Here is a 58,789-nt window from a genome sequence, read left to right as displayed (position 1 = left end):
GCACCTGCGTGAAAATCCAGATTTGCTCAAAGACTTTAGAGCTAAGTCTACACTCTTACAAGGAGAGGTGAAGTGACTAGAGCAGGAGGGAAGGGCCTCACCCGTACTCAGCATGTTGTGTGTGCACTGTCTCAGGGAGTGGTCCTCTCAGCCCTAGGAAATGGGTGCCTTCACCACTACTGCCGCTGAGTTCACCCGGGGCTGTGGGATGAAAATCCCGGTGCTTTCCAGAGGGCCAGCCATGCTGTCTCTTGTCCCGGCTCTGCCCCTGGACTTGCTTGTAGAAACCGCTCCTGCTTGGGGCTCCAGCCTCCCCATCAGGACATGGACCGGGGGTGGAGGGTGGGGGTGGGCGTGGTGACTAAATAAATCTCCAAGGTTCCTTTCCCAGAGGTTTCCCAGAGTCCTTGAGACTCTTCAGAAGTCCACCAGGGGGCAGGCAAGCTGTTCTCGAAAGAACCAGAGCCCCTCCAGGAACCCCAAGATTCCTGGCCCCTCCCCAGGCTGTCAGGCTCCCTGGGCTCAGCCATCCAGCCAGGGAAGGAGGATGGGGCTGGGCAGCGCGATAGGCGGGGGCCCCACCCCACAGGGGAGCCTTACCTGGGGAACCTCCCTGACGACCGATGGGCAGTGAGCGGACGACAGATCTCAGCGTCTGTCACCATCAGAAAGGCCTGGCCCAAGTCAGCATCTGTCAGAGGTCTGTCCAGTCTCCAGCCATCTGCATTTCCTATTAAATAACACCTAGGTGATGCTAACCTTATCCAGGGCTCTCCTGGACGCTGGCTCAGGCAGCCTACCACACCCTCTCCGGGGAGGCAGGGGCAATGGTCCCCACACACAGATGAGAGTGAGGTTGGAGTTCTCTTGCACTGCTGACTTAGACCTTCCTTCTGGGCTCCAGCTCAGCACCTGGCTGCCTGCCAAGCATCTCCCCAATGAGCCACAGGTCACCCTGACTGTACTCTGCTCTGTCCCTGCCCGGAACCGGGGGTGACCACCCTCTTTTTCCTGTCCTTCCATGACCCTTTCCCTCACCCCCATAATTAATCCCTGAGTCTGTCCCACCCACCATGATAGTCTCTGCCTTGGTCTAGGCCCCATCATCTGCGTCCTCAACAACAGCCTGGCCTCTGTGCCACTCTCCGGCCTCTATTCCCTCTGGCCCGTGCCAGCCCGAGTCTGCCTGCAGCACAGCCCTTGCCGTGTTGCTTTCCTCCTTAGCACTCCCCCACTGCTGATGGCCAGGGCCCGTCATGGAGCTCCTGCCAACAGACCCTCCCACCATCTCCCCTGACACCCAGCCTTTCCCACCCCCATGCCCAGCCCTGTCTTGTCCTCTCAAATTGCTCAGACCTCCAGTTTCAACCTAGAGGATTTTTATTGTAAAAGACTTCCTATTAGTAGTTATAGCAACACCCCAAGACCTGGGACCAGTGGTCTGGAGACTAGGTAACCTTGGCCTGCCACCACTGTGTCCAGATGCAGAACACTTCCAGCCTGAGGAACACCAGAATATCCAGCGGGTTGTCATTAGGCGCCTGGCCTGGGGGAAGCTAGGCCGTGGGTGCAGGCTTTGTTCTCCCCGTGTCTGCCTTGAGCCTACACTCAGTACTTGATACAGCCCTAAAACCAGGTCCAACCTCCCAGCGCAGCAATAAGAAATTTGGAGTTTGCTGGAGATTTGCTGGGAGCTAGAGAAGAGAGTACGTCCTCACCCATCATGCAGCCAAGCTTTGTGAACCTCAGTTCTCCCTCCCAGGTCCCTCCCCGGCAGTTACCCTCTCTTCCCCCTCCTTTTCCCCATCACCCCCTGCTGCCCCCAGTCAACCAGCACCCAGCCTCAGCTTCCTGCTTCATTGGTAGATACCCAAAGAGCAACTACAGGATTGATCAAAGGCCCAGGAGCCTTTTACAGGGCTGATTCAGGCCTTCCAGGCGCGGGGCAGGAGGTCTTCAAGGCTCCCTCTGCAGGCAGCCCATGGGAAGGTCTTCATTTCACTGAAAAGGAGGACCTGAGGTGGGCGGAGTATCTGCCTTTTAGTCCTCACTACCATCAGGCAAGGTAGACACATTCTCCCTGTATTTTCAAGGAAGCTACTGTGACTCAGTCCAAGGTCACCCAGTAAACCAGTGGTGGAACTGGACCTCGACTCCAAAGACCCCACCACGCACGCCATCCTGGCTGCCTTGTCAGCCACAGCCGCATGGAAAAAAGTGACGCAGGCACAGTGACAGCGGTCACCAGCCGCAGGGTGAGATCAGCTAAAGAAAATGCGGTGAGTTCTGGGGTGAGGTCCGGAGGGGCAGGCAGGTGCGGCTGGGGCCCGGGGTGAAGCTAAGGCCAACAGCCAGGTGTCCGGTTGGTGGATGGAAGAGCCGAATGGGGCAGACGTCCAAGTGTGCTGTGGACAGAGGTCAAGGTCGGAACCTGCAGTGTGAGTGAGACACTGGGAGAGTGAATTCACTTTGACCATCCAGGAGCCTTTTAAAGGGCTGGTTAAGGCACTGGGCAGGATGTCTTCACGGCTCCCCTTGTGGGCAGCCCAAAGGAGGGTGGGTTTCTCACTTCTGCGGCCACCATCTCCCCTCTCTTGGCCTCTGGACTTCTGTAGCATGGACATGAAGAGCCTTTTCAGTCAGAGGGCTTAGCTTTTCTTTCTTTTCTTTTGGTATCGAGCCCCACAAGCTAGTTGCTACAGCCCTCCCCTCTGGCAACTCTAAACGGAGACAGAGACAGAGCTAGAGCAGAGAGATGGGAAGGGAGAGGCAGAGGGAAGAGGAGAGAGGTGAGGAGAGGGAGTCTGACAGATGACTGTGCACAGTCGGGACAGATCCGGAAAGGAGAGAGGAGACGATGGAGGATGCATGTGGCGATTGATAGGGACTCTGGCCCCTGTGAGAGTGAAAGAGACAGGAAAATGGGAAATGGGACATGTGCTTGGACCCCCAAGGCCATCAAAGAGTTTTAAGCAGGGGAGTGACCTGGTCAAATCTGTGTTTTAGAGAGACTCCATCTGGCCGCCACGTGGAAGATGAATGGCTGGATGGATGAACAGGAAAGGGAGATCCCGGGGCAGGAAGCTCTCCTGAGAGGAAGGTGAAGAGAGAAATGAGCAAGGCCAAGGGGGAGGGAGACCCATTTAAAGATCAGGAGGATGAAGAGGAAGATGAGGGGCCAGAAGAGGATGCAGGAGGAGGTGATGGAGAGGTGGGAAGAGGACCAGGAGAGGGTGCCACAAGGAGCCACGGGAGCAGGCAGCTGTGAAGAAAGCCGTCAAGTGACCAAGCGAGCTGGAGACGGAAGTGTCTGTCCATAGCAGTTCTGGACATGGAGGCCGGGGGTGAGCTGGGTGGAATGATGGGGCTGGGAAATGGAGGTCACAAGAGCAGGCAACAGCCTTGACAGGCCTGGCCAGGAGGAGACAAGAGGGTGGGTGGGCAGTGGCTGGCAGGGCACCTGGGAGGTCTGGAAGGGAGTTGTGAAATAGGGGCATGTCTATGCTGATGGGAGAACCTACAGGGAGAGGGGCTGCCCTGAAGCCTTCCCAAGAGGTGGCCACCACCAGCAGAAAGCACAGCCTGTCCCCTGGGAGGCCAGGTGGGCCCTGATGCAGGCAGAGGTGAGGTTGGCTTTTGGGTCTGGTTCAGGCCTCAAACCCAGGTCTCCTACTCCCTGGGTAGGGAAGGCAAGCAGGAAGAAATCACACAGCCCAGAAGAGGCCAGAGGGCAGGAGTCTGTAAGGCTGAATACCATCTCCAAGATTCCAGACCTAGAGAGAGGGGCTGGCTTTGGGGACAGGGCAGGGCGTACACTCCCTGGGGGACAGGATCCAGCCCTCTGCCTTCCGGACCCCCAGCCCAGCCTCCAAGTTCCTGGGGTTCTGAGCCCAGAGCACCCATAGGGATGAATCACTGAATCCCCGGGACGCCACGACAGTCTGACTGAGCCCTTTCCCCTTCTTCCCTTTCACACCCCAGGGAATCAGCTCTAGTGGGAGCCACTCGACTTGTGTGTGGTCTGCTTCTGAGAAAATCAGCTTCACGAGCAATTGAAGATAGCCTTGCTCCCATGAGTGTGTCCACACACACAGATGGTGTGTTTCTCTGTGCACTGTGTCCTGTGGGTGTGCACTGCTTTGGGGAGCCTGGGTATTTTAAGTCTTCGCTGTATATTCGGGTTATGAAGTGTGTCTGTAGGCAGTGCGTATGGAGTGTTTGTGACTGGCGTTTGCATGGGAGATATATACACTGTGTACACATCATGTGTGTTCAGTGTGCACGCTTGTGGTGTGTGCATGCACAGTGGATATACGAGAGTTGAATTTGGGGGTGTGTCTGTGTGTGGTGGCTAGGTGACTTTTGAGGGTGTCTCTGAAATGACTGAAATGTGTGTGGACCACGTGTGTGCCTGTTTGACATGTGAGGTGGATGCACGCTTCCTGTTTTCCTGAGTTGTGGCCCTGTGTGTCCTGTGTTGTCTTTCACGGTGTATATGAAGGCTGTGTGTATGTGTGTGTGCTGCGTGTGCTGGCGGGAGAGTGTGCTTTTGCAGGTGACTGTGTCTGTGGGGGGAGCGTGTGTGTGAGGAGGGATGTCATGGAGGGAGGTGTGAGAGCCCAACACAGCAGAAGGGGCAGAGTTCCAGCCCCAACTTCACCATCTCCCAGCTGTGTGACCTGAGCTAGTTAGTGCCCCCCTCAAGCCTCAGATTCCCCCCAAGGGTCAGTACTTTATGAATTCTAGGAAGGCCCTATGGTCATGAGGAGGAAGGTAATGTGAGTAGAACAAGAAGGGACCACTGTGAACTGTACTGAAGGGGACCGTCCCAGTGAGAGCTGGGTGTGGCCAGGCCTCCGCCCAACCTCTGGGGGCTCCACCTGTCCCCCTGCAGGATGGGAATGCTGCCCCCTCTCACTGCTCCTGAAGGGCAGCCACAGCTACATTTTAGGCAGGTCCTCTCCCCTCACCCCTTAAGCACCACCAAGGGAAGCTTCCTGAACCACTTCACTCCTGCCCTGAACTAAACGAGCATGAAGAAAATAGAGCTGCTGCCCCCCAAAAGAAAACAACGCCTGGCCAGGAACCACAAGCACTGACACAGCCTGGGTGAGCGCCACGGACTGGGTAAGCACCACAAGCGGGCACTTGACACCAACGAGCTCACTCTCCTAACAGCCCCAGTTGTCCGTCCATCTTTGCTCCACTCTAGAGATGGAATGAGCTCAGAGAGGTGAGGCCAGCAGCCCAAAGTCCCACAGCAGTGGGCAGCACAGTGAGGACGGGAACCCAGGTGAGTCCCTCTCTGAAACCTGGGCTGCTTCTCTTCCTCGGTTCTGTCCTCCTCAGGTCCCTCCTCACCCCACCCAAGAGGGGGGAGAATACAACTCTACACACAGGGGATGTCATGATAAATTTTAAAAATCCTAGATTACTTGCTCTTTCAGCTAATTAATGCTCCATCATGTGACAATACAGTAGAGTATTAAGTGGGGAGGCATTGGAGCCCCACTGCCTGGACTCATCCATACTGGCTGTGCAAACTTGAGTTAATTACCTAACCTCTCTGGGTTTCCTCATATGTCATCTGTAAAATGGAGGTAATAATAATAATATCTACCTCACTGAGTGTTGTAGGATTAAATGGATTACAACATGAAAGTTGCATTAGAAAGCTGCCTGGGCCAGCCCATCCCCTTCTCAACTTAAAAGTACAGAGGCCTCACACTGGTCTCAGAATTTCACTCATGGTAAGAAAGATTCATAATCCCATTAACCATAAACTTCATATTTCATCCCTTCATTTCAGCAACTCAGTGGGGAGGGGCAGGTGTTACCTCCATTTCACCACGTAAGGACCACGGAGCCTGGCCGCCCCACGCCCTCGCAGGTGCAGCGCTTTTCAAAGGGCGCCTGCGGACTGGCAGCATCAGTACCACTGCGAGGTCCTGGGCCCTGCCTCAGACCTACTGAACCAGACTCTTGGGGGTAGGGCCCAGCAGTATGTCTTCACAAGCCCTCAGGGATTCTGATACCCACTAAAGTTTGAGAGGAACTGGGCCTCCGAAAAGATTGCTCTGTGAACCGGGAGTCCCTCACGTGAGGCAAGTGAAGGAAAGCAGGGTGGCGGCTGGGGAAATCTCCCACGTGTGACCTCGTGCTCTCGGGGCCTAGAATCTGCTGTCCTTCTGGGAGTGGAAGTAGAGGAGGCAAGAAGGAGTGTCTGAAACTTCAGCAGGTGACCATTATCTGTGGGAATCGGCTGGGTACAGGCGAGCCAGTTTCTGGACATTCTGCCAGGCCTTGGGGCTTTGACCAGCTGGAGGGAGACAGGAGCCTATAGCCTGCGGGAGCCCAGCACAGTGGGGATCCCAAAGTCTGGAAGGGTTGGGAATTTGGCAAGGGACCTCCAGGGAACCCCTAGAGGCAGGGGCCCCCCACCATGGGTTGTCCTATCTGGGTCACAGCCCTTCCCCCGAAGGGCCTGGGACCCACCTCTGCCCTGGGTCCTGAGCCCACAGCGCTATGGTCCCTCTGACTCAGCCCCCGCCGAGTCATTGTCTCCCATCACTGGGCGCTCCCTCTGCCCACAGGTCCCTTCAGTCTACCACTGAGTCACAGGCTTTCGTGTGAGGAAGGCCATGTCAGTCATTTTGACCCAGTCCCCATTCCATTCAGCTTTCTACAATGTCATCCTCTCAACACCCCCCTGAAGTCGACAGAATGACTGTCCCCATTTGACAGATGAGAAATCAAGGCCGCCAAGGGAGAATGACTTGCCCAAGGGCGCCCAGCTCCCCTGCAGGGGGTGGGGGGAAGCCGCCCCACAGCAGCCTCGCCTCTAATTAACGCTGCCTTCAGGGGCACTCGTGTGTGTGCAGCTATCTCACCCCCGCTCGGTTCTGTTGCTGATGTGTTCATTTGGACGTGACATTTATGACATCACAGACCCTAACCAAGGCCCATCCTGATAACCCCGGATCATCGAGAAAAGGATTCATGGGGTTTAAGCTTCAAATGGTTAAAACAGATGAAAAAGTTGTGTGGCTCAAAGGGACAAACCCTCAGGTTCCCAGCAGCCTGAGGCCCGCAGAGGGCTGTGGTTTCACGGTCCGTGGAGCAGCACAGTCAAGCTGTGGAGATGCTTCTGATCCTGCCCTGCCTCTTCACCCAGTCTCGAAGTTTCTCACCTAACATCCCCCCTCTCCCTTGGGGCCTCCGGGAGCCTCCAGACTCCTCAGCCCCAGGTCTCACTAACCGGACTCAGAGCCAAGCGCCTCCCGTGTGGCGGCCAAGGGGTACACAGCACCCGCTCCCCCCGCATTGATGGCTTCGAGCGCCCAGGGAGGGGGTGTCTCGTGCCCCAGCTGAGAGCAGAAACCAGCCAAGCCAGTCGCTGGCCACATGCATGAGGGCCTTGGAGTCTAAGGACTCTGTGGGAAGGGCTGCCGTGCCCTGCTCTATCAGCTGTGTGACTGTGGGCAAGTCACAGGATCCCTGAGCCTCGGTCCCTCTTCTGTAAAAGGGGGGGGGGAACAATAGCCCCCTTTTGCCAGGTGGCTGTGAGAAGACAGTGCAAGTAAACTACCTGGCACCATGCCCGGTCCTGCAGCCCTCATTATACCCATTAAACACGTAAGCTAGTCCTCAGAAGAAAGGAAACACCACCTGTCTCTTTATCAGCATTTGTTTCCCAAGCACCCTAGGTGGCTTTTTGGCTCACAAGCTCCCTACAGCTGACACCAGGCATTTTCTGTCCTATCGTACTGTCCCTCTGGGAGGTGGCCCATAGCTGGTTTGGTCTAAACCTAGCTGCCCTAGGGAGCATGGGAGGGTGGGCAGGAGAAGAACTGGGGAACCCAGGGTTTTGCCACAGAAGGCAGGGCCCCCAAAGGGGCTGATGAGGAAACTCCCTGACTCCCTGGGGGCCCACAGTGGTGCTGGGCAGGGGCAGGGAGTGAGGAGAGCCACATCCCTGCACTGAGATCTGGTCTGGGAGTCTGCGAGTCTGGAGACCCAGGTTCAATTCCTGGCTCCCAAGCTGTGTGACTTGGGCCAGTTACTTAACCTCGCTGAGCCTCAGTTTCTTAGTCAGTAATTGAGACTAAAGACACCTGAGGCTGTCTGTGGCTATCTTTATCCTGATTTGCCACATGAGATAAAGGATTGGCCCACAGTGGGCGTTCAGTAAAAAGAGCAACAGAAACTAAGTTGGGGGTCCAGGGTGCCATGGTCCTTCCCACCCCATTTCTACAGTTAGATGAGGCCAGCAAGGCTCAGAGAGGTTTAGCGACTTGTCCGAGGTCAGATGGGATGTGCACATCATTGCCTTCCTGGGCACTCACTCCTACTTGGGAGCCTTGGTTATCAGCCTGGCCTAAGAAACCGCCCCCCCGCCCCAGGGAGCCTTGAGCCTGTCTTCATGCCTGGGAGGGTTTTCTCATCTCAGAATGGTAGTCCTGAAGACACAGGAAAAGATGTGTCTCCTATCTTCACTGACAGATGCATGAGGGTACAGAAGCGTTTCCGCAAAAATACCAACACAGTGAAGATGAACCCCCCATTGATGAGCTGTCCAGGAGAACGCCCCATTGCTGGAGGGGTGCGAGCAGGCGCTAAGCAACATTGGATGGAAAGTTGGCCTTGGTGGCCTTTAAAAGAAAGCCACCCTCCACATGGCTACCAGGCAAATCCAGCCCTGCTCAGTTCTCACCTCTCCTCCCCCTTCATATCCAGCTCCGGCTCCCAGACTTGGCCTTTGAGTTTTCTGGACTCCATCATCCTATGTTCTCATCTGCCTCCCATCTGGTCTGGGAGCTCCACAAGGGTAGGTCCTGTATGTTTTGATTCCGGGACCTGCCAGGGAAGGGGGGTCATGTTTCCTGGGCAAGGACCACAGGCCAGGCCCCCGCCCAGGTATTTACACACGTGGCTGCAATTTGGGCTTCACGACCAGCCAGAACATCAGGTGTTATTATTAGTCTCACTTTGCAGATCAGCAAACTGAGGTCAGAAAGATCAAGCAAACTGCCAAAAGTCCCACAGCAACACGAACGCTGAAGAAGTGAAAAGGTGAAGGAAGGGGCGTTGAGCACGTGGGGTTCCCGATTTCAGCCCCCAGTCCCAAGAGGCATCTGCAGCGGGTAGGCACGCTTGGTTGCCCATCTGTCTCCAACTCGTGGGGAGCCCCATCCAGGCACTGAGTGAAGTGGACCCCTGTGAACTGACTAACCACAACCGCAGCGTTTGGGGGTGTGTGGGAGGCAGGTCGCTCTCCCCCGAGCCCGCCATAGCCCCAGCCCCGCCCTACCCCAGCCCCAGCCAGAGCTCTGCGCCAGCCCAGCAGTTTCTGCCCGCAGCACCCCAGAGAAGGGTGAGGTGGCGCTGGATGTGGGGGGAGCAGGTCAGGTGGGAGAGCCCAGGAATTGTCTGAGTCCAACTCAGCCATGTTCTGCCCATGCTGCAGGGCTGCTGCGAAGCACTTCCTGGACATTTGGCCCCTTCGACAAGGATCTGGAAAAGGAAGCCCACAGGGTGTGGCAGAGGCATCATTAATCGCCAAATAAAGACAGCCAGAAGTTGCCTAACACCCACTGGGTACAGGCCCCAGGCTAAGTCCGTTATTCTTAGTTTTGGCACCAACCCGAGAAGAAGCTACTATCTTTCCCATTTTACAGATGGGGAAACTGAGGTTCCATTTGACCTGATGAGGACTAAAGCCGGCGAGGTGGGGAGAGGGCGTTGCGATGACCAGCTGGGCCCTCCCTCAGCATAGATCTGACGTTCCCGGTGGCTGGGAGGGAGAGGAAGGTGTGGACACCCTTCCCAGGTCCTGTGACCTTTCCTACCTATGCCCTCATAGCAGCTCAGGTCCCTCGTTAGGAAAGCTTTCCCTGATCTCCTCCTCTGAGTTTAGGTTAGGCCCTGCCCCACCCCCACCCTGCCCTCCTAGCTGTCACAGATTGTCTTCTCTGAGCTGTCCCCATCTCCCCAGGCCTGTCCCCACAGTAAGCCAGATGGGAGGAAGGAAATGCCGCTGCCATCTATATAGAATTCAGGGAACCCAGCTTCTAAGTCTGGCTTCACCTTGATTTACCACAAAGCTTTGGGCGGTCACCTTCCCACCGGTAAAATGGGACATGCTGTACTACTCTCAGGGCTGGTGACCATCACGGAAGAGAAACATTTTGGAGGAGGAATTCTCTTCTACCCTTGGAACCGGGGCCTGAAGGACAGCTGTGACCCTCCTCTCCTAGGCTCCCCTTCCTCAGGTCCACACCCAGCAGGGCAGGGCAGGGTAGCTGTGACCTGGCAGGGCCAAGGCATCTAGAAGAGGACGTGGTTTTGGGGAAGATGCGCCTCAACCTTCCACGTAAAAGACAACAATACCACCGTGCTACTTTTTGCACAGCACTCAAAGACAACCTGACTAACATAGTGCTGGAAAAGTGTACCCAGTTTGGGCAGGGCTTAGCTTTGTGGACAGACTTGGGGGAAATCCCTGTCTCTTATATTCTGTGTGACTTTGGATAGGCTATTTAACCTCTCTGAGACTCGGTTTCCCTAAATGTAAATGGGGACCTTACTAGTCCCAGACAAGTGATTTTTATTTATACTCGATGACCCCATCCACAGCTTGTTTCTCCACCTGAATTCTGGGGGGGTTTGATGGGACCTTTTCACAGGGCTGCTTAAGGGCCCAGGAGATGATGAAGGAGGAAGAGTCTGGACACTAGAGCACAGTCTAGAGAGGAGAAGTGACCTGCCTGGACTCACCAGATGGGACGGCTTCGGTGTGGGGAACCCCCTCTGTGGCCACCCCAGGGCCAGCGAAGGGTCATTTCCTTCCGCGTTCAGCCCCGCCGTGTCACCTCTCCTGTTTCCCCGGCTAAGTGCGGCGGCGCCGACAGCGGGGGAAATCGGGGCCAGGCCGGATTTCCTCTGCGGACCCGCGGCTGCTAGAGCCACCCGCCGCCCTGGACCCCGCGGGGCCACGAACTGCACGTGCGGCGGCCCGGGGCGGCCTGGCTGGCACAGCGCTTCCTTAGCGACCCCTCTCCATCCCCGCCCTTTCATCCCGCCCACTTCGACCCGCCCCTTCCCAGTCCGGGTTTCAGCGTCAAGAAAAAGCTTCACCCCCTCGCGGGTTCCGGATAAACCGAGTCACACGGGGGCGTGCCGGCCCGGCGCTAGGACCCCGCGGCTGGGCCGAGGGGGGGGGCGTGGTGGGGCGGGTCGGCGGGAGAGGTATTTAAATTGGAGCCCGAGCTGCCCTCTCGCGGGTCCGGTTCCCGTGGGGCGGTGGAGCGGCCGTGCGCCTCCTCGGGCCGTGACCCCGGGGTCTGGCGCGGGGTGGGACGGGGAGGGCAGGTTTGCGCAAAATGTGCCGGGGCTGCCCGGGAGAGGAGCGGCGGCCGCGCTGAGCCAGGTAGGAGCCGCCCAGCGGGCGAGGCTGGCCGGCCCCCTCGGGGAACCGGCGGTCCCGCGCCCCTCTCGAGCACCCGGCGCGGAGCTGGGCTGGGACTAGTCCATCGAGACGCGGAACTTCAACAGTCCCCTCCCGCCACCGCCCCCTGCTTTGCGCGTGGAGCCAGGGTTGACTCCAGAAGTCTCCAAGGCTCCTAGCTCAGCGAATCTTTCCCGCGAAGGGCGAGGCAGGCGTTCCCATTTGACAGATGGGAAAACAAGCGCTAAAAGGCCAGCACTTGAGCAGGGAACACACAGCTAGTCAAGGGCAATCCGGGATTTGAATCTGGTCTGCTACTGCCCTCTGACCCTGGCCGGGCGTGAGTCTTCCCATCCCACCGCGCCAGATAGCCTGCCCATCTCTAGGGGCGGGGATGGGGGGGGTGGCACCCACCTCCCTCCAAGGAGCTCCGCAGCCAGCCTTCTTCATGGGTGGTAAGACGTGAGGGACCCCCACCCCCACCCTCAGCTGCCTGAAATTCCGCCATCACAGCCACATTCCTTTGGGTTAAGGTCTAATTCCCCCGTGGGATGCACATGTCTCCAGAATGGGGCTTGCCCTTAGTGATTCACTGCTGGCTGGGAACGTCCACAGCAGCTCTCCCAGGACCCCACTCTGCCAGTGATCCAGGCTGAGAGGAGGGAGAGGAGCACCCTAGAGCCCAGCACTGTGAGCCTGTCTGCTGGGGTTGGGGGTTGGTTGGAGGGGGTTAGAGAGGGAGGTCTTGGCCTGGTGGTGTGGAAACATTTGCTTTGGAGGCAGACAGGCTGGATTCTGATCCTGATTCTGCCATTTACTGCCTGTGTGACTTTGAGTAAGTCACCTCTCTGAGCCTTATTTTCCTCATGGACAAACTCTATAGGGGGCCAGCAGCTCAGCACGTGCTGGAGAAAACACAGCATTTGGGTCATACAGACCTGGGGCTAAATCCCAAAACACTTTGAGCTGGGTAACTATGGGGTAAGTCACTTCACCTTTCTGAGCCTCAGTGTTCTCATCTGTACAATGGAAATTATAGTAACTGCTTCACTGGCTTGTTGTGAGAATTAAATGAAATGATATAGGTCAAGTGCTTAGAAGAGTATCTAACATCCTTAAACACTAGGGGTGGGCTTATTATGGTAGTAGGTGTTGCCCTCCGCCCCCTTTCTCTCTCTCTCTCTCTCTCTCTCCCTCCCCACATTGTGCGTGTGCACACACGCACACACACGCATATTCTTTGGCACTTCTCCCCCCAGTCAGTGTCCTAAGATGTGTCCTGCGTCCTCTTGCCTAGGCCACTTGTCTGCTGGCCTGGGGCCTCCCTCTTCAGCACTCCTTACCTCGCCTGGGCTGCTCAGCCCTGTGGGTTTGTCCCAGCTGGGAAAGACAATATGTGTCTAGGGTGACTTCACAGCCATTCTCAGCTTGGTCATCACAACCATTGGGGTCAAACAGTGGCAAAACAGGAACCAGGCTGCTTGCCCTACAGATGGGACACTGAGACCCTGAAAGCTTAAGGGACTTGCCCCAGGGAGCAGGGCTGGTGGGCAGTAGAGTCTGGATGGGAGACTGGGTCTCAATTATCCCAAGCCTCCCTCTTGAGAGCAAGTAACTCTCAAATTCTCCACACTGTGTCTAGGGCACTGCTCAAGGGTGTCCACTGCCGAGGGGCCCCTTTCTGTTAGATGGCAGGGTGGAGTTCCACGTGCTGCAGGGAGGGGCCCTCCTGGAGGCTCAGATGCTCACCTCAGGGATAGAGTGGAATTTGGCAGGCAGGGCAGGGGGAAACGAGTGCCCCTTTGGGCAGCAGTGCCCTCAGGTTCAGAACTAATCCAGGTCCTTCCTTATCCTCACCTCGCACTCACTGCTCAGCCCTTTGCCGTGGACTGCTACCCCTCACTTTGCTGTTTGTTCAGTAGACTTTTAGTGAGCACCGCTTAATAGATCCCTGTTCTCATAGAATAAGAAATAAATGATCGGGAAATGATCAATGAGAGGAAAACAATAAAACACGTGCAGATCTGGGCAAGAGCATTCCAGGTGGAGGGAGCAGCAAGGGCAAAGGCCCTGAGGCAAGAATGCACTTGCTGTGTTTGAGGGATGGTGAGAAAGCTAGAATTTGGTGAGGGAAGAGCACATGGTAGATGGAGTCAGAGAGGAGATTGTATAAGCTTCGATTTTATGGGAGGTTTTCAAGCAATGAGATTCATGAAAGACGTCACTCATGCTGCCATGCTTAGGACAGACTAAAAGAGGTCAGGTTGTTGCTGGGGTCGAGGCCCAGGGTCGTGGTGGTGCCTCAGTCTGTGGCAGTGATGGAGGAGGGAGGTAGGCAGATCCAGAGTCTGTGTTTTAGGGAAAGCAGACAGAACCTGCTGATGGGGGGAAGGAGTGTGGCAGGGAGGTGAAGGGAGAGTCCAGGAGAAAAACTGCTCTCACCAGCGTCACCATGTCACCGAGGCGCCTCATTTCAATTCTCAGCGCCTTCCCCAGCCTGCACAGTGTAAGATGGTTCCCAGAGGAGAGTGAGGCCCCTCTGCCCTGGGGGCACTTCCCATGGTGGTGGTGGTGCGGCGGGGGGGGGGGGGGGGTTGGTAAAGGGGAGGGAACCACGGAGTGATGAAGTGCTCAATGCCAATATATAGCCCAGACTTGGGAAACCAGAGAAGGCTTCTTGGAGGAGGTGACATCTAGGCTGAGACCCAAAGGATGAAGAGGTATTCAGCACAAGAGAGGGGAGGAAGTGAGGGTTTGGGGCAGTGAAAAGATGCTCAGAGAACTGAAGGAAGTATGAGGCTTCTAGAACACAGAGTGGGAGAAGGGACAGTGAGAAATGAAGCTGGAGAGAAGAGCTGGCTGGGCAGGGAGCACTCCCCAAGGGCCTCGAAGCCCCGCTGAGGGGTTTCCACTCAGTTCTGAGTACCCTAGCATTCAAAAGGGTGGTGATGTTCTGCTTTTTAAACAGCAGAACCAAATTTCCTGTGAAAACCCAACCTGTAATGCAGGTGAGAGGAGGACATCTGTGGGGCAGGGGGTCCATGGCCCCGGGAGAACCCAGGGAACAGGGCTTAAAAGACACGGCTCGGCTCGGGCCTTTGCCTGTTGGAACCAGAAAGGACCTCAGAGCACCCACCTTCATTTAAAATTCATAGCAAGGATGTTTATGGGTTCTAACAGTAAAGACTCAGCCATAAAGGTTCTATAAATGCCTCTTCCAAAACACCCCTCAGAGTCACAATTCAGCACTTATTTATTGATTACCTGCAGGAGACCTTATAGTGTAGAGGTTAAGGGCACAGACCCAGGAGCCCGACTTCCTGGGCCTGCCCCTTGTTAGCTGTGTGACCTTGGGCATGTTGCTTAATTTCTCTGAGCCTCAGTTTTCCTGCATGCACAGTAAGAATGGTGATCATGGAACCAAGTCGTTGAATTATTGGAAAGATTAAATGAGTTCATACATGTAAAGTGTCAAGAAGAGTGCCTGGTGCATAATGAGGGCTCTGTAAGTGGCATAGAATATGTCTCATTTGATCTTTAACAAAACTTCAAGGTTGGCATTAGCCTCAGAAGAGGAAACTGAGGCTCAGAGAGGTGAAGTGACTTGTACAAAGTCACAGAGCAGGTCAGTGGAGGAGACAGAGGGAGCAGTCTGGTGTGGGTGACTGGGTCCAGTGCTCTTGGAGGGCGTTATGTGTCTCTCCTTGTTAATGTTTTGTATGTATTATGGTCTCTTCTGTGCCTTTATTTGTGTCCCCAGTTCCCAGGACAGAACCAGACAAGAGGAGGCATTCAGTAAAGGTGTGAGTGAATGAATGAATGAATGAATGAAATTGATGGATTGAGCTGTGTATTCCTAGCACTTGGCCCAGGTTCTCAGTGAATGAGCCCCTAGCAGCACTGGGATGTGACCCTCCTGAGGGCTTTGTGGTCCCCCTCAACTTCAGCCCCGCTGCTCATGGAGAGAAGGGCTGGCCCAGCATGCCTGGGTGTCCCACTGCGTGGGCGGTGGCTTCAGTGAAAGTTAAGGGCCTGGCAGCCTGTTCCTGGGGAAGTCCACAGCCCGCAGTGCTGGGGGCAGGGCAGGCCTCCTGGCGGGGCTTCCTGTCAAGGCTCCAGGCCCAACCTTCAAACAATGGCAGGGACTCGACAACCAGAAAATCAAAAGAGAAAGGGCAAAATAAAGGTCTGCGGGTGGGGGGATTGAGGAATTCCGTTTGGGGCTTGAAGAGCTAGGATGGGGGGACCTGCTTGTGGCCTGGGTGGAACTGGAGTCAGAGGCCTAGCTCCCCACCTCACCCCACCCCAGCCCTGAGCTTGGCCAGGGCAGCCCTTAGGGTCCCTCTCCCTCCTGCTCACCTCCTCCAGGCTGTCTTCCAGGTAGGGTCTTTTGAAACCCAAATCTGACCATGTCACCCACTGCTTAAATACTCTTGTCCAGGGTAATGGCCTAGCTCCTTGGCCTGGCACTGAAGGCCCTTTGTGATGGGCTGCAGCCCTTTTTCCCATCTCCTTCACAAGGTGCCCCATTCAGAGCACCTTTGGTTCAGCTACAGCTGCGGTCTGGGGTTCCCTGAGGGCAGGTACAGACAGGAAGGAGCGGTGGGAAGGAGCCTGTGGTCTTACAGCCTTCCCCTTTCCTCCTGCCCTGTGCAGAGCCATGAGCCACCGGATCCTGCTGCTTCTGGCCGTGCTGACCCTGGGCCTGGCTACCTCCCAACACCGAGACAAGGTGCCCTGTAAGAAGGTAAGAAGCTCTGCCTTGGCAGGGAGAACTCCCTGTCTCCCCCTACCCCCTGCCCGGGGGTGTCCTACTGCCCCAGCCCCAGAAGCCAGAGGCTAGAGGGGTCAGAAAAGGAAGGGGAATGCATTTAATGCCTTTAAACCTTGCATTTAATGAGTACCTACTAGAATGCTTAAATGCCTTGTTTACTGTTAATCCTGCTGGGTAAGTACCATTACTCCAATTTTATAGAGTTGGAAACTGAGGCTTGGAGAAGTTGGGTAACTTGTCCAAGGTCATTCAACTAGGGCCAATATTGGACTCTATCCCTTCAAGCTGCCCCCAAAGGGCAGTGGGTCTAGCTGGCTGACAAGGCATAGGTATCTGTGTGGGGAATTTAGAGTGGGCATCTGGGAAAGGCTCTTCTGTACTAGGCCCCTTCGGGGGACGAATCCCCTTTCCTAACTGGGCTCCTTAACTCGAGCCCATCTGCCACATCTCTGCCGTGATGCCTCTCACTTATTAGTGCCGGAGTCAAATGCTGCCTTCTCCAGGAAGCTTCCCCTGACCCCTTCCAGGCCGACCTGGTTCTGTTTGATCCCTTTTGGGGCCCCCACAGCCCTAAGCTTCCTTCCATCTCAATATTGAGTGCATAGGGTAAGTTGCTGAATGGTCCACACCTGTCTCAGCTACCAGACCAAGAGCTTCTCAAGGGCAGCGACCAGGTTTGATTCACTTTGTTCCATTTTCCTGCCAGGAGTCAGGGAGACTAGCCCTGAGGTTACTGTGGCCCTGTGGGGTACAGAGAAAAGGAACCCTCTAGGTCCACTCGTAAGGCTGGGCAATCATTGAAGTCAAGACCAGAGCTTGTGCTGGGGAAGGGACTGGCCCTCCAGGGGCCCCACCTGGCCCTGAGACTGGAAGCTTACGGCACAAGATGGACAGCTGCTCTTGGAGGCTGGATGAGATGGCAGCCAGGGCCCTGCACCCCTTCCCTGGGGTTTGCAGTGTCCTGCTGTTGCCACCTCACTTCTTACTCCTTGGAGCCCTTCTGGGATTCCCAGCACCCAGAATAACAGGCAGAGAAGGCCTCAGACGTCACCAAATGCAGCCCCACATCCACCTGGGGCAGTAGACTCAGAGAGATAAAGGGTCTGGGCCACCCAACAGGCAGAGGGGAACTGGGTGGGCTTTGGATTTGGGGCAAATGAGGTAACAGGCAGGAAAGCAATTTCTGAACTCCCGTGGAAGCGGTTTTGATGCTTTTTAAAATAGTAAAAACGAATTGCCACGTGCCGAGGGCTAACAAGGGGCCTGCTCCACGCTAAGGGCTTTCTCTCATTTTATGAGAGAAAACTCTTCTTTTCAGCCGAGGAAGCCAAGGCTGGGAGAAGAGATGTGACCCACAAGGTCATACTGATAGGAGGTAACAGAGCCAAGATTCGAACCCATCTCTCCCGAGCTCATGCTGCCCACTGCCGGGTAACTCTCCCTACCCTGCTTCCCTTCTATGTGCAGGTGGTAAAATGGTGATGAGTGACACCCTCTTCCCTCTAAAAAAAAAAAAAGAGCTGGACAGCGGAGTCCTGGCATACCAGAGAGTAGACAGGGGGTCATCGGGGAAGCTCTGAACTTGATTAAGGGCTGATGCCCCCAAGACCCCTCTCCAAATAAGTCACTCAGCTTGGAGCTCAGGGAGCGGTGGGTACCCGACAAATGGGGTTCTGAGAGCTGCCCACGCCTTCAAGCTCCTTCCTAGACTGGACTGGAGAGCTGGGCAGCCCTGCCTTGTGCCTTGTAGCAGTCCCTCTGGGCCTCTGTGACAGGGGTCCTGGGCACTGGGCAGAAAGCAGGATTAGGTGCTGGACTTGGCTAGCTTTGAGTCCCGCCTCAGCTCTCAGGAGCTGGTACCCCAAGGAGCCTTTGAGTATTGCCTCTGGGGTGAAACGGGGTGTGGGCTTGCAGGTGGGTTAAGCCCCATCCCCCAACACACACTGTGTTTGTGTTCATTTTGCTGTTTCTTCTTTAATCAGGATGGTTTGCGGAGCTGAGGATACGGATAGGCAGGCTGTGCCCAGTGGCCCCAGCTGGCAGAGACGGTTGTGAGGGAGGATGGGGCACGGAGCCAAGCAGGTCTGGCAGGGTGGCCGGGGTGGGATTCCAGTTTGCATGGGTGCCCAACTGCAGGGGTGTCCTCGGGCCTCTGAGTAGGGCAGTACCGTGGAGTCGGAAGCCGCATGGAGCTGGAAGAGTCGCACTGCCTGATGGAGGGCAGTCCGTTCCTCTCCCCCCACCCGCCTCCCGCTTCACCTTGGAGCTCTTGGGAGGAAGCTGAGAGCTGGGCCAGCTGGGGAACACCCAGGCTGGTGTTCCTGCCCTGTCGGCTCAGCCACTGACTTGCTGTGACCTCGTGTAGGTCACTGCCATCTTTAGGCTCAGTCTCCCCATCTGGGCAGTGGGTGGGCTGGACCCTTTTTGCTCTGACGGTCTTTGACTCTAGTCTGAATATATTCATCATCTCTTTTCTTTTCCTTTCAAAAAGGTGATTCAGTCAATCCCTCAGACTTTTACTAAGCTGATGATGTCTGTGACTCTTTCATTCACTGAAAGATATACTGAGCACTTTCTATGGCCCAGGTCCACAGTAGTCACTCAGTCAAACCCTGTTTGCCCTGAACTTACTGTCTAGCAGGTCTGCACACAAACAGTCACAATTCAGGGGGCCAAAGCTATGAGAGAGGAAGCACAGGGGCTGTGAGAGCCCAGAGGAGGCCCCGACCTGCCCGGCAGTCAGGGAAGGCTTCCAGGTGGAGGAGACCTTGGAGCTCAGCACACAGAGTTCACCATGCTGATCTGGTTGGGAAGAACATAACCAGCACAGGGAACAGCAAGGAGGAGGCCCAGAGGTGGGTGTGGGAGGACACAGTGGGCAGTGGGCAGGTGTGGGCTGGGCTGGAGTGGGTTGGGAGGAGAGGGGACAGGTCAGCAGGGGCCACAGACAGCCTTGAACTCTGCTGAGGGTGCTGGACTTTGCCCGGAAGGGGTTTAAGCCGAGGGCAGCACAGTCAGAGTGGAGTTTTTGAACAGTTGCCATGCATTTGGCTGGCGGAAAGGGGTCAGTGGAGACAGAGAGGCCAGGGCGGAGTGGGCCTGAGCTTGGTGGTTATGGAAGCCGGAGCCTTCGCTGGGAAAGGCTAGGGTTCCTGGTGTGTGGGAAAAGACAGAGGGACATTGCATTTCCATGGAAAGATTTCTGACCCCTGAAGGCACATGTGATGGAGGGACAAAAGTGGGGTCTTTTGTTGTTAAGAGACTGGGGTTCAAAAGCCAGCTCTCTTCCTCACCAGCCGGATGATTCTGGGGCCTCCCTTCCCCTCTCTAACCTTGGGTTTCTTAAAGAGGGGTGATCAGATTTGACGGGCAAGCTATTGTGAAGATCCAGTGAGACCAGGGGTCTGAAAATGCGAAATAAAATATGAAATGCTGAATGGGTGCTGGGGAAGGATGAGTTTCATTCTGGATAAGAAACCAGAGTGGTAATGTGACACAGCAAAATCAGTCTTGTCATCAAAGAATGTGGGTTGAGACTCTGGTCATCTTTTCCTGCCCCCTACCCCATCTCCAGGGGCCCATCTGGACTGGACCATGCAAAGTGAAGCCACTGGTGGGGGTGGGGGTAGCAGCAGAACGAGGTCATCTGGTGAGTGTCAGCAAGGAAGGCAGGCTCTGGGACCAGAGCTCTGCCCCGTGGAGTGAGGGCTTGAATGAGATCTGAGGGTGAGAGACCAAAATTAACACCGATGACAGGAGTGCAGATAGCATTTTCCCCTTTTGGAAACATTTCTCCCAAAGTGGTTTCTAGTAGAACATCAGCTGGGTAAGTTTAACTCTCTGGGTCCATGGAAAGAAACTGGGATGTGGAACCAGGAGGCCTGGGTCCCAGCTGGCCCCGCTCCTCACTGGCTCTGGGGCACTCTCGGTGATACATGGCTTAGTGTCCTCTAAAATGGGATAATAATCAGTATAGAGTATTTTGTTAGTGCATTTGTCCTTCTATCTGTCTATCATCTCTCTGTCTGTCTACCAATCAAAGCTTCCTTGAGTCCCTCCCTGATGCCAGCACCACCGTACTGGGTACCGGAGACAGGGAGCAGAGTAGGGGTAATGCAGACATGGGGTGATTAGGCTGGGGGGGAGGACGGCGAGCACGCTGGGAGGACAGAGGAGAGGCCTGGCCAGGCCTGGTGGCGGCTCCAGTCATACTTCCTAGAGGCACGTGTCTGGTTGCCCCTCCTACAGCACCCACTAATGCCCACTGCTCTCCCTGCCCTCCGCCTCCCCAGGTGGACAAGGAAGTCTTGTGCCGGGGCCTTGGCCTACTCCAGGTCCCCTCGGTGCTCCCACGGGACATTGAGGTCCTCGACCTGTCTGGGAACCAGCTGCGGAGCATCCTGGCCTCGCCCCTGGGCTTCTACACAGCGCTTCTTCACCTGGACCTGAGCGCCAACGAGATTAGCTTCCTCCAGCCAGGGGTCTTCCAGGCCCTGCCCCACCTGGAGCACCTCAACCTGGCCCACAACCGCCTGGCGGTGGGCACGGCGCTGAGCACTGGGGGTCTGGGTCCCCTGCCACACCTGACGTCCCTGGACCTGTCTGGCAACAGCCTGTACAGTGGCCTGGCGGAGCGGCTGCTGGCGGAGGCACCCGCCCTGCGCAGCCTCTCGCTGGCGGAGAACAGCCTGACGCGCCTGGGCCGCCACACCTTCTGGGGCACGCCCGCGCTCGAGCGGCTGGACCTTCACAGCAACGTGCTGATGGACATCGAGGACGGAGCCTTCGAGGCCCTGCCCCACCTGGCACACCTCAACCTCTCCAGGAACTCCCTCACCTGCATCTCCGACTTCAGCCTCCAGCAGCTGCGGGTCCTAGACCTGAGCTGCAACAGTATTGAGGCCTTTCAGACGGCCCCGGAGCCCCGGGCCCAGTATCAGCTCGCCTGGCTTGACCTGCGGGAGAACAAACTGCTCCACTTCCCCGACCTGGCCGCACTTCCAAGACTCATCTACCTGAATGTGTCTAACAACCTCATCCGCCTCCCTGCGGGGCCGCCCCAGGGCGGCGAGGGCCTTCACGCGCCTTCCGAGGGCTGGTCCGCCTTGCCCTTCTCTAACCCCGGCCGCAACGCCAGCACCCAGCCCCTCTCTCAGCTCTTGAATCTGGATCTGAGCTACAATGAGATTGAGCTCGTCCCCGAGGGCTTTCTTGAGCACCTGACTTCCCTGCGCTTCCTGAACCTCAGCCGGAACTGCTTGCGGGCCTTTGAGGCCCCGCGCGTGGGCTCCTTGCCTTGCCTCGCACGCCTGGACATGAGCCACAATGCGCTGGAGACGCTGGAGCTGGGTGCCAGGGCCCTGGGGTCTCTGCAGACGCTGCTCCTACAGGACAACGCCCTGCGGGACCTGCCCCCGTACACCTTCGCTGGCCTGGCCAGCCTGCAGAGGCTCAACCTGCAGGGGAACCGGGTCAGCCCCTGCGGGGGCCCAGGTGAGCCTGGACCCGTGGGCTGTGTGGCCTTCTCTGGCGTCTCCTCCCTCCGCGTCCTGAACCTGGCGGACAATGAGATGGAGACGCTCCGGGCAGGTGCCTTCCTCCACACTCCGCTGACCGAGCTGGACCTCTCCGCCAACCCTGGGCTGGATGTGGCCACAGGGGCCTTGGCGGGCCTGGAGGGCTCCCTGGAGGTGCTGGCCTTGCAGGGCAACGGGCTGGCCGTCCTGCAGGTGGACCTGCCCTGCTTCAGCTGCCTCAAGCGGCTCAATCTGGCAGAGAACCGCCTGAGCCGCCTGCCTACCTGGACGCAGGCCGTGTCCTTGGAGGTGCTGGACCTAAGGAACAACAGCTTCAGCCTCCTGCCGGGCAGCGCCATGGGCGGCCTGGAGACCAGCCTGCGGCGCCTCTACCTGCAGGGGAACCCCCTCAGCTGCTGCGGCAACGGCTGGCTGGCGGCCCAGCTGCACCAGGGCCGTGTGGACGTGGACGCCACCCAGGACCTGATCTGCCGCTTCGGCTCCCAGGAAGAGGTGTCCCTGAGTCACGTGCGTCCTGAGGACTGTGAGAAGGGGGGGCTCAAGAACGTCAACCTCATCATCATCCTCACCTTCGCCCTGGTGTGTGCCATCCTTCTCACCACGCTGGCCGCCTGCTGCTGTGTCCGCCGGCAGAAGTTCAACCAGCAGTACAAAGCCTAGAGAGTCTGCGGGCTACAGACCAGCTCTGTCGGGGGACCCTGCCAGGTCAGTGGGGGAGCCAGAGGCACGGAGAAGGGTGGGGACTGACCCAAGATTACCCAGTGAGCCAGGATCCAAGAACCCTGGTCTCTCAGTCCCAGCCCAGGACTCCTGTCCCTGTATCCTGCTGCATCAGTAGGTGACTCACTTCACAGGGTGCACGTGTGGTCCAGCTGTGGAAGCTGGAAGATGGGCAGCTTGCAGGAGTGACAGAGTGTAAGGTTAACCCATCGGATCAACACATCTTCACCAGGCGTCTGTTTTGTGCCACACCCTGCCCTGGGCACGGGGGACGCCAGGGAATGAGACACATCCCTGCCCTCAGCATCGCCCAGTCTGGGTGGGGAGGTGGTTGCAGTGACCACACAGAGCGTGGAAGCCAGGGCCCCAAAGCTCTGCAGCCCCAGCTGGCTGAGTGTGGATGGCCCTGCTGGGCCAGGGTAAGAGAGAGGCAATGCCGACCAGGAGGATTTGTCTGAGAGGTGTCCAAGCAGACCGTTCGTCACATCTTCTGATAATGACTTCCAGCTTCTCTGGAACATAAAAAGCTTGTGACCGGAAGAGAGCTGGAGCCCCCTAAGGCTTGGATCCAGTGCTATTCGGCGGGCTGCGGCAGCTCCAGCAGGGCCTGGTTAAGAGGCGCTCTCCCTGGGCTCCAGCCCAGTGCTGGACCATTCCGTTTCCTGCTCCGGGCAGGCTCTTTCCCTACCTGGCACTCTCGTGTTGCACACACCGGCCAAGATACTGCCCTAGCCCCGCTACTCCCTGCCCAGGCCGCCCTGCTCCATCCCAGCCTCACCCTGGCTGTTGAGCCAGGAGTGAGAACCTTAGGTGTCTGGTTCCGTTCGGCACCGCACTTGGCAGTGGTGACAAACCCAAGCCTGCATCTGCCTCTTTATGACAACCCTCTGAGGTTCATATTTTATCCCATTTTACAAGAGGCCCCAAAAGTCTCCCTCCAGGGACCTCCAGCTAAGAAATGCCGGAACTGAGCTCCAGACTCACATCCTCCTGAGTCCAGAGCCTGAGCTTGGCCACTGCAGGGGCTGCAGGCTGTTAGGCGGACAGGAACAAGGCCCGGGAGCGTCCTGTGCCGTGCACACCCACCCGCTCCTCTCCCTCCTCTCTCCCAGGCGGGCAGAGGGAAGATGGGCAGCCGCCGGCCCTCTCCTCCTTCTGTGCCTCATTTTCCCTTCTTCCCTCATTTGCAGACTAGGCGGGCTCTCCTTTTTCTCTTCTTGCTCTTGCGTGCCCTCCTTCCCTCTCCCTCCTTTGAGCATAGCCTGGACTTTGAAACCATTGAGTCCAACCTCCCTGTTGCACAGGTACGGAGGCTAAGACTGAGGAAGAGAATGGGACTTGCTCAGAGCTGCACAGGTCAGTGGCAGCGCCTGTGAAACAAGGTGGATTCAGACCTCATTGAGGGGGTGGGGGGCGGGGCTTGGTGGTTAGACCTGAATGGTTTCCTTCTCTCTCAGCTGTCACATCACAAGGTGATGCTGGCTCCAAACTCGCTTACTAGTCCTCATCATGCAGGGACTTTTTTTTCCCCTAGAAAAATGGATAGAAAAATCCCATCCAGGGACTTCCCTGGTGGCGCAGGGGTTGAGAGTCCGCCTGTCGATGCAGGGGACGCGGGTTCGTGCCCCGGTCTGGGAAGATCCCACATGCTGCGGAGCGGCTGGGCCCGTGGGCCATGGCCGCTAAGCCTGCGCATCTGGAGCCTGTGCTCTGCAAAGGGAGAGGCCATAGCAGTGAGAGGTCCGCGTACCGCAAAAAAAAGAAAAAAAAAAAAATCCCATCCAGATATAACCCCCTGTTTCTCATACCCATGAAATCGTGGGCCGTCTGGGAAGAAAGGAAGCCCTGGGATTAATCCCGGGACCCTGTGTCATTGTCTTCACCCTCTTACCTGTGCTTGGCCCGCACTCAGGCTCACGATGGTGCTCGGTAAAGTGTGAGATGATGAAAATGCCCCATTTTACAGATGAGAAAACTGAGGCCCAGAGCAGGTCGAGGACTCAGGGAGTCAACGGCAGAGCCGGGGCTAGAGCCTGGTGGCTTGGCCCCAGCCCGGGGCCCTGGTGGCAAGTGGGGCAGCCGGCGGGTCCATTTCTGTTTGGGATCATGACCACAGGTGCTCACTGCACACAAACACTCTTCCTCAGGCCTGGAGGGCAAGGTGTGGGCCCCTGCATGCCTGATCTTTGAGAACACTACACAATGCTGCTCTCACTCCCCAGGACCCAGGCTACAACCCAGGCCTCGGGGCCAGCTCTTTGTGTAACCCACGTGAATGTATTAAAAACGGATTTTGGAGAAACAGTGCAGCCTGCCGGCCTCCTCCTTGCTGCGGGTAATCATTGCGTCCACTTGAACCCTGCCCTCCTCTACTTCCCTTCCAGCCGTTGAAGCCTCATGGGAAACCCCTGGGGAGACAGGCTGAGGCCCGCTGGGTGGGAGACGGAGGCTCTGGGTCACCACCATCCTGGACCTGGGTGCCTCAGCCCCCATCGTGTCCCTGCCACACCTCTGTCCCCTCACGCTCAGCAAACCCCACTCCCCACCCACCACTGAGAAAAGTGACTTCCAGCAGGAGCCGCTGAGCGCCTTTCCCTCCTCTGCAGCTCCATTTTCTCTCTTTCCTCTCCTTCAGCCTTTCCTCTCTGTTTGCTTCTTCCTCTCAGACTTCAGCTGTGCTCAAGTCTTGCCCATCTTACAAACAGTAAGGAGACCCTTAAGCCACTTTCCCCTTTCCTTCCCTCCTTCATGGGTAAACTTCTAGGGAAAGTAGCTTCCTCTCCCTCCCCTCCATCCCAACCCATCCCAGGCCGCCTCCAGCTGAGGTCACCAAGCTGCGGGGCCCCTCACCTCTATCCCCCATCACCCACACCTCCCCCTCGGCACACTCTTCCGACATCTAGGACCCCAGGTGCCTTCCTCTCAGGCTCTGCTCCATGCTCATCATCAGAATGGCGATCAGCAGGACGCTTCTCTCAGGAATGCCATCGCCCTCACTGACGTAGCCACCCCATCGCTCTGACAATGCCCACATCTCTGTCTCCAGCCCCAGCCTCTCCTGAGCGTCCAGCCCCGGTACCCTGACACCAGAGACCTCCCCAGCTAGAGAGTTAAAGGTCTCCCAGGGGCTGGAGGATTGAGAGTGAGCGGCCAGGCTGCAGTTCAAGGTTGAACTTGGAAGAACCAAGAGGGGCCAGAAGAAGAGCATGCGTGGTTCCCAGAAGGGGGTTGGAGGGTGAGGGTGTGGGCTGTGGGCTCTGGGGAAGGGGACAAGAGCCACCTCACCTGGGGTGGGGGTGGGAGTCAGGCAACGGGCTGAGGTAGAGTCTAGAGGGCAGGGAGTGGTCCCCCTGGTCTCCCACTTTGCAGCCCCTTGTGCTTGTCTTCATGTGGCCCCGCCTCCCGTTCTCAGCTGCCTGACACCCAGACATCACCCCCTTTGCAGGTGCCAACCTTCTCTTCTCCACCTCCTCTCCCACAGGCTCCAGCTCCGCCTCCCCCATCCGCAAGCGTCCTGGAGATTTCTCCAGCCCAGCTTCCTCCCTGGCTGTGACCTCTCGCTCCCAGTTGCTGCTCCCAGCTCCTACTCTCCAAAGGAAAAACTGAAATGCCTATTTCATGGATGGGGCTAGGCGGTGAGAGGGTATGTGACGCAATGCCCTGGCACACAGTAGGTGCTGCCCGAAGGCCTGCAGGAGGGCAGTAGCATGGGCTGAGCTCAACCCAGGACTCTGGGAACCTGGGAGCCCACCAGGCCCCTAACCCCTTTTCCTGGCAAACAGGGGACTTTGCTCACCTGACCAAGACCCCAGCAAGGCAGAAATTCCTGTTTTCAGCCGAACGTGGACACAGCTGCCAACTAGGTCATCGGAGCATCCGGCAAGTTCCAGGGCGAGAGGATGCCCTTGCACAGCCCCTGTCACAGACAGACTGTGGTGTCAGGTCACCTGGCTCACTCAATCCACGAGGACCCGGCCCAGCAAGAGCCGGGCTCGCAGGCCGGGTAGGAGGAGAGGAAGCCGGCATCCCTGGCCCACCAGATGCCTCCCCCGGTCAGTTCCCTGTGCTGGCACAATCCCCCAGGATCCAGGATCCAGAGTCTGCTTTCTGTGCCCCTGTTGTTTAGCAGCTCAGAGGCCCTGCAAGTCCGGGTCCCTGCGGCCCTCCATCCTCATCTCTCTCTGGCCACCTCCCACCTCCTATTCAGAGCTGACAGAGCACTTCCAGGTGGGCCCTGCGCTGAATACTTGATGTACACGGTCGTATATAATTCTAACACTCTTTGGAGAGATTTCTATTATTATCATCCTCACTTTAGAGAAACTGAGACTCAAGATGCCACAGCTGTCAAGTGCTAGGGCTGAGACTTGAGCCCAGGTTTGCCCTGCTCCTCTCTGGAGCCAGCAATCTTAACCGTTAGGCAGCACTGCTTCCTGACCCTCCCAATTCTGGCTCTCTCCCACCTCTTCTACTTGAAATGTCTCACCTACCCTGACCCCCCTGCCAAACTCCTCCTTTTTCAATGCTTACCTGCATCACCTCCTCTGGGGAGACTGCCCTGATTTCCCTCCTCCAGCTGCCATCAGCCCTGGGCTGCCCGGGGCCACAACACTGGGATGTCTGCCTGATCCACCACCAGACCGGGAGCTCCTGGAAGGAGGGCTTACCCAGAGACCCTTCTGTGTCCCCTGGGCCCGAGCCAACACAGAGGCAAGTTCAGGAAAGATTTCCTGAATGGATGGCCCTGCCCTCCAGGACCTAAACACTTGTGGGGATTAACATCAGCCCTCAGACCAAGAATGGGTGATAAACTTCTCAGACAGACCCCAGGAACGTAGAGGACACAGAGGGACTGCAGGGTGTGGGCTGCCCAGGGGAACAGGAATCTTCTCTCACCACTCTCATTCCCCTCAGTTCCTCTTGCCTCTAGGACCCTTTCTCTTCTTCTTCCTCCTCTCTCCCCCCAACCCCTCTTCTCTTCTCCTTCTCCTCCCTTGGTCATCTCTCCCCCACCCCACTCTCACTGGGATGAGTTGGAGCTGTGGTGCTGAGAACGTGGAGGGGTGGAGGGGAGGGAGGCCCGAGCTGTTTATAGGAACTGGAGCAGCTCCATCCATCAGCTCTGTTTGGAGCTGGAAACCAAGCATAATAAATACCTTGGCTCCTCCCCAGCTGTGCTTTCCCTGAACTTGGCCATTCGAACTCCAAATTTCTCTGGCCTGCTGGTTCTCAGGACCCAGCTCCCACCCCACCCCACCCTACTCCCACCTCCCACCAAGCTGCCCTGGAAAGAGCCCTGCCTCTGGGGCCAGAAATGCAGGGCTGAGTCTAGGCTGTGCTGCCGCTTTGCTTTGGGAGCAAGTCGTGCCCCTGGTCTGTGCCTCCATTTCCCCATCTGTGAAATGGGGTCATGATCACTGCACCCCCCCCAAACACGCAGTGCTGTTCACATGTTAGGCTTGAGCATCTGCTTGACGCTGGGCCTGGGCCCTGCGGGATCCCTGGGAACAGGCAGGCAGAGCCTCTGCCTATTGGGCGGAGGGAGGGGTCACACTACAGCCCAAGCAGGAAGTGGTCAGCGCCACGAGGGAGGTCCAGACTTTGTGTTCTGGGAGTTTGTTTGCAGCAGGGAGCGGCCCTTCCAGCTGGAGGATTCAGAGGAGACCTCGAGGACATCTGGGCTGGCCCTGCAGGGAAGGGTAGCATTTCAGCATGTGGAGATGGGGAGAGCCTCTTCCAGACGGAGCAGACTGCCAGAGCAAAAGCTGGGCAGTGGGAAGATGTGAGGGTGGGGGCAAAGAAGAGTCTCCCTTTGTGCATCCTTCACCCTGTCACTCCCAACTCTGTCCTCTCTGATCCTCCAGCACCTTTCGCTCTGACCCTCTAGCTTTTTGGAATCTTCCCTCCTTCCCTGGAGAGCTTCAGACTCACCCAGCTCTCCCAGGTTGTGGATGCATTCCCAGAATCATGCAGTCACGTTCCCACTCCCACCTCCCCCCAGAAAGCCACCCTAGAAAGTGGAAGACTCAGATCAGGGGAAAAGTCACTGGCCAAGAGCACGTTTCTGGAATGAATAAGGGAATAAATGAATAAAAGAGTGAGTCAATGAAAAAGAGGATAATAGGAAATTATTGAATTCAACTGACATACTGTGCTGTACATACAAGCTCCCTCCTCTGGTGGTGCTGGTGGTGCTGTTTATTTGGCGGGGAGGGGAATAGGCATTAAATACATGACTGTGCGCAGGTGCGTGCGCGCGCGCGCACACACACACACACACACAAGAATAAAGACAAAATGGCAAACTTTGATGAGTATTATGAGAGAAAATAATAGGGAGACAGAATGAAATGGGCAGACTCAGAGAAGTCCTCTCTGAGGATGGACTCTGTAAGCTGAGACTGAAGGAGGACTTAAGATGAGTGAGTGAATTAATATTCCTTCTAGCCTCTTCCCCTCACTCCCATGAATTTGCAAGAGCTGCACTTTAGACCCTGAGGTCCATTCTCATGCATTGAAAGGTCCCCCTACCCTGGGACCCTCCTGGCCTTCCCCTGCCCTCAGTGCCTTGGCTGTCCCATTCTAGAATCATGGAGAAAAATATGGAAGGCCACCCATAAGGGGTGGTGGGGAGGGATGGCCAAGGGATGGGTGCCAGGAGTCAAGCATTGTGGGGGTGAGGGACTGGCTAGGCTACAGGGTAAGAAAGTCAAGTTCCAAAGGCCCCTGCTTTATTTGGGGTGGGGCGGTGACGTGGGCTTTGTTCTCTCTGCCATTCCTGAGCCACCCATGTCAGCTTGCACTAACCATATTCTTTCACCCTAGGTAGCTTACTAGCGTTCTCCTGTCTAACCTTCTGTATATTTTCTCCATAATCAAGTCACCATTGACAGATACATTTAAATTATATGCAGATAAACTTATGCATGTATCACTGTTTTATAAAAATGGGATCATATAATATATGGTTTCCTGCATCTTGCTTTTTTTTTTTTTTTTCGGTACGCGGGCCTCTCACTGTCGTGGCCTCTCCCGTTGCGGAGCACAGGCTCCGGACACGCAGGCTCAGCGGCCATGGCTCACGGGCCCAGCCGCTCCACGGCATGTGGGATCTTCCCGGACCGGGGCACAAACCCGCGTCCCCTGCATCGGCAGACAGACTCTCAACCACTGCACCACAAGGGAAGCCCCTGTATATTTATCTTATAGCCAATAACCTTATCAATTGTCTTAATTCAAATAGGTTTTTTTTTTAAATTGTTGTTTGTTTTGTTTTTACATTTGTTTTTGGTTTTTGTTTCTCTGCTAGAGGCTCTTGCGTTTTCTGGGTATACAATCACCTAATTGACCGCATTGTTCCCATAGCTCCCTTGATGCCCTCACCACAGTATCATCTGCCTCCTGCCAGGCCTCTCCTCACCTGGACTGCAGCCAGGTTGCAGGGATCCCGCCCCACCTACATTGCCCACCACAGAGCTCCTTCTCACATGTTTTCTCTTCCCAAGACCAGGGCTCCAATTCCTTTTCTCTCTGGTTTGCAGGAGCAGAGTGGAGGTGTGTATGGGGGCTCAATCCTTGCTGCTTTGTTCCACAGAATGAATTTTTTCCACCTTAACTGGAATTCTGTTCTCCTCCTAGAGCAAAGGTTGAAAACTGGTGGCCTGTGGGCCAGATTTAGCCCTCAGTCATGCTTTATTTGGCCCACACAGTGGTTTATAAAAATCTGGATTGGTTGCCAACATTTAAAAAATTGAAAGAGTTGTTTTATATGGGACCATATATAAATATGGACATATGATTTTCTTAAAATCCTGGAAAAGCTGAGAACCTGAATCCCCAGCCCACAGGACAGTGAGTGGCAGGAGCTGTGAAATTGCATCTCCCACCTAGACTGTGAGCTCCTCAAGGGCAGGGGGCCATCCTGCCCCCTCTGTACCCCAGCACCTGACACAGGGCCTGGCTCCAGGCAGCAGTCATGAAAGTTTAATTCCTTTCCTTTTGTATCATGCACAAGTTTCAAGAACATGCGAGTCAAGAGTCCCACACGGCAAGTGTTCTGACCTTGATTGTGCGTGAACCCTCTGGCAGTCTGATGAGCCTGTGGACCCCTTTTCAGAATAACGTTTTTTAATTCATAAAACAAAACAAAAATGCATGATTACAAAGGAAATCAATCCTACTGAATGCAGTTTTCAAAATATTAAAAAATAATGGTAATTGGGTAATACATGTTTTTTAATTAACACATTAAATACCAAAACCTAGTTGCAGATCTAATAATTACTGTAATTTTGAAGCACTGTTGAGCATGAACGATATTTTGAGAGACCTTCAACAGCTGTAACAAGACATGAAAACATCTCTGATTTCTGTTGGTAGTGGAACTGCTAGCGTCACAGGTCCTAGTAATGCTTCAGGGATTTGTGGCCCACATTCATGGTGGAAAGAGCTATTACACTTCAACTAAATGCTAATGATGAAAAGAAAGATGTAAATTTTTCTCATCCAGGTTCACAGCCCCAGGAATTCTACCCTTGTGTCTCAGGGATCTCAGGTCAAGACCCCTGCTTTGGGGAGAAAATGCTAATGGCAGCTACAACCAAGCCACAGTAACAGGGAACTACAATCCCATAGAAATCAACACATGCTTGGGTATCTTGGCCAGGGCAGGGATGGGGTGTAAATTCGATCAGTGTTTCTGGAGGGCTACTTGGCAATATGTTCCAGGAATCTTAAAAATGCGCTTTTGCTTCAACCCAGCAATTCTGGCTACACTTCTAGACGTAGCCAAAGAAAAACGACTGTGAGCTTGTTTATCATAGCCAAGGGCACATCCAGCTTTTGTGGAGCCCGAAGCTCATACAATTTAGAGGTCCCTTCTTACAAAAAGAAGACAAAATCATGAATATAATATTGCCAGACTGCTCTCCTGGGCATGTGGAAAGGTTCTGAGCAAGTGAGGACCCTGCCGCTAAAGCACCATCAGCTGCATGTAAATAGACAAGCATAGCATTGTTAATAATAACCTAAAATTAGAAACAACCTGAAACAGCCGACAATCAGGGTTCAGTATAGTAAATTACAATACCGCCATACAAGGGAATACTGATCAGTCATTTAAAAGGGTGTGAATGTAGAGGTGTGCTTACTGACATGAAAAGATGCTCAAAACATAGTGTGAAGTGGAAAAGCAGATTATACAACATGTGTAAGAAAGATCCCAGTTTTGTTAAAATAACATGCTAGTTATGTGTAATTGTATGCTAAATGGGACTTTCCTGTCTCAGAATTGCTGCTGTCCCCCAGAACCTCAAAAGCAGCACCAGGGCTTCCCTGGTGGCACAGTGGTTGAGAGTCCGCCTGCCGATGCAGGGGACACGGGTTCGTGCCCCGGTCCGGGAAGATCCCACGTGCCGCGGAGCGGCTGGGTCCGTGAGCCGTGGCCGCTGAGCCTGCGCGTCCGGAGCCTGCGCTCCGCAACGGGAGAGGCCACAACAGTGAGAGGCCCGCGTACAGCAAAAAACAAAAAAAAAAAAAAAAAAAAAGAAGAAGCACCAGACACAACCCAGCAGGACTCGGGCAGAGATTAAGATGTCCTCACCCCATCACCTGCCTCCAGACTCACTCCGACCTGGGAGAGGAGGAAAGGGACTGAGACTTGCCATGGAGGGAGTTGTCCAAGTGCTGTGCTTCACCACACAAGGCTCAAGCCTGGCCACCGGGGCTTCCCTGGAGCTGAGAGGACACAGAGCCTGAGCCCACCTCTCAGATGGAAAAGTCTGAAGACGAGAGGACGGTGGGAGCTGCCCCTGGGGGTAGCCCAAACCGGGGGTGGGGACTGCTGTGGGAGCAGCCTGTGCTTCCAGAGTTTGGCAACAAAAGAGAGGAATGTTTCTTAGGGGACCAACTGGACACAGTGCACGGTAGCTGGGCCTGAGTCATCGCAAAATATCCCTGCCCAAGAAGTCTGCCCTCCAGGACAAGGGGATGCTATAGAAGAACCCCTCAGCAGGAATGGAGAGGGCAGGGACAGGTGATCAGTCAGGGGTATGTGCCCCGAGCCCAGGGACCAGCTGGCAGAGACCACAAAGGGGGTTCCACAAAAATCCCAAAATTGTTTGCCTCAAACCTTCCTTTTCCCATCACGTGTTTCTGAAGTGTATCTGTCTGGGAGCTGTAGGGAAGGAGAAGAAGTTTTGAGAAATTCTGTTCATTTGTCTTTTTGTGTAATTGAGATATAATTTACATACGGTAAAATTCACCCTTAATGTACAGTTCTATGAGTTTTGACAAACTCATAACAGTTAGGTAGCCACCAGCACAGTCACGATGTAAAGCATTCCCATCAGCCCAGAAAGTTCCCTTGCACCCCAATGTCGTCAACTCTTTCCTCCATCCCCAGTCCCTAGTGATCACTGACCTGTTTTCTGCCATAGTTTTGCTTCTTCCATATAAATGAAACCACACAGTATGTAGCCTTTTGAGTCTCGGCTCTTTCACTTAGTACAACCCATCTGAGAGTCATCCATGTTGCTGAAAGTATCAAGGTTCCTTGCCATTACTGAGTAGTATTCTGCTGAGTGGATGTATGACACTTTGTCCAACCATTCACCTACTGAAGAACATTTGAGTTGTTTCCAGTTTGGGGCTGGAATTATAAATAAAGCTGGTATAAACATTCACCTAGAGGTTTTTGGGTGAGCATAAGTTTTCCTTTCTCTTGGGTAAATACCCAGGAGTGGGAGTGTTGGGTCCCATGGCAAGTGTGTGTTTAACTTCCAGAGATGCTGACAAACTGTTTTCCAAAGTGACTGTTCAGTTTTCACTTCCCGCCAGCCATGAATAAGAGTTCCAGTTGCTGTTCATCTTCACTAACAACTTGGTATCGTTGTCGTCCTTTTTAATCCATTTAATAGGAGTGTAGTAGGAGACTAAAATTTTGTTTTGTTTTCACAGACTTTTTAACGAGCAGTTTTAGGTTCACAGCAAAATTGAGCAGAGAGTACAGAGAGTTCTCACATATTCCCTGTCCCCCAAAAGGCACAACCTCTCCCCACTGACATGGCCACCACAACAGTACATTTGTTATAACTGATGAACCTATACTGACACATCATTATCACCCAGAGTCCATAGTTTACATTAGGGTTCACTCTTGGTGTTGGACATTCTATGGGTTTGGACAAATGTATAATGACAGGTGTCCACCATCATAACATCATACAGAACAGTGTCACTTCCCCAAAACTCCTCCATGCTCTGCCTGTTCATCTCCTTCTCCCTGCAGCCTCTGGCAACTACTGATCTTTTTACTGTCTCCATGGTTTTGCCTTTTCCAGAATGTCATATAATTGGAATCATACAGTATGTAGCCATTTCAGATTGGCTTCTTTCACTCACTGATATGCATTTAAACTTCCTCCCTGTCTTCATGGTTTGATAGCTCATTTCCCTTTAGCTCTGAATAGTATTCCATTGTCTGGATGTACATAGTTTATTTGTTTATTCACCTACTGAAGGACATCTTGGTTGCTTCCAAGTTTTAGCAATTATGAATAAAGCTGCTCTAAACATCTGTGTGCAGGTTTTTGTGTGGACGTAAATTTTCAGCTCATTTGGGTAAATACCAAGGAGTGCAATTGATGGATCATATAGTAAAAGTATGTTTAGTTTTGTAAGAAACTGTCAAACTCTCTTCCACAGTGACTGTACCATTTTGCATTCCCACCAGCAATGAATGAGAGTTCCTGTTGCTCCACATCCTCTCCAGCATTTGGTGTTGTCAGCGTTTTGGATTTTGGATATTCAAATAGGTCTGTAGTATTATCTCGTTTTAACTTGTAATTCCTTGATAACATATGATTTTCATGCAGTTGGTATATCTTCTTTGGTGAGTTGTCTATTCAGGTATTTTGCACATTTAATAAATTGTGCAGTTTGTTTTCTTATTATTGAGTTTTAAGTGTTCTTTGTATATTTTGGATAATAGTCTTTTGTCAGATATGTCTTTTCAAATATTTTTCCCCAGAGATTGAAGTTTTAATTTTAGTTGGACTGGACTTTTTTTTTTACCTTTTAGTTTTGAAACAAATTCAAACTTGCAGAAGAATTGAACTTCCAAATATCCTTCACTCAGTTTCACCAGCTGTTAGCAATTGTTAACATTTTGCTTTGTCATTTTCTATCTCTCTATATACATATTTTCCCCGAACTATTTGAGAATAAGCTGCATACATCATTACCCCAACTATTTCAACATTTTTTTCCTAAGAAAAAGGACATTCTTTTACATAACTACAGTACAGTTATCAAATTCAGGAAATTTAATATTGCTATAACACCGCTATCTAACCCTCAGGTCAGATTCAAATTTCACTAAATGCCCCAGTAATGTCCTTTATAGCAATTTCCCCCTCTGATCTAGGATGAAATCCAGGATCATGCATTCTATTTGGTTGCCATGTCTCTTTCATCTCCATTAGTCTGAAACAATTAGTCTTTCATTGGGTTTCATGACATTGACATTTTGATGAGTCTGGGCCAATAATCTTATAGACTGGTTTTCAGTTTGGGTTTGTCTGATGTTTCCTCTGTCAGGTTCTGCCTTTTTGGCAGGAATACCACAGAGGTGATGTGTCTTTCTCAGGTCACCACATCAAGAGGCACTTCATACTCTACTGAGTATAGCTTTTAATGTGAATTAGGGGGGGAAAAAAAAAGACTGGAAAGAGATATTCACCACAAACTAAGAGTAAGAGGAGGATTTCAGATGATTTTTATTTTCTTCTTTTATTTATCCATATAATGGGCTCATACCCAGCAAGCATTTAATCTACCTACTCACCACCTCCAAACTCTGCCCTTTCACCCATTTCAAACTAGGCCTCGGTCTTTGATGCTCCAGAGAAACAGAGGTCACAGTAAAATGTCATTATATAGAGTAATCTTTGTCTTCTGAATTTCTAATATCCCAGGTCTTTCCACTTAAGGGATTATCCAGGGTTATTTTTATTGAATGCAATTTTCACCTTATAAGATCTAATGCCACTGTACGTTCAGATTTTCTTTATACAGTTAACTTACCATTAGTCATGAGTGATAAGAAAAAATTGATATTAAAAAGAAGGTGAAAAATGACTCGCTTCCCCCACATTTTGAATTGTGGACCAGAAAGCTCAGCAGCCTGAAGTGGGGACTTCTCATTCCTTTGCTCCCTCCCCAAGACTGACAGCTGTCACAGAGGGCACCGGGGGCGGGGTGATTTATATGTCACTGCCGACATCATGGAAATTCTCAGTGTGGCATCTTCAGAAGGAGGAGGATCTTGGACGTAGGCACCTCAAAGGGGAAAATATCTCTAAATCAGTCATCAGGCCCACATTTCTTCCTCCTAAATGTCTTTCATCTTCTCTTCATCCTCAGGCCCCTGAGGGTTCAGGTTTTTGTCATCTCTCACCTGGACTGTGGCCTCCCTGTCTTCGGTCTGTTCTGTAGCTCCGTTCCCAGAGCCCCGCTGTTGTTCCCTCTCTTATCCATGGTTCTTCACCACCCCCACGGCATTCTCAATTAAATGCATTCCCAAACCCTGAAATCCTGACGCCCACCTCTCCCCACCCTCTGGTCCCACCCTGCCTCTGTGCCTTCCCATGTCCCACGCCCTAGCCCCCAGCCAACGGTGAGCTGCTCACTCATTCCTGCCCTGCATTTTCCTGCCTCATGCCATTCTCCTCGCTGGAATGCCTTCCTTTGGTAGCTCTGCCTGTCCAAAGGGACCACACTTCAAGGGTAAGCATCAGGGTTACCTCCTTCAAGAAATCTCCAGGAAACCTTTACTAATGTTTCCTGTGGGCCAGGCTCTTTGCCGGGTCCTGAAGATACAACAATGAGAATGACACAGGCCCCACCTCCAAGGGGCTCACAGTCCAACAGGGAGTCAAGAAAGAGACACATGAACAGAGGAACAAAGGTATTACAAGGGTTGGGACAAAAATATTGTTTATTAAATAAATATTAAATAATTTTAAAAAGAAGGTAAGGATAGGAACATGATATGTGCAGCAGAAAAATAAGTTGCCCTTTTGGGTGGTGTGTTAGTTTGCTAGGGCCGCTGGAACAAAGTACCACAAACTGGGTGGGTTAAAACAGAAATATATCGTCTCTTGGTTCTGGAGGCTGGAAGTTCAAGATCAAGGTGTTGGCAAGGCTGCGTGCCCTCTGAAGGCACTGGGGAAAGATCTGTTCCAGGGCCCTCTCCTGGCTTCCCAGTAGTTCCCTGGCTTGAGAGGTACAATTGCAGTCTTCACATGAAGCTCTCACTATGTGTGTGTCTCTGTGTCCAAATTTCCCGTCTTTATTAGGACACCAGTCATATTGGGTTGGGGGCCCATCCTACTCCATTATAATCTCATGTTAACAAAGTGACATCTGCGTCAACCCTATTTCCAAATAAGGTCACATTCCGAGATATTGAGGGTTAGGGCTTCAACTTATGAATCTGGCTTGGTGGGGGGACACAATTGTACCCAGAACAGGTGAGTGGAGGCTAGAGCCCAAAGAGGAGGGATAAGCATGGAGGAGTAGAACTAGAGGTGTTGGCTCAAGCTAAATTTGCCCATGTGATAAAGGCAGCTGGCTCAGAAGGGGGATTTGGGGGAGAGACAGAGACAGCTCATGGGGATTTAGAAAAATTTTATTGCTGTGTGGCATGCACTGCCAACTCTTCTGTGCTTCCACAAAAGCTACTTCTGCTCTGTACCCTGGAGTAGGGGAGGGGACTGCAGATGCGTTGGCACTGCCCATAGGAGGCCAGAGCTCCCGGTAACATAGGCTAAACCTACAGCGTGGAGGAGATGGGGTGCTCATGGCTGAGGGAGCTGAGTAAGGAAGAGTTCAAGGCAGCATCTTCTTGAGGGAAGAACGAAATAGACATAACCAGCTGTATTTGGCATCTGACTCTGCCACATGCATTCATTTCTGATGACACGTTTGATTCTCATCAACACCTCATATGGTAGAATTTACTGTCCCTATTTTATGTGACAACACGGTGGCTCAAGAGTGTTGTGGCCTGCTACAGGACCCACAGCAGGTGCCAACCCAAGTGGGGTTTGAACCCAGGAAGTCTGACAGCAAAGTCCAGGCTCCTTCCAGAGCCGCTCAGGTGCACTCTGACCACAGGCTCCTCTTCAGCAACTCGGGACACCTCCTGCACACTGAGCGCCAACAAGGCACCTGTACTGAACGATTAAAGAATGTTTCTGTGCAGTCACCTCAGAAGCCGTTGTTACATCCCTTGGCTCACTTCTGATTACTGGCAAAGATCACCTCCCGAGGCCAGTGTCCTACCCCATGCTTGTGCTGTGAGTCTCCACATTGGCCACAGTTTCTTCAGCACCACCGGAGCTTGCGTGGGCAGATGACAGAGCCAAGAGGTCTAAAGGCCCCTCACCTGATGGGGTGAGTGTCAGGATCAACCTCCAGCTCCCCATCCTGCAGGTGGACGGTTCTGGGTGGTGTTCCGTAGGCTTTGCAGGGTGCTGGTGGAATGCAGTTCCATTGCTCACTGTGCAGACGGATAGAACACACCTAGCGTGGGCTTTTCTTCCTTCCCTGTTGCACTCCTTCCACTCCCTTACTCTCGCTTCTCAGGATCACCTCCCTCTAATCTACTTACACCAGAGCCTTGAGTCATACTCTGATTTTGGAGGAACTCAAACTGAGACAGTAGTGCTGGTGCTGGTGGGAAAGAGGAGGAGCCCTTTCCAAGGGGCGCCCTCTGAAATGGACTCGTGGCCATGCGTGAAGAAGCCAGCAACAGCTAATGGATCAGGGCCCATTGACAGGGTTTTGCTTTAGAGGCAAAGTTGGAGCAGGAGGCCTGGGCGTATCACACAGGTTAAAAGCCTGGGCTCCATTTAAGCACGGAAGAGACACACTTAGATTCGTACTTCTGAAAGACCACTCTGGCTGCTGAGCGGAGGATGGATGGGAAGAAGCAAGACTGGGGTCAGGGAGACAAGTCGGGAGGCCATTGTCATAACTGAGTACAGATGATGAGGCCCAGACTAGGGGAGGGGCGATGGCCTGGAGAGAAGATCACAGGGTCGAGAGTAGTTTAGCAAGTCGAACTGCTGGAAAACCCGGCTAAGGACAGGGGCTGAGGGTAGAGAGAGATGGTCAGGGGTGACTCCAGACTTCTGGTGCCTTTCCCTGATGGAGGGGACGTGGGGAGAGGAGTTGGGGGGGACATGTTGGGTGTTGGTGCTTGTGGGTTAGGAAGGTGTCTGGAGCATGTGGAGGTCTGTGTGTGGCACGCAGGGGAGAGGTTGGGCTTGAAGCAGATGCGGGCGTCGTCCACCTAGTGGCCTCGGTGTGTCCCTTACTCTGGGTCTGTTCCTGCTGCCCAACTAAGAGGGGTCGCCTTAGGTGACCCCTAAGGATCCTGCAGCTCAGCGGGAGGAGCCTCTGCTGCTTCTCCTCCCTCGTCCCCCCACCCCCAGCCGGAGGGTAGCGGCAGGCAGGTCTGGGTTCAGGCACCACCCCCAACTCGCGGGACACTCTGCTTCTTCTAGGTGAGAGCCCGGGAGTTCCAGCCTGTCCCAGGAGGTAGGGGACATGGAGGGACCCAGTTCCAGCCCTTGGAAACCCCTGTCTCATTGTTTCCACAACAGCACCAGCCCAGAAACAATGCAGGAGGGCCAGGGAAAGGCAGACCCTGCCCGGTCACTCTTCTGTCTCAGGTGGGTGTGGATGGGCCCATGGGGGGCATCGCAGTAGAGATCGAGAACAAGGCAGGAAGGTGGGAGAAGCGTCCAGCTCGGTCCCAGCCAGGACTCCAGCCGGAAATTGGGCCACGCAAGGTGAGGCGCTGGAGAGAGATGACTGAAAGGATGGGCAGACTAAGGGCACCAGCACAGTGTGGATCCTGGGTGAAGGTGTCAGCTGCGCTGCTTTCCAGATGTTCAGGGAGGCTTTTCCCACTTCATTTTCCTCGTCTGTAGAGTGACAACTGGCTAGATGCCTGCCACATAGAGAGCACTCAACATTTCCCTCCCGTTGTCCAGTCTCCCCAGCAGATTTTATTCAGCAACAAGCACCCCTACCCCATGTGCACCTGGGCGCTCCCCCTGCATCTCTAATCCTGTGACTCTCCACATTAGATTGGATGCTCTTTGAAGTATCTTGGTGTGCCAGGCTTGGACTCTGAAAGCCTGGGTCAAGGTCCTGGCTCCATTCCCTACCTTAAGTAAGTCCCTTTGCACGTCTGAATCTTGATTTTCTCACCTACTGAATAAAGCCGTCATAAACATTTCATCTTTATTAGTTTTACTCACACCCTTCCCCATGTGTCCTGAGACATTCCGTCAGGAAAGAGCTGTTTGCACGAGTTCACACAAGCGTGTAAATGACTGACAACCCACTCAGAGCTCTTGCAAGGCCCTGGGAGGACAAATAGATGCATCAGTCATCAAGTTTATAGGGTGTACCTTATTCGTATCTGCATCACTGGTACCTCGTACAATGTCTTACTCCTCACGGGCAGAGGCTAAATGTTTGCAGAATTGCTAAACTCTCGTCTGATGTACCTCTGTGTTCTGGATACCCAGATGGAACCTGGCAAACAAGGTGTTCATGTGCGTGTGATCAGTGCATGAAGGGATTACTGAATTCAGTGGGGCCCAAAGACCACGTCTGAGTGTGGGGTTCCCGGCTGGGGGCACCAGGACCTCCCCTTTCTGCACGCAAGAAGTCAATGCTTTCAGGATCTCCCCTTTCTACATGCAAGAAGTCAATGCTTTGCCAACAGCTGCAGCCAGCTGGCACCAGGTCCCGGCAAGAGTCATTGTTTGGCCCAAACAGGAAGCCACCAGAGGGGAAGTGTGGCCTCGCCTCAGTGAACCCCTGAAGAATGGCCCCCGAGAAAGCTGGGGACGTGCTGGTGGGCACAGACCATATTGCAGCTGTGCCGTCGCCACCTCAGGCCAGGCAGCGGACCTCACTTGACCTGTGGGACCTGGTGCAGGACGAAGGGCTGGGAGCCAGGGGCCTAGGTTCTAGTCCTGTGTGACCTTGGGCTGGTTACTGCCCCTCTCTGGACAGATCTCCTTATCTATCAACTGATGGTTTTGAACTATGCATTTCACCAAATGGATCCATGTCTGGGTGTCTCATTGGTGGTCCCTCTGGCTCCCTGTTTCCTGATGTCTTTTAGTGAAGATGAGGCCCATGGAATGACCATTTTCCACCAGGAGATGGAAAACCTGATGGTTCAGAATTAGTAAAGCATCATCTCCTCATTTCATTTCACTCCCCCAACAATTATGCCAAGAGGAGAAGGTGGGGTTCACACTCCCATCTCACAGAGGAGGACACAGAAGCTCGAGGTCGAGATTCGAATCCACACCCCTGGCCTCAGATCCCTAAGCTCTTGGGAAGCCTCACACCGTGAGCGAGTGCGTGCACGCTCAGGCTGGAGAGGGAGGTGCGCTTCCGCACTGCAAGGTGGGTTCTGAGACAGAGCCGCCAGGGGCAGGCACTGTGGAAGCCCACAGGAGCTTGCCTCGAGCCTGGCAGCTGGAGGTCTGCTCTGTGTTCGCTATGTGTTTATTTTTCTCAATTCAGGCTCTGCCACTTACCCACTGTGTGACTCAAGCCAGCCACTCCACCTTCCAAGTCTCAGGGACCTCAGTGGTCACCTAGAGAGGACACCCATCCTGTTGACCCCCAGGCTGGGTGGGGATTGGATGAGCTGATGGGGAACAGAGGATTATCATCCCATAGACATGTTAATTGCCCATCCAGCAACTACTCCCCAATTTCTTCCTTATAGGACCGCAATTCTGCTCATTCTCTCAGCCCCCAGGTTTAACATTAGATCTCAATTAATCTAAGCCAATCAGCACATGCCATTCCCTGAGAGACTGTTATTGATTGGAAACATGACCCAAGTTGTCCTGTTCAAACCAAAGATAAGGACTTTAGTTCAGGGTTGGGAGAAAGTCCTCTGTTGCACTTTCCTGCGGGACATTCACACAGAAACGTGTAGCCTCTGTTGTCACTGGCAGCTGTCATGGGGCCACAAAGGGAGCCAGCCAAGGACAAGAGGGAAATAGAAAACCCTCTGTTCCTGATGGTACCAGGAGCTACTGCTGGAGCGGAGCCACCCTCTCTGGGTTCGCAGCATGAGAGCTGATATATTTCCTTGCTACATTTAGAAGCTCTGGAGACAGGGTTTTCTCTTACCTGCAGCCAGAGGCGTCTTCAGTGCCCCTCATCATCGTGCAGGTTCTGATGCACAGAAGGGGAATGAGCCGCCCTCCCGTGTTGGCTCGCTCTGTTATTCAGGCCCCCAGGACAGTTGCGAAACCTCTGGGCACCCAGCCGGAGCGGATGACTTGTTCACAGCTTTTTGGAAACTCTGCATTCTTTCCTCTCTCTTCCTCGAGCCAGAGACAATTCCTCCCTCCCTGCAGCTGGCCTCTGGCTTCGGCCCAGCCGCCCCACTGACATCAAGCCTATGAGATTGATGGGGTGGAGAGACAGAGAGCCTAGACCCCAAGACCCCAGCCCCGGCTGCTCTTTCTGCTCAGCCTCTGTTTTCTCCCTCCTCTCCCCTCCAGGGACCTCGGCTACTTTGCAGCCTTAGGATCAAAGAGTTTTCAGAACATAAGAGCCCCTGGAGATGACCTGTTACAACCTGCTCGGTGTACAAAAATGGAAATTAGGGCCCAGATATAGGCAAGAGACTTGCTCCGGATCACAGGGCTCTGGGAATGGAACCTAGGTACCTTGCCTCCCAGCCCAGCACTCTTTCCCATAGGCTACAGGAAGGTCATAAATTGACATAACTTTTTCTTTTTTGAGTATTGACTGTATACCTGGCATTTCTTATCTTGGCCCTCCTTTTCTGTCCCTACGGCCACTGCTCTGATCTGGGCTTCATGGTCTCCTGCCTGGGTGTTGGTCTCACTTTAACTGTCTGTCCAGTTCCCATCTACAGTTCTGCCCTCCACACAGCAGCAAGAAGGATTGTCCTTTACACACACCTGATCCTCATCCCCTTGCTTCACTGCATAGGACACGATCCAGGATCTGTAAGCTGGCTTACAGGGCCCCTCAGGATTGATCACTGCCCAACCTCATCTGTCAGGTAAGACCTATATTCCCTACTACTAAACTCAGTTGATGCCTCCTCCAGGCAGCTTTCCCAGATCCCTCTGTAGTGAACAGTGCTGTATTAGAGTTTATCACGGAGCCCTTCTCAGGGTGGGAAGGTATGACCTCAGATGTCTGCTCCCTGGATGGTGAGTCCTTCCAAAGCAGAGGCCACGTCTGCTCAGCATCCCTACCTGCTTGCACTCTCCACCAGACGCTTGACCTTGCCAGTGGGTGGTTTCCTCCTATTGGTTAAAGGTATCTGTCGATAGCCTTGGGAAGGCAAGGAGCTCAAGGGCAAATGGCAGGAGATTCTGATTCCTCATCCTGAGTGAGCTCCATCCCTCCCAGCCTCGCCCATCCTCTGATCTGACTTGGGTGTGAGTGTGTCCCTGCTTCAGAGTGTAGACACTAGACACTAGCCTGGGGCTATAGGAAGTCACAGGGGCAAAACTTAGCAAAGAGTGTCCTCTGAGCACAGCCAAGAAAAGCCTTGGACTTGGAACTCAGTGTTGGGATTCTAGGAGCTCCACTTCCAGGAATCAAATCCTAAGGGGGAAAAATTCAGAATGTGAAAAACAAGATGAACATGGAAGAATTTATTTAAAATAGCAAAAATCTGGAAACTATCTAGAAGTCTAGCAATGATAGAAAGGTTAAATATATTAACATATACTCGGAGAGTGAAATATTGTACAGCCATTAAAATTATGTTTGCAAAGAGTTGTTACTAACATGGAAAAGTGTTAAGTGAAAAAGAACAGAATACAAAACCATATATGTAGTGTGATCATAAATGGAAAAAATGCATAAAGACTGGGAGGAAATAGACTGAAATGCTAAAAATGGTTGACTTGGGGTAGAAAGATTAAAATTCTGCCTTGGCTTATACTTTCTTGTGCTTTCCAAACTTTCTACTGTAGACTCATGTTCATTTTATAGTCAGAAAACTTCTACTATAAACTTCTATTCATTTTATGGACAGAAAAAATAAATTAGACAAGGCAAAAAAAAAGAGATCAATTCCAGTTCTGATTCTGGTGATAATTGGACATGGGACTTTGTGCAAGTCAACCATCCTCTTCAAGACTTGTCTTCATCTGTTTGTTCACCTGTTCCTTCTTTCATTCTAGGAATCTCTCCAAAGGACCTCCTCTGTGCCAGGGACACAAATGTCACTAGGGACCCAAAAGTGAATCAGAACCTAAACATATGAAAAGATATTTAACTTTGTTCATAATCAGAGAAATACCAATTAACACTAAGTCAAGATGCCATATCTCATTTATCAGACTGACAAACCTCAAAAGTATGACAATATACTCGGTTGGCAAGACTGTGGGAAAAGAGGCTTTCTCATACCTGGTGTGGTAGGAATACAAAATGGTGCAAGCCCTATAGGGAGGGAATTTGGTAATTTCTAGAAAAATTACATATGTGTTTATTCTTTGACCTAGCAACCCCACTTCTCGGAATCTACCCCAAAGATAAACTGGCAAAAATAAGACAAGATGTATGCATAAAACTATTGACGGAAGAAGCACCATTTGTAATAGAAACTACTAAGATGTGCACCAATAGAGATTAGTTGGCCATACGGTATATGGCTCTGCACCTAGAAAAGGGAATGAAGAGGGTCTCTAGATACTGTTATGACATAATCTCCAGGGTACGATCTTAAGTAAAAAAGCAAAGTGGAATAAGTTGTATATAGTGCATTATCACTTATCAAAGAAAGTGAAGGGAAAACACACATATTTTCTTTAATTTAAGAAAATCAGTTAAAATATGAAAAATTTAAACTGTTGTCTATTGGAGGAGGAAGGAAATAGGGTAAAGGAAGTGGAGGTAGAAGCTAGACTTCTCTGAATATACTTCATTTTGCAGATTACCTTTGGAACCAGATAAATGCTTTACACAAAAATAAAACAAAATTAAATCAAAACAAAAGCCAAAATCAGTCCCCCCCAAATCCAAGGCAAAATGAAATTAATGAATCTGTGTTTTGAGTTGATGGCTTCTCCATGCACAGTTGAAATAGTTCAAGGGATTTAGAAATGTGGTGATTTGACTGCACATCACTAGTAGGATATATGTTCTAAGGACAAAAGAACTGCAAACAAATCATAAGGTGTTTTCAGTCATCAGATTGTTTGTAAAAGTAGTGGCATTGCTACTCTGACATTTTTACAATATATAGAGAAAGTAGGAAACAGTGAATCAGTAATCATGTTAATGTTCGTAGGAAGCAAGATTTTCAGCATTAGTGAAAAGAGACAATAATGTAAAATCAAAGAATTTAAGTAAAAGTCTTATAGTCTTAGGTTTTATTTAAAATATCAATATGAACTCTTGGTGTGAATTTTCTTAAGAAAAAAAGTATTTCCTAGCTCTGCACCCTGGAATAACCTAGACGTAGTGACCAGCCAAATAGCATTGAGCACCCCTAACATCCAGATCTGTGGTCTCTAAATACTACTTCTCACTTGAAGAACCAGCACTTCTTGGATAAATAGCTGATTCCAGATCTGGGCAGAAAATGTACAAGACAAACCTGGGCATCTTGTCATACCAGAAAGTCAGGAAGCTGCTAAACACTACTTAGGGTCTGTCCAAAAGGACTCAGAAGCCAATTAAAGAGATCCCCACTGGCCAAGGTTGGGACGATTTGAGTGATAATAACTGTAATAGATTAAAACATATCAAATACATTAAAACTATGATATAATAATGATACAAAAAAACACCAAAACCAAAACAAACAAAACCCAGTTGGTCACCTTTAGAGAATATTAGGAAATCAACTCGTTATTCTGAAAACTGATAAGTAAAAGGAAAGCATTTATCCTGCCTTTCCTAAGTACATTGGACCTCAGAGAAACCAGAGTTGATAAGAGAAGTTTCTCTCATAGAAGTATTCCAGCTAATAAATGAAGAAGAAAGTAAAATTAAAATATCATTGTTTTGCAAATCTCTAACAAAATAGTGGATCTAGGCAATGACCATCAAAGTCTTTCAGCAGCGCAGAAAGACAGACAATGAAATATCATGTGCCTTTTGAGGAAAGGACAGTAGTCTCTCCTCTTATGCATGGTTTCACTTGCCACAGCTCCAGTTACCCGCTGTCAAATATGGTCCAAAAATATTAAATGGAAAATTCCAGAAATAAACAATTCATAAGTTTTAAATTGTACACCGTTCCAAGTAGCATGATGAAATCTCACATCATCCCTGTCCATTTTGCCCGGGATGTGAATCATCCAGCCCATTTGTCACTTAGCAGCCATCTGTGTTATCAGACTGACTGTCACGAGTATCACAGTACTTGTGTCCAACTAATTCTTACTTTACTTAATAATGGCCCCAAAGCTCAAGAGTAGTGACGCTGGCAATTTGGATATTCAGTTTCTGTGCCTAATTTATAAATCAAACTTTATCATAGGTATGTATGCATTGGAAGAAACACAGTGTACCTAGGGTTCGGTACTATCCAAGGTTTCAGGCATCCACCGGGGGTCTTGGAACTTACCCCTGTGGATAAAGGGGGACTACTGTACATACACCTCCTATAAAGTATTCTTGCCAAAACTTTGAATCTGAATTTAATTGTCTTTAGATCTAACTGACAATTTATAGGGAAGTCAGGGGACTGAAGAATATGTTAAACAACACTACGGGGGATGTAGTAGGAAAAGTACAGAATGTGGAAAACGACAGGGGACAAACAACCTGGTTTATTCCACAAATAAGCAGGAGAAAAACAAGAGAAGGGGGAGAAATCTACAGATTGAAAGAGACATAAGCGACCCAACAAACAAGTGACATGTGTGGCCCTTGTTGGATCCTGATCCTGAACAAACCAACTTTAAAAGACCATTTATGAGACAACTGGGCAATTTTTAAACATGACTGGATATTCGATGATAATGTTAAAATATTATGAAAATAGACATATGATAATGGTATTCGGGTCATGCCTTTATGGTTTAGAAATACATACTGCAATATTTACAGATAAAGGGATTTGATATTTTGGATTTGTTCCAAATAATCCAGTGGGGGAGGTGGTGGGGGATAGAAATGAAACAGAGTGGCCTTGTACGCAGGGTTCTTTGTACTATTCTATTTTTGTGCATGCTTGAAATTTTCCACAATAAAATGTCTTTGCTTCCCTTAAGGAGGTAGGGAGGAGGGCTCAGACACATCAACCAAGGAGCGCAGTTTCCTCTGAGGCAATGATGGGAGCAGATGCTGGAGTGCTGCCCCTCCCTCAGGAGTGAACAAGCAGGAATGTGCATGTAGATGGCGGAGTTCCCGTAGAGGCAAGAGCATGAGCAAGTGCAAGAAACTTCCATAATCTGGGGAGGGCAAGTAATCTCTGCATCGAGGGAGCAAAGGGGCATATCAGGAGAGTGGCTAAGAGGAGATGGGGACTGTCATGGAGAGCCTTGAATGCCGGGCCAGGAAGCCCCGGGAGTGTTTAAGCTGGGGAGTAACATCGTGGGCTGTGTTTTAGCCATGTCACCCAAGCAACTGGACAGATTGGAGGAAGAGGCCTGAATGGGTGTGGGGAGACCCGAGCAGAGGCTGGGCAGGGGTCCTACACAGAGCCCAGGAGGCCTGAGCTGGGGCGTGGCCTGGGGACAGATTGGAGGAGCTGCATAGTGCAGTGAGGAGGTGCTTGAGCAGTTTCTGGCTTGGGCAGCTTGGTGGATGTTCGTGGGGTGGTGGGGTGGTGGAGGGACTTGGTGGATGCTGACAAATCAATATCTGGGCCTCCCTGGTGGCGCAGCAGTTAAGAATCCGCCTGCCAATGCAGGAGACACGGGTTCGAGCCCTGGTCCGGGAAGATCGCACATGCTGTGGAGCAACTAAGCCCGTGTGCCACAACTACTGAGCCTACACTCTGGAGCCCACGAGCCACAACTAGTGAGCCCACATGCCACAACTACTGAAGCCCACGCGCCTAGAGCCCGTGCTCCACAACAAGAGAAGCCACCGCACTGAGAAGCCCACACACTGCAAAGAAGAGTAGCCCCCGCTCGCAGCAACTAGAGAAAGCCCACGCGCAGCAATGAAGACCCAACGCCGCCAAAAATAAATAAATAAATAAATTTTTAAAAAATGGGGTGGTGGAGGGAGCAGGTTAGGTGTTTCATTCTAGAGCCCTAGCTGGGAGGCAGGGGCTGGTTCCTGGCCCTAGCTCTGCTGTCGGCTGTGGACCCCAGGGCATATCTCTGCCCTTTCTGGCCCAGGGGTCTCCATCTCTGAAGCCTCAGATCAGGGGTTCTCCAAATCCACCCAGCCCAAGTGTGCATCCTTCTTGCCTGCAAAGAGATCACGAGTTCTCATCTGGCCTCACTGAAAATCCAGTTGTGTGATGTCAATGGCATTTCCCTTTAGAAAAAGGAAATGAGGTTAGCAAGCCTGTTACCAGGAAAGGAAAGTTAGTTGGGCCCCGCCTTCTGCAGCCCGTGCTCCCCACCCCGAGCACGCTAGGCCCCTCTGCCTGAAGCTGGAGACAGGACCCAGAAATGTCACACTTCAGACAGAGGCACCAATACTACATGGTGAGTGTTGACTATTACAACTTTGACTTCCAAGCAGCGTGGGGTCACCCCCAGCAGAGTCAGCATCCTCTCCGGTGCCTGCAGCCCAAATCCCAACCACACTGGGAGATGGAGGTCACAGGAAGCTCCAGGGTCTCATTAAATGTCAGCAGGGCCCTAACGATGAGCTCTTCGTACGTGAGGAGGTAGAGGCCCAGAGAGGAGTAGGGACATGGCCAAGATCACAGGGCAAATCAGACGAGAATCCAGGTATAGGTCACATGGCACCTGGCAGGTCAGGTGGTCCCAGAAAGCCTGTCATGCTGCAGAACTGGATGTCCCCAGAAAGTCCTTCTCCAGTTACAAATATTAAGTGCTTTCATTAAGCTATAGCACCCCTGACCCTAAGCTTTTGACCATCTGAACATTCTTTAAAATGCTGTTATATGGGCTTCCCTGGTGGCGCAGTGGTTAAGAATCCGCCTGCCAGTGCAGGGGACATTGGGTTCGAGCCCTGGTCCGGGAAGATCCCACATGCTGCAGAGCAACTAAGCCTGAGCACCACAACTACTGAACCTGTGTGCCACAACTACTGAAGCCCACACACCTAGAGCCCGTGCTCCATAATAAGAGAAACCACTGCAATGAGAAGCCCACGCACCACAACGAAGAGTAGCCCCCGCTCTCCACAACTAGAGAAAAGCCCCCATGCAGCAATGAAGACCCAAAGCAGCCAAAAATAAAAAAATAATAAATAATAAAAACATTTACTAGAAAGTATGTTTAAAAATAAATAAATAAAATAAAATGCTGTTATGAAGACAAGATGAAAACAAATTCCAATCCATTCAATAAAATTGATGTATACTTTTAAACTGAAAAAAAAAAACCCTGAAATGAACAAACATAAATTTGTTTGATTTGCTCAGCAAATCAGTCTTCTGAAAGATTGATCCCTTGGCAAATTGATCGTCAAGTGAATACACTTCAAGGGACTTGATCTTGAGCCTCCCATTGACCCCACCCATCACCCCACCTCCTGACTGTGAGCCCCATAGACAGGGCCCCGGTCCAGCTGCTTTCTCTGCCCTTAACCCCCGGCCCAGCGCCTGGCACGGAGTGGGGGCAGGTGTCAGCGAGTTAATTGCTGAGTTAACTAAGGATATGAAGTTCTGATGTTGGACCTGAACGTCCTCAAGGGTTGAGGGGCTCATGGGAGGAGGATTAGCGATGGTGGCCCCGGTCACCCCGACACAGTGAGGTAACAGGGTGGAAAAACCCCTCACTTTTGCTCTTTGCAAAGGTCAACTTGGGTCATACTTTCCACTGTGCCCCCTGCAAGGAGGGCGTCTGGTTCACCCTCCCACACACCCAGGGCCTGGGGGTTTTCAGGTGAAGTGGAACTAGGTGCTTGTGTCTCTGCACCTTTGCAGAATCTCTCAGCAGCAAGGGAGCCGGAAAAGTCAGTGTGTACACTGGTGTGTAGTGCTGCTGAGCTCGTGCGTGTGCGTGCAAGGGTAGGTGTTTGTGTTTGCACAGGCACGTGTGGATGGCTGTGATGTGTGGTTTTGCTCTGTATACACAGATGCTCATATACCTGAGTTTATTGTTATTGTGTATGAGTAAGTGTCAATGGAATGCACATGCACACCCAGCCTTGTATGGGACTGCGGGTGTGTGTGAGCATCCGTTTGTACACAAGCTTTCACAGTGTGAGTATATTGAGTCTAGGTACCCGTCTATCCATGGAAGTGTATGACGATCGGGTGTGTGTGAATATACATCTGTTGGTGCATATTTGCGCTTTTTGCATAAATACATGTTTGTGCATTTCTGTTAATCCATGTGAGTGTGTGAGATGTGCGTGTGTGTTTTGGGTAAGGTTTGTGTATACTCTGTAGGTGCATCTTAACGTGAGAATGTGGCTAGGTGTGCGTGTGTGCATATGCGCGCCTGTGGGAATAAGTGTTTTGTGTGTGCCTGTGTGAACATGTGTGTGTAGATCTACAAATGTGTGAGCATAGGTGAGTTTGTGCATGAGGCGAATTGTGTGATCTGTGTGGTGCGTGTGAGTACCTATGATTGCAGGTACGTGCACACACGAACATAGCCTCTTGCTCTTTCTTTTCCTCCTGGGAAATACAGAGCTTCTGAGCCCTAACCATGGCTGGTGACTCTTCCAGGACCTGAAAAGTGACATCGTCAGAGGTCCCATGTGAGTGAAGAAGGGGCATGGGCCCGAGGCTTGGGCTCCTCTGAGAACTGGGTGGCGGCCCCCAGGGCCACAGCTGTGGGCCAGGCAGGCGATAGGGGTTGGGACACCTGGGGCCTCAGCCCTCTCTCTGAGCCCTGGGGAGTGTCACTGCCACCTCCTGTTTTCAGTTCAGCCCTCAGTGGCTTTCAAAGCCTTTTATTGGGTAGTAGAGGCAAAATAAAATCTTACAAGTATCCCCACCCATGGAGAACTGATGAGTAAATGGGAACGCTGTGGCTGAAGGCTGAGGCTGGGGAGGGGTCTCCCTGGAAATGAGCCTAGGCTGTCTCTGGGCCTGTTGGTTTACTGTTTAGAGTCCAGTTTACAGTTTAAAAAACACACCCATATCCATAATCTCAGCTAATCCTCATGAACTTCTTCCAGCTGTTTGGGGAGGCTGGGAGCAGAGCGATGAAAAGCCCTTGTTCCCCTCCTGCCCCTCTTCTATCTGAGCAACTTCTGTTCCCCCGGCCCCCTCAGAGCGAGAATCATGTGAGATCCACGTTTGGTACCTGGTAAGCAACAAAAATTGTGCTTGTGATAGCCTCATTTTACAGATGAGGAAACTGAGACCTGGAGAGACTCTTTGTCCAAAGTCAGCCTGGAGATGCTGGGAAGGACTGAGGTTCATCCTGACCTCAGATGCCCCCCCTCTGCCATCAGAAGTGTTTTCTTGTTCTTCTGGGCTTGGCCAGGCGGTGGTAAACCCCACATGTGGTTCTGTGGTTGCCCACACAGGTCTAAAAATAGCCAACAGGAGCCCGGGGCTCCCCCTTGGTGAATGGCAGAAGGCTTATTCCCCAGACAGCTTAGCTCTGCCCACAGATGAGCAGGTCCAGTCGAGGGAGAGCTGGGTGGTCTGGGTACCACCACGCATGCCAGAGCATGTGCCAAGCTTGTAACAGAGATTATTTTATTTCATTGGTTTGTTTTTTTAAAGTCTGAGATGTCCCATTGGACAGATATGAAAATTGAGGCTCAGAGGGATGAAGCAATCCACCCAAGGTCAGGGAGCTTCGATGAGAACCCGAGTTGCTCTGATCCAAGGCCCATGTTCTTAATCCCTCACCCTATCACCACTTCCTTCTCTTGAACCTGGGGACAGCTGGTGCAGGGCAAGAGCAGGACCTTTTGAGCCACACAGACCCGGCTTCAGATCCCAGCCTCGCTGATGCCTCCCTGTGGCCTTGGTAAGTCTTCACCTCTCTCGGCCTCAGTCTCCTCACCCACAGAACGGGGGGCCCCATGGCCCGTTACGTAGGCTCATGGTTCAGATGGAATGTAATAGGCATGGAAGTGCCTGGGGTAGGACCTGGCATGCAGAAAGTGCCCAGGAAAAGGCCATTCACTGTCTCTCCCCCCTCCCACCACCGAGGACCATGTTTCCAAAGTTGGGGTGAGAGGGGCAGTGTCCGCTGAGCCTCTGGAAGTGCCTTGCCAGGTTGGGAAGTGAGACTACTGATGAGAGGTCAGGAGAGAAGGTCCCTGTGAAGGGTGTATTTTCCAAAAATGGCCTCAGGAATATTTTCAGATCCACATACTGAAAACTTGCCATTCTCCATCAAGAAATGGAGTCCATTGCCCCTCCCCTTGAAATTAAGCAGAACTCTGTGACCGTATCAGTGAACAGAATGTGGCAGACATGACATTACATAAGTTCCCAGACCAAAATCTATAAAGGTAGTTCAGCTTCCACCTGTCTCTCTGAACATCTCTCTGTCTCTGTGTTTCTCTCTCTCTGGAATCCAGCAGCCATATTGTGAGGAAGCCCAAGCCACATGGAGAGACCACTATAGGTGCTCTGGCTAACAGCCCCAGTTAAGGTCTTGGCCAATGGCCAGTGTCAACCACTGGACTTAGGCATGAATGACTCCTCTAATGATTCCAGCTCCAGACTGCAATCCCAGGTAATGCCAAGTGGAGCAGAGATGAACTATATCCCCTCTGAGCCCTGCCCAAATGCAGATTTTAGAACAAAATAAATATCATCGTTTCAAGCACTAAGGTTTGAGTGCACAGCATTAGGTAACAGGAACAGCCCTCCTCCTTTTCCCTCTGAGTCACCCCAGCCAGACACAGGTAAGCTCCTCCCCGTGTCCCACTGCCACTCAAGCAGGCATAACTTGAAGTCTGTCCTCTGCCCACTGCTGAGCCCTCCAAGCCAAGCTGGACAGCCCTGGCTCAAAGCCCAGCTCTGTCGCTTCCAGTTGTGTGCCCTTGAGCAGGTCACCAACCATCTAGGACGCTCCGTTTTCTGTGTCAATGGGCATCAGGATAGCGCCTCTCCGGAGTCTGGGGGATGAATGAAATAAAGTGCCCGGGCACATAGTGAGTGCTCCTTAGGTGGATGAAGGGATGTGAGGCTGGGGAAAAAGGAAGCAGTCAAAGATGTAGCCCCAGCCTCTGACTTAGTCAAGGGAGAGACGAGGAGTGGGTCCAGGGAGCCTGGAAAGTGATGAGTTCTGGCAGACATTCAGTGTGAGAAGCCCAGCTCTGTGCAGGCAGGCTGGGTCCCAGGAGACACTGCCCTCAACTTGCTCCCAGATTGACCGAGATATGGGAGGAAGAGGGATGGTGCTGTGCGGGCCCTGGCGGGATCCTGTCATGGGTGAATGGGGTGGGAGAGTGGGAGGCACAGCAGGCAGCCACAGAATATGGAAGGGTGGGGGTCGGGTAACCTACACCAGAGCCAGGTGGGCTCAGCCACACCTGAGCATCCTACTCTGAAGCTTCTCAGAAACCCAGGGGCACCCTCCCTCCCCCAGCCAGGGCCAGCCTGGCCCCATCTAGAGATAAAGTCCCTGCGGGGGCTCCCAGATCAGAGACATCCTTATCAGCGCCGTTGTCTGGGATACTTGGGAATGTAAACGCGCCTGGTGTGCCAGCCCAGGAAGACACAAAGCAGATGAGCAGGGGGACTCCCCCTCTCCCCATCCCCCCATTCCCTCCCTGCAGCCCCGCCAGCAGGCGGGGAGGGGAGCCCCAGCCTCACACAGAGGGGTCCTCTACTCCCAACACCAGGGATGTATTCTTTTCCCTTCAAGTCACACTCAGATTTGGAGGGGACTCAAGGAAGACTCTCTGTTAAGGTCATGCTGGCCAACGGCACAGCACAGTGCCACCCGGCCGGGATAACGGGAGACGCAGGGTACACAGGCTGACGTGCCTTCACACGCCACCCGGGCTTTCCTGCACACACAGACATGTGGGCCAGGCACAGGAATGGGTGCTGAGGTGAAGTGGGACCCAGAAAACACAGCCCTTCTGGTTCACTGTCTAATGGGCAAGATGGATAAATAATAATAACAAGCTTGTTTTTGAGCACTTACTATGCACCAGGCACTGTTCTGAGTGATGTCCGTGGATGAACTTTTTAATTCCCACACAACGCTATGGTATAAGATTGTGAATATCTCTGTTTCACAGAGGAGGAAGCCGAGGCACAGGGAGGTGGAGCACGTGCACGAGTTCCCAGAGCTGGGATTCAAGCCGCAGAAGCCTGGCCCCATGGACAGTGTGTTGAGGGCTGTATGGGGGCTCCAATCATAGTTTCTCCTGGCTGAGCCCATGAGCTGAGAAGAGACAGGGATGGGGTCAGTGCAGAGTGGGTGCCCCTCAAGGCTCAGCCCCCTGCCCTCCTCTCACGCCCCTCCCCCTCGCCCCGCCCACAGCCCCGCCCCCACCTGCCCCGTTGCACCGAGGCCTGTGGCTGGGGGCTTCCAGTCCTGGTGAGGCCCCTTCACAACCACATGCTCCTGGGATCCAGAGGTGCCAACCTCAGGCGGTGGGAGCAGGGAGAGAGCACTGGGTTTAGGGTGGGACGCAGTTTACATCCTGGCTCTGCATCCCTGGGCCTCATTTTCGACACCTGTAAAATGAGGTGTAGCCTAAAGGACCTTCCAGGGCCTCGGGCTCCACGGACATTCCAGATGCTGCGTGAAGGAGAGTAACTGTGACTGCATCTGCAGAGATGCAAACAAGGGACCTGGGTGGCCACGACAGGGAGATGCTGCCGTCTGGGGGCCTTCCTGGAGGAGGAGGCGTTGAGCAAGCACCTGAAAGAAATTCCTTCTTTTCTCCTCCCTCCCTGCCTACTTTCCACCCTTTTCCCTGGGCTGGGGGGCTCCCAGGCTGAGCAGGGGGCTGTATGCTTGGTGTCACCGGGACTTTCAAGGTCTGTACAGGGTACGGTGGAGGAAGGGGCATAGTATGAGGACAGGGTCAGGGCCACCTTGTGGGGAAATCTTTGGGGGATGTGATCCTTGAGGAATAGGTGGGTGTTTGCCAGGCAGACCAGAGGGAAAAGAAGGAAAGAGCTATGGGCAGACGGAGTTGGGACCAAAGCCTGGAACGGGGAGCCCCAGAGGCTCTCTTGTGCGGGGATGGCCAGAGCACAGGGGCTCTTGAGGGCAGCAGGAGCCATCGGAGCATGAAGAAGGGCCTGAACCAAAGGCTGAGGAGCTTGGCCTTTCCCCTGAGGGTTCTTGGGAGACATGGGAGGGTTTTGAGGAGAGGAGGGGCGTCATCTGACCAGTGTGTCCAAAATGTGTCTCTGGCTACCGTGAGGAGATTGAACTGGAGTAGGGAGATGGGTGGGAGCCTGGGAGGCCACTGGAATGCAAGTCTGGGGATGCAGACAAAGGCAGTGGGCAGGGAAGCTCTATTTCAGAAATGAAAGGATGGCCCTGGGACACGCGTACTAGTCGGAAGGGGAGGCAGGTGACCCCAGGGGCCTGGGTGGCTTGGGCACTTGTATGGCTGATGGTGTCCATCACTGACAGAGACTAGAGGGTGGGCAGTAGAACTGGGGCCCAGTGACAGGTTCTGCTTGGGACTCACAAAGCACGGTTGTATGGTGGCCGGACCCTGGGCTCACCTCTGACCTGGGGATGCTAGCTCCAAGTCAGGCATCAAAATGGGAGGCTGGGGCAGGGGGTGGGGGTTGGGGACTGGGGGGAAGGCCATTACAGGGGAGTGCAGGGTGGGGTGACTAAGACAAGGAATGGGACTTTGGGAAGATGCCCATGGCGTCTTCCTCTTGAGGGTCCAGAGAGGAGGCTTCAGGGGTCAGGATAACAGAATCCTCGTGGGCAGTATGGGTCCCTTGGCCCATCTCTCTGTCTGCAGGCTGGCCTCTGCCTGTAGGCTGGCCTCTGCCTGTAATTGTGGATGATTTGAGCTTTATGGGCCGCTGTCCTGTGTGTGCAGTGTGAGGACTGGACCAGAAGACCTCCACGCCCCTTCCCTTTCTGACTTTTCCCAACTTCTTTGTTTTCCTCTGCCCCCGTTGACCGTGTGGCTTTATGTAAGGCGTGCCCCTACTCTGGGCCTCAGCTGCCTCCTCTAATCCAGAGCCTGTATTAAGCTGAAATGATCTCTAAGTTTGCACAGAAGGCCTTGGTGTTTGTTCAAAGAGCAAGTGAACCCATTCCAGCTGCCAAGACCCCAGATTTTGCTCCTCTCCCAGGAGTCCGTGCTCAGCCCTTCCTCCCCGGCCAGTAGGCCTGCCCCACTGCCCTCAATTAGTCAGCTCTTAGGCTACGGACACAGACCGTCTGCTCCCAGCTCTCCCACTCCCTGACCCCCCCGAGTGCCCTGGAGCTGGAGAGGAGCAGACTGCAGGCCTGAGGCTTTCCCTCCAATCTCAGGATTAGGGCCAGCTCCTCAGTAGAGCCCCGTGTTTCCAGAGCCGGGGTGCGGCAGCCCTGCCTGCTCTCAGCAGACCCTGGAATTCAGAAAGAAGGCAGCTGGCGGCGGATAGATAATGACCTTCGTCTGGGTTTCTAAACTTTCTTTAAAAGTGCTGGACTCCATCACACGCCCTCCCCCAGCCCCATCTTGGCCCTTTGGGGAAGGTAGAACAGGGAGAGCCGTTACTTTACAGATGGAGAAACTGAGGCTTTGAGAGAGATGAAGTAACTTGCCTGGAGTCACCCAGCAAGCTGCAGAGCAGGGAGTTAAATCTTGGCTCTGCCACAAAGCCCAGCTTCTGAAGAGACTTCTGACTCCAATGATTGCCGAAGTTCCTCCATAACTCACATCCTATCCTAGGGTTCCCCCAGGCAGATGAGAGAGGTCAGGAAGAGGAAACGCAGGACAGCCTGAGCGTGCCATCACCTGTACTGCGTGAGAGCCTGACCCTCCTAGCTCTGCCTCCACAAGAACTTGAGACCTTGCCATGGCCCTCAAGGCCCTGGGCAGCCTGGCCCTCCAGCCTCTTCTCTCCCCTCTTCCTCCTTTGCCCTATAAGCTCCTGACATGTGGTTTTCTTTGCTTTCTTAAACATACCAGGCTCCCAGCCACAGGGCCTTTGCACATGAACTTCCCTTAGCTTAGAAGGCATACTCCAAGCCCCAGCCCCTTCTATGTCCCTGTAATGCCTCTTCATCCTTCTATCCTTTTTAAATAACAGTTTTATTGAGCTATAATTCCTATATCATACCATTCACCTATTTAATGTATATAATTCAATGGTTTTCAGGATATCCACAGATTTGGGTAACCATCATCACAATCAATTTTAGAACATTTGCATCACTCCCCCCAAAACCCCTGTACTCATTAACCATCACCACCCTGCCTCCCCCAAATTTTGCAGCCACTAATCTAATTTCTGTATCTATGGCTTTTCCTATACTGGACATTTCATATAAGTGGAATCATTTAATATGTGGTCTTTTGAGATTGGCTTCTTTCACTTAGCATAATGTTTTCAAGATTCTTCCATGTTGGTGCATATATTAGTACTTCATTCCTTTTTATTGTAAAACAATATTTCATCATAGGATGATGTCACATTTTATATACACATTCATCAGTTGAGGGACATTTGGGTTGTTTCCACTTTTTAGCTATTGTGAGTAATACCACTATGACCACTCTTGGACAAATTTTGTGTGGACATGTTTTCAGTTCTCTTGCATATATTCCTAGGAGTGGAATTGCTGGATCATGTGGTAACTCTATGTTTAACCTTTTAAGGAACTGCCAGACTATTTTCCTCAGAGGCTGCATCAATTTCCAATTTCTCCATATCCTCATCAACACTTTTTATTGTCATATATGTATATGAAGATGTATATCTCCATTGTAGTGGATGTGAAGTGGTATCTCATTGTGGCTTTGAGTTGCATTTCTCTGATGGCTAATGATGTCAGAGCATCTTTTCATGAGCTTCTTGGCCATTTGTACATTTTCTTTGGAGAAATGTCTATCCAGATCCTTTGCCCATTTTTAATTGGGTTGTCTTTTTATTATTGAGTTATAAGAGTCCTTTATATATTTTAGATACAAGTCCCTTATCAGATATAGGCTTTGTAAAATTTTTCCTATTCTTGATGGTATTCTTTGAAGCATACAAGTTTTTTTATTTTGATGATATCCAGTGTTTCTAGTTTTCTTTTAGTTGCTTATGCTTTGGGTGTCATATCCAAGAAATCACTACTTAATTCAAGGTCACAAAGATTTATAACTATTTTTTCTGCTAAGAGTTTTGTAGCTTTAGTTTTATATTTTGATCAATTTTGAGTTCATTTTTGTGTGTGGTGTGAGGTAGGGGATCAACTTCATTCTTCTGCGTGTAGATGTCCAGTTGTCCCAGCACCATGTGTTAAGAAGACTATTCTTTCTCTCACGGCACCACTGTCAAAAATTGATTGCCTATAAATATCTCCCTCCATCTTAACTCAAGCATCATTTCCTCAGAGAAGCCTTTGCTGACACCCCTTCCCACCCAACCTCAGCTTAGCCAGCTTCCCTGTATATATATATATATATATGTGTGTGTGTGTGTGTGTGTGTAGAAAACACAGAGAAAACACCATAGGTTATAAACTGTATTTATCTGTTTAATGTTGTAGTCACGAGTACACACTGTAGCCAGAGAGCTGAGGTTTTACTCCCAGCTCTGTCACTTCCTGGCAGCTTGGTGTATTGTTTCACCTCCTGTACCTCAATTTCCTCATCTGTAAATAGGGGATTTACTTACCTCATAGGGCTGTCATGAGAGTTGATATGTGTAAAGTACATGGCAGGTGGTGGTAAGGTTGAATGCATGAGCTCTTGTTAATCAGTGTCATCTCCTTAGACTTTCAACTCCTTGAGGACAGGAATCCTGTCTATTCTGGCTTCCACAAAATCCTCACAGTCACCACTGGGAGGGCACAGGGAAGGGCTTCAACACCAGCTTATTGAATTAATTAGTGGAAGAAAGCATGCGTGCTTGAGTGAATGAACCTGGCAGACACAGTTCTAATCCCACCCTCACACTGTCTGACTGTGTGACTTCAGAACTCAAAAGCCAGACCCTTGGATACTCTCACAGTTTACTCCCTTCCTCTATGAGGACGCAGAACT

The 58,789-nt window shown here is 52.4% G+C and overlaps 1 protein-coding gene across 3 annotated transcripts; it reads left to right on the top strand.

Moving 5' to 3' along the window:
* Positions 1-11,288: 11,288 nt before the first annotated feature.
* On the top strand, positions 11,289-29,432 carry LRRC32 (leucine rich repeat containing 32). 3 transcript variants are annotated; one of them, XR_009564920.1, is made up of 5 exons: positions 11,289-11,428; positions 16,103-16,193; positions 20,513-24,812; positions 25,959-26,120; positions 26,260-26,297. XR_009564920.1 is itself a non-coding variant. In XM_030836016.2 (4 exons), the coding sequence occupies exons 2-3, from the start codon at positions 16,107-16,109 to the stop codon at positions 22,415-22,417; spliced, it is 1,992 nt and encodes a 663-aa protein (XP_030691876.1). In that variant the 5' UTR covers positions 11,289-11,428; positions 16,103-16,106; the 3' UTR covers positions 22,418-22,462; positions 25,959-29,432. The 3 variants fall into 3 exon arrangements, 1 of the variants encoding a protein (XP_030691876.1); XR_009564919.1 differs by having other exon boundaries at positions 25,959-29,432; XM_030836016.2 differs by having other exon boundaries at positions 20,513-22,462; positions 25,959-29,432.
* Positions 29,433-58,789: the final 29,357 nt, after the last annotated feature.

The sequence above is a fragment of the Globicephala melas genome, chromosome 8, assembly GCF_963455315.2.
Source record: "Globicephala melas chromosome 8, mGloMel1.2, whole genome shotgun sequence".
In the NCBI taxonomy this organism is placed as follows: domain Eukaryota; kingdom Metazoa; phylum Chordata; class Mammalia; order Artiodactyla; family Delphinidae; genus Globicephala; species Globicephala melas.
The sequence above is the reverse complement of the archived record's forward strand: the minus strand, read 5'-3'. Positions and strand labels throughout refer to the sequence as shown.

What these genes read in the sequence shown, in the direction of transcription:
- LRRC32 (XM_030836016.2), top strand. Translation starts at nt 16,107, where the DNA reads ATGAGCCACCGGATCCTGCTGCTTCTGGCCGTGCTGACCCTGGGCCTG. An exon ending in ACAAGGTGCCCTGTAAGAAG is followed by an intron (nt 16,194 to 20,512) that starts GTAAGAAGCTCT and finishes CCGCCTCCCCAG; the next exon opens with GTGGACAAGGAAGTCTTGTG.